This window comes from Enhydra lutris, unplaced genomic scaffold (assembly GCF_002288905.1).
Source record: "Enhydra lutris kenyoni isolate GAN:26980312 unplaced genomic scaffold, ASM228890v2 scaffoldscaffold12, whole genome shotgun sequence".
Classification (NCBI taxonomy): domain Eukaryota; kingdom Metazoa; phylum Chordata; class Mammalia; order Carnivora; family Mustelidae; genus Enhydra; species Enhydra lutris.
The window spans coordinates 80958463-81021204 of record NW_019154096.1 but is presented as its reverse complement, the minus strand read 5'-3'; the positions used below and the strand labels follow the sequence as shown (position 1 = coordinate 81021204).

The window sequence follows — 62742 nt, the reverse complement described above, 5'->3', positions numbered from 1 at the left end:
GGGGAGGGAGTGAGGATGGAAGGCTGTGGCCAGAGTGGGTGTGGTCACAAAGGGCTGGGTCCCTCTGTGAGTGCTGGGGATCCTGACACTGCAGAACACGTGGGCCGGTTCCAGCGCCCTCTGCGAGGCGGCGCTCCAGGAGCTGATTCTTCGGGGCCCCAATCCGACGATGCCCCACTCCGACGATGCATGCCCGAGACCCACGTGAGCAGGAAGCTGCGGGTGCGGATCGTGGAAAACGCGCGCCCACACCGGACCACGGTGAAGAGGGGGTAGCTGAGAACTGCACCTGGGCTGGGAGAGGTGTTCTGAGGAATGTTCCTGAGATGAATTAATGCATGAATGAGTGAGTTCAAAGGGACTTTAATGACATCTCCTTTTGAAGTGAGGGCAATGAAAGCCCCCCAGGGCCTGGGCTTCCCCCCCAATCCCCCCCCCCCAGTGTCACTGATGTCGCCATGGCCAGCTCACTGTCATCACGTCCCAGGGCATGCTGTGTCTTCTGTCTCAGGCCAAGGTTTGGGGCCGAGGCTACAAGGAGCCCCACCTGTGTTGAAGGAGAAAGATGCACGTTGGGCCCCTTGGCCACCCCTCCGAGCCCCCACCACTTCTGGGCCCTGGTGTGTCACTTGAAACCAGAGGCCAGACAAGGACTAGAGTGGGTGAGCCAGGGTCACACTGCATCCCCTCCCACCCTGTCTGCTCAGGCCCCCTGCAACCGAACAGGACAAGGTACTAGAGGGACCCTGGGGGCAGCCATGAAAAGAAACCCAAGGAAAACTGCAGGACCCTCTCTAAACTCCACATCCCCCACAAGAAGATTCCTGTCTAGGGAGCAGCTCTGAAGGGACATCCCAGCCTGTGGCGCAGGAGTGAGGGACATGGACACACGGGCAGACGGCTCTCAGGGTCTTTAAATGTAGGCACTGGCCAGAGCAGAGCCCCGCACATAGGAGCAGTACAGAAGGAAGAGTGCGACAGATGCCAGCATGCAGAGGTGCACACCGGTGGGGCTCAGGGGTGCCTCCTCCTCTTCCTCCTCCTCCTCAGGACCCAGCTCCGGCTCCCCTGCATCGTCATACTCCTCCTCCAGGGCCAGGTTCTGGGACACTCTGGGTCCCTCGTCTTTCTCCCCCATGGGGACAGCTCCAATGTCCTCATAAACAGCTTCCGAGGCCAGACTCCCCAACATTCTGGAACCTGCAAAGGCCACACCAGAGCCCCCTAGAAGAGACCCTCCCTCCGTCTGAGCCCAACCCCTGCTGGCCCTGTGGGGTCTCCCGTGCAGCCTGGCCTACCAAGAGCAACGTCCCCCACAAGGGGCGACATGTCTCCCTGGGCTCCAATGGCTGTTTAACCCGACCACACAGATGGTATAAGGAATCGGGACACCCCTGGGGACTTGTTTTTATACCCAGGCCACCCCTCAGAAGCAGAGCAGGGTCCACAGTTCCCTGACCCCGGAAACTCATGGGTCCAAGGGTGTCACTGAGAAGTCACCATGCAGTGGGGGTCTGGGTGGGACCAGACATGCAGAGCAGTTCCCAGGAGAGAAGGGGCCTGTGAAGGGCTGGGTCTCAGAGTATGCACCCCCGGCATCCCCATCCCCAGAGCACGTGCTCCCCTCCCAGCCACACCCACCTACCCCTGCGGGCTCTGCCACGGTACCACTGCACCCCCAGGACCAGGGAGACGATGACCAGAAGGGTGCCAAGGACAAGGCAAAACGTCATGGGTAGGTTCCCAGTCTTGAGGGCAGGCGGAGGGGCTGAGGGGTGGCCTGTGGGGACAGTGAGAGGTGGGGTCTCCCCCGTGTGCCTGGGGTATTGTGACCTTGGGTCTGGACCACCTGAGCCTCTCAGGGAGGGGGAAGGCACCCAGAGGAGAGATGGGCCTTGTGCTCCTCTCCTAGAGATAGCCCTGAGGTCACAGGGCAAAGGTGAGGAAGGAGGGGACACAGGAGGGAGGGGGCCAGGAGTGAGAAGTACCAGGAGGGAGGGGGCCAAAAGGGAGTCAGAGTGTTCCCAGGTCAAACCCTCCATCTGGTAAAAGAAAGACCCCAGAGAAGTGGCTGGTCAAGGCCTGGGCCTGCCATCTCACCCCATGGCTCTCCATATAGGCTGGCCCTCTTCCTCAGAGGAGGAGGTGTTCCTGGTCCTCCAGACCTTGGCCCAACCAACCTAAGGAGGGGCTGCCTGGGGCCTTGGCACCCATAGGAAACTCCAGGGCACCCCTCTGTGCAGAACCCATTGTAGGGCCCCTCTGAGTTGGGACCAGACAGGAGGGCATGACCTGAGACTTGAGGGAGAACACACCTACCCAATGTCCGTGCCAGTGCTGGTGGAAAGGCCGTGGCTCCCCTGTCACCTGCAGGAGAAATCAGAGGGATCAGAGGGCAAAGGAGGGGAGGCAGCCACAGCCCTGGGCAGCCCAGACCCTCAGCCAAGTGTCCCCGTCCCACTCAGCCTGAGCCCAACATGCCATGGGACAGCCACAGAGGCAGCCAGAGGAACCCAACTCAGGTACAGCCTTAGGGCCATGTTTTAGGGGATATTCCAAGGACCTCTTCTGGCAACGCCCACCCCAGCCCCCAGCAATCCCTCCCACCCCGCCTGGCCCACTGCCCCCTGCCCACTCACGGGAGCAGTGCACACCAGCATCCTCCTTGTGTCCACAGTCTCCAAGTCCCCACGGCTCCGCAGGACAGCTCCACAGGGACGACTCGCTGCCACGGCACCCCACCTCATCCAGCCACACAGGGCCCGAGCCTGGCCCGAAGGCGGCCCCTGCAAGGGCACCCAGAGCTGGGCCACAGCCCAGCTGGCGGCACACGACCTCTGCATCTGCCAGGTCCCAGGAATCATCACAAATGGTGCCCCAGGAGCCAGCATGCCAGAGCTCCACACGGCCGGAGCAGCTGTCCTTGCCCCCACGCACACGCAGCATACCCTCCTCTGGAAAAGGGAGCTGTGGTCACTGCAGGGCAGGACCAAGATGAAGGGGGGACAGGGAGATGGACGAAAGGGTACCTGGGCAGCCGTGGGTGGATGAGCAGTTGAGGGTCTCCCCGGAATCCTGTGTCATTTTCTCTGACAATCCTATTGGATTACATAGTCACCATCCCATTGTAAATGCCCTGAAAAGCTTCAGAATGAAGTCTGTAGAACCCACAGGATGCCAGGCCCTGAGTCAGGATCAGTGGCAGCTCTTAGAAACCGCCCATGTCCCACCTGCACAGGTGATCCAGACCTCCTCTCCAGGGGCACAGGAGTGCGGGTGCCATGGCGCTGAGGGGCACTGCCACAGTGTGGAGTTTCTCAGCCTGCGGCACTCAATGTCATCCACCCAGGAGGTGCCCAAGCTGCTGTGGACAGGCCTGTTCTCTAGCCAGCCCTGTTCCCCACAGCCCAACTGCTTGCAGATGATGGACAAGGAGATGTCCTTCAGGGCATTACTGCACACGGCGCCCCATGTCCCATTGTAGAACACATCCAGCCACCCAGCACAGTGGTGGATGCCACCTCGCAGCCTCAGAGCTACTGACCCTGGAAGAAAAGAGCAGTCAGTCCAGGGGAAATTTCCAAGGGAGGAGCCAAAAATGAGAGGGTCGCAGCACCAGGATCAATGTTGCTCACAGGCATCTAACCCATCAATCACACGTCCCCATGACAATCTTCCACCCCAGGGAGGCAGGGAAATGTTAACCTCTGGGACCAGAATGAATCCCCAGCTGTAGGATCTTAGCGGGTGTCAGCTAATTGTCCAGAAATCCGTCCTTGGAAATCGTTCAAAATACAGAATAATCCAAGTGCTAAATGAGAAAAATTTAGCAGCCCAGAATACTTTATCCCTCAAGGCTGTCATTCAGAGTAGAAGAAAAGATAAAAATCTTCCAGGACAAACAGAAACTAAAAGAATTTGTGATCACTAAACCAACCCTGCAAGAAATATTAAAGGGGATCCTTTAAGCAAAGAGAGAGTCCAAAAGTAACAGAGACCAGAAAGGAACAGAGACAATATTCAGAAACAGGGACGTTACAGGTAATACAATGGCCCTAAATTCATATCTTTCAATAGTTACTCCAAATGTAAATGGACTAAATGCCCCAATCAAAAGGCACAGGGTATTGGAATGGATAAAAAAACCAAGACTCATCGATATGCTGTCTGGAAGAGACTCATTTTAGACCCAAAGACACCTCCAGATTGAAAGTGAGGGCATGGGGAATATTTATCATGCTAATGGACATTGAAAGAAAGCTGGAGTAAAAATCCCAAATCAGACAAATTAGATTTTCAATGAAAGACTGTAAAAAAACTTGAGGAAGGACCCTATATCATGTTTTAAGGGTTTATTCAACAAGAAGATCCAATAATTATAAATATCTATGCCCCTAACATGGGAGCAGTCAATTATATAAACCAGTAAATAACAAAATTAAAGAAACACATGAATAAAAATACAATAGTAGTAGGGTACTTTAACACCCCACTCATGGCAATGGACAGATCATCTAAGCAGAAGATCAACAAGGAAACAAGGGCTTTGAATGACACACTGGACCAGAAGGATATTACAGATACATTCAGAACATTCCATCCTAAAGCAACAGAATACACATTCTTCTCAACTGCACATGGAACATTCTCCAGAACAGATCACATATGGGGTCACAAACCAGGTCTCAACCTGAGTGCCAAAAGATTTGGATCATTCCCTGCAACAGTCCATTAAAGGGATTATTCACCATGACCAAGTGGGATTTATTCCTGGGCTGCAAGGTTGGTTCAACAACCACAAATCAATCAGTGTGATACAACACATTAATAAAAGGAAGGACAAGAACCATATGATACTCTCAATAGATGCAGGAAAAGCACTTGACAAAGTGCAGCATCCTTTCTTGATAAAACTCTCTGCAGTGTAGAGAGAGAGGGAACATACCTCAATATCATAGAAGTCATATTTGAAAAGTCCACAGTGAATATCATTCTCAATGGGGAAAACTGAGAGCTTTTCCCCTAATGTCAGGAACATGACAAGGATGTCCACTCTCACCATCATTGTTCAACATAGTACTAGCAGTCCTGGCCTCAGCAATCAGACTACAGAAAGAAGTAAAAGGCATCCAAATTGGCAAAGAAGAAGTCAAACTCTCATTCTTTGCAGATGATATGATACTTTATGTGGAAATCCCAAAAGACTCCACTCCAAGACGGCTAGAAGTCATACAGGAATTCAGCAAAGTGTCAGGATATAAAATCAATGCTCAGAAATCAGTTATATACACTAACAATGAAACTGGAGAACAAGAAACTAAGGAGTTGATCCCATTTACAATTACACCCAAAACTGTAAGATGCCCAGGAATTAACCCAACCAAAGAGGTAAAATACCTAAAAACTATAGCACATTCATGAGAGAAATTGAGGAAGACACAAGGAAATGGAAAAATATTCCATGCTTATGGATTGGAAGAACAAATATTGTTAAAACGTCTACCCTGCCCAGAGCAAGCTACACATTCAAGGCAATCCCTATCAAAATACTATCAACTTTTTTCACAGAGCTGAAACAAATAATCCTAAAATTTGTATGGAACCAGAAAAGACCCCAAATAGTCAAAGGAATATTGAAAAAGAAAACCAAAGCTCGAGACATGACAATTCCAGACTTCAAGCTCTATTACAAAGCTGTCATCATCAAGACAGCATGGTACTGGCACAAAAACAGACACATAGATCAATGGAACAGAATAGAGAGCCCAGAAATAGACCCTCAACCCTATGGTCAACTAATCTTCAACAAAGCAGGAAATAATGTCCAGTGGAAAAAAGACAGTCTCTTCAACAAATGGTGTTGGGAAAACCGGACAGCCACATGCAGAAAAATGAAACTGGACAATTTTCTTATGCCATACACAAAAAATAAACTCAAAAATAAGACTCAAAATGGACAAAAGTCCTAAATGTGAGATAGTAATGCATCAAAATCCTAGAGCAGAACACAGGCAGCAACCTCTGTGACCTCAGCCATAGCAACTTCTCACTAGACACATCTCTAAAGGCAACGGAAACAAAGACAAAAGTGAACTGTTGAGACTTCATCAAGATAAAAAGCTTCTGCACGGCAAAGGACAAAACCAAAAGACAACCAACGGAATGGTAGAAAGGATTTGCAAGTGACATATCAGATAGTATGCAAGATCTATAAAGAACTTATCATGGGGCGCCTGGGTGGCTCCGTGGGTTAAAGCCTCTGCCTTCAGCTCAGGTCATGATCTCAGAGTCCTGGGATCGAGCCCCGCACGGGGCTCTCTGCTCAGCGGGGAGCCTCCTTCTTCCTCTCTCTCTCTGCCTGCCTGTCTGCCTGCTTGTGATCTCTCTGTGTCAAATAAATAATTTTTTTTAAAAAGAACTTATCAAACTCAACACCCAAAGAACAAATAATTCAGTCAAGAAATGGGCAGAGGACATGAACAGACATTTCTCCAAAGAAGACATCCAGATGGCCAACAGACACATGAAAAAGTGCTCCACATCACTTGGCATCAGGGAAATACAAATCAAACCACAATGAGATCCCACCTTATGCCAGTAAGAATGGACAAAATTGACAAGTCAGGAAATAACACATATTGGTGAGGATACAGAGAAAGGGGAGCCTCTTGCACTGTTGGTGGGAATTCGAACTGGTGCGGCAGCTCTGGAAAACAGCAGGGAGGCTCCTCAAGGCGTTAAGAATAGAGCTGCCCTATGGCTTAGCAATTACACTACTAGGGATTTACCCCAAACGTACAAATGTCGTGATCTGAAGGGACAGCCGCACCCCAATGTTTATAGCAGCAATGTCCACAATGGCCAAACTATGGAAAGAGCCCAGATGTCCATCGACAGATGAATAAATAAAGAAGATGTGGTTCATATATACAATGAAATATTACTCAGCCACCAAAAAGAATGAAATCTTGCCATTTGCAACAACATGGATGGAACTAGAGGGTATTTTGCTAAGCGAAGTCCATCAGAGAAAAACAATAATCACATGATCTCACTCATATGTGGCATTTAGGAAACAAATCAGATGAACACAGGGGAAGAGAGGAAAAATAAAACAAGACAAAATCAGAGAGAGGGACAAACCATAAGAGGCCGCCAGCAGCATCAGAGCAGACCCGCCCCGCGGTTCCCTGTCCCACCCTGTCCCCCACTCCCTTCCCGCGCCCCTCCCCCGACAGGGTGAAAAGCGCAGGCAGCATCGCCGCCGCCTGAGAGCACCCTCGGGGGCCCGGTGGAGCTCTCCAGCCGGGAAGAGGGCGAGCGGAATCCGAGGAAGGCAAGTGTGCGCGGTGTCACGCACTCGGACAGCGCGGCCATTTGGTACCCAGCTGCCCCAGGGAGACTCAACGAACAGGACCGACCTGAGCAGACGACGCCCGCGTCCTCCTTGTGCCCGCAGTCCTGCCGGCCCCAGCCCCGCGACGGGCACTGCCACAGCGCAGACTCGCGGCCGCTGCAGCCCAGCTGGTCCAGCCAGATGCGCCCAGAGCCGGCACCGAAGGGCGCAGCCCCCAGGGCGCGGAGGGCTTGGCCGCAGCCCAGCTGCCGGCAGACCACGTGGGCGTCCCGCAGGTCCCAGCCGTCGTCACACACGGTGCCCCACACGCCTCCGTGCAGCACCTCCACGCGCCCCGCACAGCGGTGGGGCCCCGCGGCCAGCCGCACCCGCCGGCTCCCTGCGGGGACACGCGCGGAGTCAGGGCAGCCGGCCCGCGGGCAGATGGGCGGGCGGCCCGGGCACTCACTCACCAGAGCACACAACGCCCGCGTCCCGCGCGGCCCCCGCGGGTACTAGCGGAGATGCGGACACGTTGCACTGGGTCAGGCGGGTCTCGGTGCCCTGACAGCGCACGCGGCTCAACCCCACGGGGACGGCCCCGCGCCGGGGCGCAGGTGCATCGTAGGCCCGGTCAGCCAGTCCGCACCCCAGCTGCCTGCACACCACGTGGGCGCCGCGCAGGTCCCACAAGTCGTCCAGGACGCGGCCCCACACCCCGTCCAGGGAGACCTCCACGCGGCCATCGCAGCGGCTCTGTCCGTCCCTCAGCCGGAGGGCGTGGAGGAGACCTGGGGAGGAAGCCCGGACAGGGGTCAGGGGGAGGGACTCTCCGCGTGTAAAGGGGAGGGGACCACCACCTCCCAGCAGAACCCCGCCCACTCCCAGCCTCCCTCTGCTCCCCCCACCCCGCTCTCGCAGACCCACCTGAGCAGACCACGGCAGCTGCGTTCCCCAGGGCACAGGCCCCGCTCCCGAGGGTGCCTACTGGGCAATTCCACAAATAGGGTTCTGTCCCCACACAGTGAAACACATCAGGCCAGATGGGAGCGTCCCCGCCCCCAAAGTGGCCTCCTAGGGGTGTGGCCTCTGCGCTGCCACAGTTGAGCTGGTGGCAGAGGACAGTGGTGTCTGCTAAGTCCCAGTGGGCCGCGCAGATTGGTGCCCAGGCCCGCTGCACCTGGAGCTCCACGCGCCCCTCACAGCTGCTGCTGCCGTTAACCAGTCGGAACTCTGAAGAGGGGAGTGGGTATCAGCATCCCCCTCCCCCACAGACCTGACTCTTTCCTTTGCACCCAGTGCGGTGGCCACCGCCATGCCCTTGCCTGCCTCACTAGCTCCCTCCCTTCCTCAGCCTCAGCAGCCAGATCAGCCTCTAGGCAGACATGCTGGCAGACTGTGGCGTGCAGCTGGGGGCAGGGGGTGGGGGCACAACCTTCTCCTCCCCTTCCTTCAACCCACAGAGGCGACACTTCCTCAACTGGGAACACGCACACCCTCCTGGCCAGAGGCATCTTCGTGAGCCTAGCTTAGAGCCCCCAGAGGGAGTCACCGAGGGGGGCTGGCAGGGAAGGCTACTGGAGGCTGCCCTCTTAGCCTCACCTGAGCATCTGAGCCCGGCATCCTGGCCGTGCCCACACTGGTGCCCTGGCCCCCGAGGGCAGTGGAACAGCAGAGACTCGTTGCCTGTACAAAGGAAGGCCTCCGTCCACACAGGCCCAGAGCCCCGACCGAAGTGGGCGCCCCCGGGCGTGGACACGGCCGAGCCACACTGCAGCTCCCGGCACACCACGTGGGCCGTGGCCTGGTCCAGGTCATCATCACAGACGGTGCCCCAGGTCAGGCCACGCCTCACTTCCAGACGCCCGGCACAGGGGTGCTCACCGCCCTCCAACCGGGCTTCCGTGTGCCCTGGTGGAGGACACAAACTCCGTTAGGGGTCATGTTCTCAGGCGAACCACTCGGCCACCTCCCCAGACTGCAATAGGTTCCAGCCAGGGCAGAGCACCTGGGCCCAAGCAGTAGGTCCGCAAGCCCGGGCCAGGGACTGAGAGCCAGGAGCCCAGACACCCTCTACCTAAGGCAGAGCGGGGGTCACTGGTCACTTCCCTGAGGTCAGAGGACAGAGTCACCTCCTCCAGGGGCTCACATGTGTCACACAGCCTCTGCCTGCCCAGGGCAGGGGCCTCAAGGCTCTGTACAGTCTTGGAGGCCTGGTCAAGGCACCTCTCCAGCCACAGGTCACTGCCTTCTTGGGGGCACCCAGGACATGGGGCCCATCCACCTCACTTCAGCCTTTCCTCATTCCCAGAACCAAGCCAGCATCTCTGAGGGCCGCTTCACTTGCCCGTTTGAGGCAGGACTGGGAGGGGACAGCCACCAGCCAGGCTGCTCGTGTTGCACACGTGACAATCTCAACTCCACCAGCTCAAATGCTGCAGGACAGCCAGGCCCCCCGCCGGCCTGGGGGCTCTGAGCCAGGACACCTCTGCAGGGAGAACACACGGGGCCCTAGGGGAGGCCCCCGTGGGCCATCCAAGAGCATTTCCCGTGCCCTCACCTCCAGGCCTCTGTTCCAAACAGCTCTGAGCCAGAGAATGCCAGATGGTCCCGGCACAGGGCTCTCCTCTCTGCCTGCCCAGTCCGCCCCGACCTGATCCCTCTGAGACGGCAAGGGGCCCAGTGGCAGGAGGAGATCGGGCGATCTGGTGGGGAGGGCTGAGACCCTTCCCGGCAGCAACTCCCCCAGGGCCCTGAGCTGGGGACTCGGGGCCGTGCGCGCACAGGGCCTCACCTGCGCAGACCACGTCCGCGTCCTGCTGGAAGTCACAGCCGCTGCGAAGATTGTTGTTAAGCCTGCAGTTCCGGATGGTGGGCTCGGTGCCCCTGCACGTCATGTACTTCCCGACGACACCCACATCTCGGCGCGGCGCCTGAAGCACAGGCCCACAGCCCAGCTCCCGGCAGAACACAGTGGCCTCCTCCTCATGCAGGCCGCAGAGGCGATCCACCCCATTCACATTCCTGATCTCGGGGAGCCCAGAGCAGGGGCTGCGGCCCTTCACCAGCCGGATCTCCCGAAAGGTGCCATCTGAGAACCACAGGCCCACGTGGCTAAAGGTGGGGGACTCTGCCGGCCGCTTGGCCGCTCGGAGCCTGTGGCCCACCTCGACGACCAGCCTGCATTTGGGCGCGGCAGTGCCTACACTGGGCCTGGGTTCCAGCCCGAGACCAGCCTGCTCCTTCCAGGGGCTCAGTGCTGGGCTGCGTGGGGCCCTCTCTGAGAACAGGCGGTCCCAAAGGCCCCCCACCCAGCAGGCCCCCCACTCAGAGGGACCTGGGCCTGTCGCTGTCTTGAAAATCTTGCTGTTTTCAGGGGTCCCTGCACTTTCGCTTTATGCTGGGCGTAGTGAGTCAGCCTCACAGATGGGATGCTACAGAGGAACCTCACAGGTTCTCGGCCACCTAAGTGCCCAGAGACAGCAGAAGACCCTCAAGCGAGACCTCTAAGGGAACACGTTCGCCCCCTCCTCATTTTGGAAATCATGTTTCGACCTAAAGTGTCTAGAAGACAGGGTGGTCCTCAAGCCCCCGCCCACCCGTGTGTTTCCTGCTCCTCCCACATCACTGCCCTGCTCCTTTGTTCCCTGCCCCCCGGGGGAGAGGAGAGGCTCCTGCAGCAGCGGCTGGTCTGATTTACTCACTGCTGCCCGCCCCCCGCATCTAGAATAGTGTCCTGCAAATAAGCATCTGTTGGAAGAAAAGCAAAGGACCCTAACAGAAGGAATGAAGGACTCACAAGAGATCGAGAGATCAGCAAAGGACCCTAACAGAAGGAATGAAGGACTCACGAGAGATCCAGAGATCAGCAAATGACCCTAACAGAAGGAATGAAGGACTCACAAGAGATCGAGAGATCGGAAGGCTTTACAGGTGAGGGCGGTTCTCAAGCCCAGTGAGGAGCTCCAGCCAGAGACCCCAGAGCCCCTCCTCCCCATCCCCGGACTCACCCTCCCCCCTCCCCCAGACGCTCTCTCCTCCCCCCTCCCCTGACGCCCTTCTTCACCTCCCCCCAGACCCACCCTTCTCCCCCTCCCCAGGCCCCTTCCAGCAGACTTACTTGCACACAGAGCCACCACCACCCACTCGTGAGGGCACTCGCTTTGCGTCCAAGCCCCGAGGCTGCACTCCCAGAAGGAGGGCTCATCACCCCTGCAGGACACGTTGTGAAGCCACGGCCGCACCATCTCCCCAGGCAACGGGACGTACTTGGGTGCACCCACCGCATGGCCGCAGCCCAGCTGCCTGCAGACCACGGATGCCTCTGCCAATGTCCACCCCTCGTTGCATACGTGTCCCCACTGCTCCTTGTGGCGGACCAGCACCACTCCGTCGCAGGGACTGTGTCTGTACGCCAGCCTCAGGTCGCGTGGTCCGCCTGCAGAAGGACAGGCCAGCCTCAGAGGGGTCCCTCGACGCCCCCAGTAGACGCAGTCCAGAAAGGTGACAGGGTGGGGTCACACAGAGACCCTCCCACTGCCCCCAGGCAGCCTTGTGTCCTCACCTCCACAGTCCCCCTCCCGCCAGTCATGTCCTCTGCTTCCCTCCCCAGCCCTCTGGGCCCCCTACAATGTGGGTGACTCCACCCCCAGGCAAGAAAGGCCCCTTGTCCTCCACCGTTCTTCCCACCACCCACCACACCTCCCAGTCATCATCCCCCACTTCCACTAGAGGGCCTGTGGCCCACGACACGCACCGCACCTCTCTCCATTCACTGCTCATCCCTTCCTCCTCCCACCTGGCCGCCTACCCTTCCAGTTCTACCCTCCAAGCCTCCTCCTTGGGTTTCAGGTCTTGGCAGCTCCCTGGACCAGGACCAAATGGACCATCCTACCAGGACCAGGACACATTTCCAGAACAACACCCCGTCTAGACCTCTGCACCCTGGTTTTTCCTGCACAGCCCCTCCCCGTCACAGCCCCTTGATCCCCCATTCTCATGACCCCCTCCTGGGCTGGTGTGGGAGAAACACAACAGCAGAAACACAACACAACACAACGGAGCAGTCTATGTCCCAGCCTGGGCCACCCCAGACCACATCCAGGGCACATCCTGGCCTCACAGAGGGAGGAGGCAGAGGGCAGACTCCCGCATACAGATCCAGAGGAAGGCATGTCCCCCTCACCACTCGTCTCACCGACCCTGGAGGGTCTTCATTCAGCGCTGGTACAACCCCAGAGCCTCCGCATCCCCTTCCAACCTGTGCAATGTGTGTCCGCATCTTTAACACAAAACGAGGTCCCTCCAGCTTTCCCATGCCACTCCCGCCCGATGGCACCACTGGCCACAGATCCCCGCCACCATCACCTGCGGCGCCCTCACTGTCCAGCTCCGAGGCCACCCGGGCTGGGCCCTGGGACAGCCTGCCCAAGAAATGTCCTTCCATCAGTTTCCAGGGCCCTGGACACTGCTCTGCGCTCCTGTCTCCCTGCACAACTCACACGCGTGTGCACACATGTGCATGGTCACACACACCGTCTGACACCAGCACGGCCACGCACCCGGTCAGAGCCCCGCGCTAGTGTGTGCAGTTCCCCCAGGGGCTGCTTCTCTCACCACCAGCCCTTCCGTGCTGGTCCGTCTGGCAGAACCCCCTTACGCCTTTCTACACATGATCCTGCCTCTTGGTTTCTGGGCCCACTGGACCCACACCACTGTGACCCCCACCTTGCTATTGCAACTCCCTAGAACTGTGTCTCTTCCGGGTCCCAGCACAAGCTGAACGGTCACCTCATGGCCCAGTACAGCTCTCTTACTCCCTCAGCAGCACCGCAGCCCCAGGGAAAACGGATGGAGCAGCCGCTCTGCAAGACCCCTCAGCACCTCCCGTCCATGGGGTCATGGGGACCCTACCCCTGTCCCCTCATTCCACCCAGGCTCTGGCCCAGCCCTGCACCCCGGGTTCACCATGGAGTTAGAGCACCTCAGTCTTTGTCAGAACAAGAGTCTCCAGGGACACAAACTTTGGAGCCCACATGCCCACTGGCCCCAGGATGACCCATCCCCCTTGGGGCTAAGCAAACACCTAAGAGACAGCTGGTCACAGCAGGAGATCCCCACACCCCAGGGTCTCAGGCTTTACAGAGCCATGGTTTCCAGAAGCTTCCACGGATGAGGGGAGGAGAAACTTACCAATGGGGACTGCCCTGAGAGTGAGGAGAAGGGTCCCCAGTCCCAAGGCCCAGAGAACTGTCTTCATGGCCCTGTGACCCCCAGAGCTCAGCCTGCTCCAGACGCTCCACAGGGGCAATGCAGAGATTATAGTCCAGAGTCAGATATACTGAAGTAGGAGCCACCCATAGCCTCCAGGAACCAATGGGGACAGTTAGGGCCTTTCCAGAACGTATCAGGGGTCGTCTCTCTGTCTCTGAGCAGGGCAACCAATGACCTTGGTAGCCCTGAGCATTGCCAGATCTAAGCGAGGGGCCCAGGCTGTGGGTTTCCTCCCACAGTGCTAACTGCTGACAGGTTAGCTTTACTGAGACCTCACGGTCAGACAGGTCTGATCTGCCCACAGCCACAGTGACAGCAAAGCCCTGTGTGTCTTGCCCTCCACCCCAGGCCCCGTGGCCTTGGCTGCCCACCACAGTGACACAGTGACAGCGGACTCCTGGGGACTAGCAGGGACTGAGTGGAAGCCCCACAGCACCAGAAGAATGAGACAGGCCAGGATAGCCTTGCAAGGCCCCTAGAAGCGGATCTGTCATTGGACCTACAGCCACAAAAGGACGGAACAGATCCTCTGAACTTAACCAGGATGACAACCTGCTGACAGGGAAGGGTCTCCTAACATCGCAGTCCAGAATACAAGCGAAAATCACCCATCATCTGAAAAACCAGGAGAAAAACAATCTGATGATAAAATACAATGAACTGGGTGGTGCAGGTCTCAGAACTATCGGCCGAGGGTTTAAAGCAGCCGTCACAAAAGGTGCTTCCATGATAAACTGCAAAGTCCTTTGAAACAAGTGGAAAAAAAAAAAACCAGAAAATCTCAAGAAAGAAATAGAAGTTATGGAAATGAACTGCTGGTGATGACATGGAAAAACTGGACACTCGTAGGACTGGGAAATGCCGCAGCCACTTTGGAGAAGTCTGGCATCTGCTCATGATGTCAACCCAGCAGTCCCAGTCCTAGGCGCCCATCGAAGAGAAATCAAGTCATGTCCACGCAAAAACCTGTGCATGAATGTTCATGGCAGCATTACTCATACAAGCAAAAAACAGAAACAAGCAAATGTACATCAGTTGATGAATGCATAAACCAAATGTGATCTGTCCACAGCATAGGACATGAGTCAGCCATCGTAAGGAGGGAAGATCTGACGCTGGCAACAGTGGAATGAATCTTAGAAACATCAGGCCAAGTGAGAGTTGTCACACCGAAAGATCACATGTGTGACTCCATTTATATAAAATGTCCCAGTTGGGCAAATCCATGGACAGAGAAAGTGAATTACCGGTTGCCAGGGGTGGGAAGGAGGATAAAATTGGAAATGACTGCTAGTAGGTATGGGGTTTCCTTTGGAGGAAATGAAAATGTTCTGAAATCAGCCAGTGGTGATGGTGGTACAATTCTGAGTATACTAAAAACTACTGATTATAGACTTTTTTTTTGTTAAATATTTTATTTATTTATTTGAGAGAGAAAGAGAGAGAGACAGTGAGAGAGAGCATGAGCGAGGAGAAGGTCAGAGGGAGAAGCAGACTCCCCGTGGAGCTGGGAGCCTGATGCGGGACTTGATCCTGGGACTCCAGGATCATGACCTGAGCTGAAGGCAGTCGCTTAACCAACTGAGCCACCCAGGCGCCCAATTATAGACTTTTAAAGGATACATTTGTGGTATATAAATTATATGCTCAATAAAGCTGTTATTCTTTTAAAGAACCAAATAGAAATTAGAGAACTAAAAATACAACAGCTGAAGTTTTTTTAAAACTCACTAAATGGGGGTGCCTTGGTGGCTCAGTCAGTGAAGTGTCTGCCTTCGACTCAGGTCATGATCCCAGGGTCCTGGGATTGAGTCCCACGTCGGGTTCTCTGCTCAGCAGGGAGTCTGTTTCTCCCTCTCCCACTGCCACTCCGCCTACTCATGTGCACGTCTGCTCTCTCTCTCTCAAATAAATAAATAAATAAAATTTATTCTTAAAAACCACCAAATGGACTCAAGAGTAGAATGGAAATACCAGAAGACAGCATCAGTCAAATTGAAGACAAATAAATAGTATTTACTTAATGTAAAAACAGAGAGAAAATAGACAAAAAATTAATACAACCTCAGAGACCTCTGCGACAATAACAAAAGAACTAACCTTTTATCATTGGAGATCTAGGAAGGAGAGGAAAGAAAAGAATGGGAAGAAACAATGGCTGAAAACTTCCCAAGACATAAATGTACAGATTCAGGAAGCTGAGCAAATTCTAAGCAGGATTAACCCAAAGAAATTCACACCAAACCACATCAAAAGTAAAATTTTGAAAATTAAGAAATAAAAGAACCCTAAAAAGAGCCAAAGAAAAATAACACATTATCTATAAAGGAAAACCAATTTGAGTAATAGCAAATTTCTCCTCTGCAATGGAGACCAGTAGGTAGCGTAAGACCCATTTTAAGGGCTGAAAGAGAGCATGTGTCAAGGCTGCATTCTACGTCTGTGAAACCATCCTGCAGAAATTAAGGGGAAATAAAGACATCCTCAAATGAAGGAAAACAAGAGAACTTCTTGCTAGAATACATACTGTTACATAATGGTTAAATAAAACCCCCCAACCTGAAAGCAAATGATTACAAAAAGATGGGACTTTCAGAAAGGAAAGAACAATAAAATGGGCAAAAGTAGAAGTGACCATAATGCACTATCGTTTACTTTGCGAGTTTCTTTAATCACATTTTATGTTATAATGCTACCTGAAGTAGAGTCAGTGCATATGGAGGAAATACTCCAAACGGTTCTTTGTTTAAAGCAGGAGGGTAAAAAAAAAAAAAAACTGAATATAAGTAAGGTTTCTATATTTCACTTGAAGTGTTAAAATGGTAACACCAGAGGCTGTTATAAGTTACGTAGAATATCATATGTAAATTACATGTAAGTTAACCAATGAGAAAATTACACAAAACTCAAAAATATTATAAATATATCAAAGTAGAAGTCTGAAAAATGTTCATATGACTCATAGGGAGAGAAGGGGGAAAGAAACAAGTACCTAAGAAATAGGGGGACAAAGAGGAAATAAAAAGTAAATGGCAGATATGAGCCCTAAGACATTAGTAATAATTTAAATGCAAATGTTTTAAATACACAAAAGACAGATGTTGGCAAAGTAAATTTTTTAAAATGATCCAAATATGTGCTTTTTTAAGAAAAAGATATTTTATGTGAACATTAATCCAAAAAGGCAGGAGTAGCTGTATTGATATCAGAGAAAAATTTCAGATAAAAGAAAATTATAGGAAGAATGGAGAACATTATGTAAAAATAAAAAGAGTGAATCCACCAAAAAGATAGGACAACCCTAAATGTGTATGTGCCAAACTACAGAACTTCAAAATATATGAAGCAAAAACGGATAAAGCTGAAAAAAGAAATAGACAAGTCCACCGTTCTAGCTGGAGACTTCAAGATGTCTCTCTCAGCAACTGACAAAACTACTGGAGATAAGATCAGCAAGATGTGGAAGATCGGAACCCCACCAACCAATGGATCTACTGCACATCTGCGGAACCCCCCACACACAAAAGAACACACATTTGTTTCACACACATGGGACATTCACCGAAAGCTGTATCTTAGGTCATAAAACAAACCTTAGGATTTAAATCATACAGAATATATTTTCTGACCATAATAGATTCAAATAAGAACTCAATAACAGAAAGACAACAGAAAAATCTGCATACACTTGAAAATTAAACACACTTCTAAATAATCCATGGGTCCATGATGAAGTCTCAAGGGAAATTTTTAAAATACAAAGAAGCAAATGAAAATGAAAACGGCTTATCAACATTGTGAGCCGCAGCTCAAAATGTCGAGGGACGTTTACAGTGCTTAACATTCACGTGAAAGGGAAGATCTCCATCCATAAGCTAAAGTGCTACCTCAAAAATCTACGGAGAAAAAAGCCAAATAAAACCAAAGTATGCGTAAGGAAAGAAATAATAAAGGCAAAAGCAGAAATCAATGAAATTAAAAACAGGAAAAATTTTTTGGAACACTGCATCAAAAACTAATTATTATTTCATGGTGACACAACATAACACAATAAAAAATAAATAAAAGTAAAAAAATAAAAGTAAAAAAATAAAAAATTCACGAAACAAAAAGCTGGTTTTTGAAGAATAAAATAAAATTAATAAACCTCTAGCAAGATTAACAAGAATCAAAGTGACCCAAATCAATACCAAGAATGGGAAAAGTGATGGACCAACAGACCCAACAGCCATTAGAAGGGCAAGAGGGAAATACTGTGGGCAACTTTAAGTTCATAACTTCAACAACTTCGAAGAGATGGGCCATTCCCTGAAAACCACAAACTACTAAAACTCAGCCAGATGAAATAGATAACAGAAACTATGAAGAAACTAAGTTTTTGTCATTAAAATGCTTCTGAATCCAGAGTTCTCAGTACTGGAATTGACATTTACATACCAGCAAGGGCAGGAGGCTGGAAGGACCACATGGTGGTGGATTAGAGATGGAGACGTCGGTAAGACCTTGTGCTCAACTTGATATGGGTACAGATGTCTCCGTACAGAAATACTGTAAATGTGTGTGTGCATTTCTGTACAGATGTGTGCGCAGGTTTGTACATACACACGTGTATTTCTTTGTTCTGCCAACTGAGAGGGCCTGGAAGCAGGGGTGCCCCAGTAGCAATGAGCACACCCAAGTGCCCAGAACTTGGCATCTAACATCATCCTCAGTAAAAGGAAACAGGACACCTGGGAGAAGCAGCTGGTTCTAAGACTGGAGCAGGAAATACGTAAGGTGGACCCAGAGCATCTTCTAATGTCATAAAATAAAGAAGTGATAAAAAAAAAAAAAACAATAACAGGGGAGCCTGGGTGGCCCAGTGGGTTAAGCCTCTGCCTTCGGCTCAGGTCATGGTCTCGGGATCCTGGGATCGAGCCCTGCATTGGGCTCTCTGCTCAGATGGGAGCCTGCTTCCCCCTCTCTCTCTCTGCCTGCCTTTGCCTACTTGTGATCTCTCTCTCTCTCTCTCTCTCTGTCAAATAAATAAATAAAATCTTTAAAAAAAAAACAAACAATAACAGAAAATTGAAACATTGGTGATGAGGTACAGCAAAGGTGCACAGAGGCTGACTGCAGACTCCCAAAGACCAAAGCTGGGACAGCTGGAGCAATGATCGGTCAGCCAATACCGGATTATGACCCAAAGGGTAAAATACACACCCATGAGTCATACTGACGTAAAAAATGACGGAATACGTAGAGGAGGAGAAGAGACACCGTTCCCGTGCAGAAGAATCCCAATGTGTGTAGATGCTCTGCTTTCAAGGAAGGAGGACCTAACTTCCCACTCTTAAATGTGGGCCTAACGTCCTCCTCCAAAGAGTGAAGTACAGAAGGGGAGAAAAGGAGCAGTTCTTCAATGGAAAAAGCCTGACCAACGCAATTCAGCCATGTGAAAAAAGTCAACGTCCACAGCCACGCACCATCTCAATATGTGCACTCTGGATCATGTGGGACGAAAACGGCACTTCACCTCTGCGATCTGCCTCCAAAAACACCTATAACCATGATCTAATGGGGAGAAGATCAGAGAAATTCCAGTAAAAAGACATCTTACAACATACCTGAGCAGTACTCTTCAAAACTGTCAAGATCACCAAAATCAAGAACGTAAGAGAAACCGTCACAGCCGAGAGGAGCCTAAGGAGACGATTGCTACAACGGGAAGTCCTAGATGGGACCTAAGAGAGGAAAAGGACACTAGGTAAAAGCGAAGGAAATCTGAACAAACTATGCACTTTTGTTTATAATAATGTGTCGATGTCGGTTCATTAACTGTAGCAAATATAACATACTAATGTAAAAGGTATATAATGTAAATGGGGTGTCTGTGCTAGCTTCTCTGTTTTTGTGCAAATCTAAAATTGTTCTAAAAAATAAAGTCTAAAAATTCCTAAGAAAGAAATCTCTAGGCCTAGATGGTTCCACTAGAGAATTTTACCAGACAGTTAAAAAACGAATACACCAATTCCACACAATCTCTTCTAAAAATAAGATGGAACACTTTCCAACTCATTTTATAACCCAACCTGAAAGTGCAACCGAAGACAGCACTGAAAATGAAAACCACAGACCTATATCTCTAATGAATTTAGATGCGAAATCCTCAACAAAACTCCATCAAACATAACCCAGTAGATAGAAAGAATAATTCACTCTAAGTGGATTTATTCCAGGCACGCAAGATTGATTCAATATTGAAAATCAATCAGCGTGATTCATCTCAGCAACAGGCAAAAGAGGACAAATGTCATGATCATATCGAATGTGGGGAAGACGCTTCGGACAAGGTTCACACCCCACTCAGGATAGATAAAAAAATCTCAGGTAACTAGGAACAGAGGGGAACTTTCTCAAATAAAGAGCATCTACCAAAAATTCTCAGCAATTAACATCACGAGAGACTGAACGTCCTCCCTTAGGATCAGGAACTCCGTGTGGTGACACCCACTCTCCCTCAGCACAGCCCAGGAAGTTCCAGCCAGAGCAACGGGGCAAGAGAAGGAACTGGGAGCGTACAAGTTGGAAAGGAAGAAATAAAAATATCTCTATTTACAGATGACATAATTATATAGAAATTCCCAAGTGTCCAAAAATAAAACTCGTAGTAGTAGTAAGTGGGTTCAGTAGGCTCAGGGGACACGAGATCAAATACAAAAACCAGGGGCATTTCTACACACCAACAATGAACAGGGGAAATCTCAAGAAAAAAATGCAAGAGAATTTAAAATTTCTCCAAAGAAATGAACTCAACGTAACCCTCATATCTATACAAGTGCTAATTCGAAAAGAATCATGGGCCTAAATGTCAAATGTAAAACTATAAAACTTCTAGAAAAAATTGATAAAATCTTTGGGACTTACGATGAGGCAAAGCATTCTTAATTTGACACCAAAAGCAAAATTCTACAAAAAATTAAATTGGACTTTGTAAAAATTTTAAATCTTTGCTCTGTGAAAGAATTGTGAAAATATACACTGAGGGGAAGTATTTGCAAATCACATATTCAACACTAGACTTGCATTCAAAGTATTAAAAAAAAAAAAAACTCCCAAAAACGCAACATGAAAAAATACTCAATTAGAAAATGGGCTCGCATAGTCATTTCACCAAAAAGGACATACAGCTGTGTCACGTAAGGATGTGAAAACTTGTTCCCCTTCATTAGCCGTTTAAGTGTAAACTAGAAACACGGTAAGAGCTCACTACAGAACTACCAGGATGGCTTTTTAAAAAAATTAGTGAGAAGCCGAGAAACTAAATCCCAAACATGTTGCTGGTAGGAATGTAAGCAGGATAGCCACAGCCGCTCTAAATAACGTGGCCTTTCCAACCCTAAAACCAGAATTGCCGTGTGACTCAGTGGCTGCCTGTGGGGCACTGACCCCGGAGCAACAAAACTCATTTTCACACAGAAACGTGTGCTCTGGTATTTACAGCAGCTTGACTCACGGTGGCCAGACACTGGGAATTCCTGAACGCCTGTCCGTGGTCCACCGCCAAACTGTGGTGCGCCCGCGCGGGACCCTACTCAGCAACGAGGAAGGACAGAGTCATTGATCCACACAAAACCGCCGGAGGAACGAACCTCAAGGAAATGATGCGGAATGGAAAAGCAATCTCCGACAGACACGTATCGCAGGGCCCCACGGATAGACCCTTTCTGAAACAACAGAGACGAAGAACAGGTCAGTGGGTTCGCTGAGAGGGGGGGTGCCTGGAAACGGGCAGCACCGGGGGTGGGCGTGATTGCTGGGCACTCGCCGGAACGACCACAGTGGCCGACGGCGCGTTACACGGACACACACACGAGAACGTGCGCGGCCCGTGAGAGCCGAGACAGCTCTGGGCATGGCCCGCGTGCGGACTTCCCGTGTTCACAGTCTGGGACTCCACAAGTACGCCGGTGAGAGTGATCTCGGGCAAGTCCTTCGGAGGACGTGCATTTCCACTGCTCGGAGCAAGGACCTAGGAGCGGACCGGTGGGGTCGTGCGGTCCGAGCGCAGTGACTCCTAGGAAGGACCCAGCCTGCTTCCCGACGTGGCTCTACGACTGGGGGCTTCAGTTCCTCCACACACTCTCCACTCATAAATTTCTAGGAAACGCAGACTAACATACAGTGGCAGAAAGCAAGTGGCGGCCGCCTGGAGAGGAGGAACCTTCCGGGGGGAAGGAAACACACATTCTGTTCATTGTGGTATCAGATTCTCCGTGTGTGCGTGTCAACACCGGTCAGTCCGCACTCTTCAGGTATGCGCTATTTGTTACACGCCATTTACACCTTGACAACGCTGGTTTTAAAGACAGAGTATCCCTCACAAAGAAAACCCTGTGCCCAGAGCCCACAGAATCGGCAACATGTGTAAAGCACAATAATGGTGCCCACGCCGACTTCTGCCCAGGACTGCAGAGCTGGTCTGCCGTTAGGAACGCCACCGCCGGGGCGCCAGGGGCTCAGTCGTTAAGCATCTGCCTTAGGCTCAGGTCATGATCCCAGGGTCCTGGGATCGAGCCCTGCATCGGGCTCCCTGCTCTGCAGGGAACCTGCTTCTCCCTCTCCCACTCCCCCTGCTTGTGTTCCTTCTCTCCCTGTGTCTCTCTCTCTCTCTGGCAAATAAATAAATAAATAAAACCAAAAAAGAAAGAAAGAAAGAGAATCCACCATTATAATTTGCCACACTGAAATACTGAGGGAGAAAATGTATATTATCCTCTTAAGAGAGGCAAAATTTTTTATATTAAAAAATGTATTGCGTTTAATAAATACTTTGCAAACTAGAAGTAGCAGGGAAGTCCCTTAATCTGATAGCAAGCATCAAACCACAACCCACAGCAGGTCTCCTGCTCCCCAAAACCAGGTCAGGGACCAGAGACAGCACAGGACTGCCCTCCCCACTTTGAGTGGCTCCGCCCTGCCCTGGGGGCCTTCACCAGTGCAGTGGGTTATGAGAAGAAAGTCCTTAGGACTAGAAATGAGGGCAAAGCCCTAATGGCCCACAGACGATGCCACCGGGAATGAAAGGAATCCAGAAGAACCCGCAGAGAAGTGAGCAGGATTCATGACAGTTTGGCAAGCTCACGGGCACAGTTAAGAAACAAAAGCAACAAGCAGAAAAGGGAATCTTTTTAAAAAGCTCCAGTTTAAAAAGCAACAAAAATATTAAATATCTAATTTAATATTCTATTAAATATTAATACTTCAATATCTAATGAAAGACGTGGAACCCTTTACACGGAAAACAAACATCACAGCAAAGTTTGAGGAAGAAAAATACACCCAGTTTATAGGTCAGAAGGCTCAATCTTGCAAAGACATAAAATTTCCCCAAATTAACTACTGAAGGAGGGAGGCTAACCCTGACAAGTGACTCTAAAATTTACCTGGAACCCCGCATGGGCGGGAGCACCAGCCCAGTCCGCTAGGGCAGGACCCCGCCGCCCCCGCCGGATTAGCAGTAACACAGTTGTAGGGGACACCCACCAGCCAGCCAGTGTGGACCGAAGCAGAGGGCACGGTCAGGAGCGGGCTCTCTACTTCTCCAGGGCCAGTGGCTGGTGGGGAGTCCTCCTGCCCAGCTCACAGGGGCACTAGGGTGGGCAAGAAGTAGGGTGAGGACACGCAGGTGCCACTCCCAGGGGGTAGCGGGGTGGGGGGCTGCAGGGCTGGGGCTTCCTCCCCTTTGGTTTCTAAGACAGGAGGCTGGGACCTGCGTCATTGCTGCTGTTAGGAAAGGTGGAAAGAAAGAAGGTGGAGACCCAGCAGCAAAGGCCAGGCAGGGGTCCAGAACTCAGCACAGCCTGGAGCCGGAAAGCCCCCAGGATGCGTGTGGATAAAGATAAGGTCACTGTGGGGGAAGCCCGAAGTCAGAGTCCCTGCCCCTGGCTTGTTTTCTGAGAAGGGGGTGAGGGCTACAGGGGTTTGGGAAGCCTGCCTGGGGGGAGGGGCTGCTGGAGATCACGCTGCAGGGACAGACTGGGGACTCTGCAGGGGTGGACACTGGTCCTGACTGTTGGGAGGGGTGGCAGGCCCGGGTGTGGGCACCCGCTGAGGTGGGACCAGGGCAGGTGTGAGTGAGGTGAGAAATGGGCAGGACCTTCATCTCCACAGCCTGGATGCAGAGGTGAAGTTCTGGGCCATGGGCAGCCAGGGGTGTCTGTGGAAAGGGGCTGAGATGATGCAGGGAGACAGGACCCTGGGAAGCAGGAAGCTGGGGAAGTGTGGGGTGTGCTGCCTGCGAGTGCTGGGGTTCCCAAGAAGAAAATCTCCAACCGGCCACCATGTCAGCAAACCAGCAAGAGGTCCAGCAGTGCAAAGACTCTCCCCACCTGAACACAGCAGAGTCCCCGACCTCACTACTGCAGAGTCCCCGACCTCACTACTGCAGAGGGGCTGTGGGGCAGCGCTCCTGGGAGGGTGCAGGGGCGGCGAGGAGGTGGGGGCAGATTTAGACCACGGCAGGGGCTGGGGCACTCTCGTGAGTAAGAGAGCTTCTTCTCCGGGAAGGCTCCAAGCACCTCTCCGCAAAGCAGCCTGGTTGGCCCAGGTACAACCCAGGGCAGTGAGGCCCAGAGCGTGGTCCGCCCTGCCCCGGAGCCGCAGCAACTCCGCAGACCCAAGGCCCAGTGGGAAGGGATGGTGTAGGCCTGAGAGTGTGAGTACACGGACCAGCAGCCTAGCTGAGTGTCCTCCCTTGGTCACTCGCTCGGGCCACGTTCACGGTCCCCAAACGGCAGCCTGCACAGCCCAGCTCCGGCATGCTCCAAGCCCCTCCCCAGGACAGCCCGGCCTGCTCGACTCGTGTCCGCAGCCCACCCACCCTGCTCCCGCTCCTTCCTCACCCCACACCTCATCTGCGGGAGGCCCCAGTCCTTGGTCCAACTCTCAGCCTCGCACCCTGGGGGACCCCAAACGCCCACCTCCAGGGAGGCTCTGGGGTCCAGGTGCATGAGTCCACGCCCCCACCTAACCTCCCTCATCTCTAAATCTGCACACCCAGCACTCCTGACGCCTTCTCCTCCAAAACCCACCAATCCCACATCCTGCAGCAAATCCAGCGACATCCCGACCCCCCCCACAGGGCTCACTAGCTTGGACGGGACGGGGGCCCCAGTGCAGCCCATCTGGACCCACCAGTCTATTCTCGCCAGCAGCCCAGCTCTGCCCAGAGCCCCGTACATCTCAGAGGCACCGCCAGACCGTGCGCCCTCCCCAGAGCTCAGCTGCCGACCCCTCCCCAGCTCTCTGAGACCAGGCCTGTCCCAGCATGCCCCTTTCCCCACTCCCCCTACACGAGGAGCCCACATCCCCCCCAACCTGTGCAGTGGCTGTTCCCTCCGCCCACGCTCTCCTCCGGGCTATCTCCAGGATCCTGTGCAAGCTGGAACTGCGCCCCGGATTTCGTCCCGGTCCCTGCCAGCCGCAGCACACCTCACCACTCCCTTGTCCATCCCTCCGGCACCAGAGCTCCACACACAGGAGCTTGACTATTGGGTGCCCCAGAGTCCGGCCCGCCTGAGCTGAAGGGTGAATGAGTACATGTGGCTTCTGTAAAGTGACTCTGCGACCCAGGAACACACGGCCAACCTGTCCACCCTGGGTCCCGAGATGGGGCAGCCCCAGAGATCGGAGTTCCCCTGAGGCCAGGACCCCACCTCTAAGGGGCTGGTCAGCTGTCCCCTGTGGCTGAGCACAGCAGACACTGGACCCCATGTGGCAGGGAAGGACTGCAGGCCCGGTGTGGGGTCCTGGGCACCCTCCTCCCACCTCCCACAGGACAGAGGGAGCTGCGGCTTGGGCCCCTTCACAGCCGAGGAAGGGGTTTGCCTGTCCACCTCCTGGGCCCTCACAGTGTCCAGCTGGAGATCAGGGAGGGAGGTGCCACGAGACAAGACTGGAACCTCAGCCCCACGCACTCAGGACGCAGCCTGGAGCCCATTCAGGACAGCGGGTGTGGGACGCAGCCTCGGCCAGCTCCTCACCCACAGCCCTGCTCAGGGGTAGGGGCAGAGGTTTCTGGCTAGGCCCCTCTGCTGCACCAAGCAGCTGCTGGGGAGTAAGGGGGACCACCTGTGCTCACATCCCACCCCCACCCCAGATCACACCTGCCGTCTGCCTGTGAGGACAGCCAGGGAGGGTCCAGGCCCCACGTGGCCGCCCATGCTGGCCATTCTGGCTGACATGGATGGTCCCAGGGGAGGAGGGTCCCTGCCCAGAGGCCTGAGGAGCTTCCCAGGAGGAGCTGCTGATGCACCACCCCTGGGACGGAGGGGGGGCGGGGGAGGGGGGCCGGAGTGGGAGGAGACTTGCTCCCTCTGCCCAGCCCTGCTCAGCCTCTGGGCTGGCTCCCTGAGCTCTTCTCCAGTGAGGAGGGAGCGACGGCTGAGGTGAGCTTCCCATTTGCCACCCAGCTACCCTTTAGAAACACAGCAGTGACCTGCTGGTGGGCGGTGTGGGCTCCGGGGCTGCAGGGGTTCTTCCCATGCAGAGGGGATGTTCCTCGCAGCCGCAGACTGGCTGATCCCTGGTACTTTCCCCCAAAACCTGACTCCTGCTCCTGTGAAGTGAGGGTGGGAGAGGAGCCCCTGTTTGTCCAGACCACCACTGCCGTCTCAGCCTGGAGGGCTCCTTACTGGTGAGGAGGGGTCTTTGCAGCCGGTGTTATCCCATCTTGTGTCTTCCAAGCTCTGCCCAGAACCGAGGTGGTCCCAGGGTGTGTGGCAGCCCTGGGAGGGAGAGATCCAGGGGGCCCGTGGTCAGCCTCCGTCCACTGTCGTGCTGAGCCCCCTCTCAGCACTCGGGACCAGCTAGTGACCTGCATTGGCTAAGTCCCTGCCCAGAGCAGCACTGCGGCCTCAGGAAAGCCAGAGAAGAGCGCTGAGACCTTGCCCTCCCTCGGTGAGGAGTCAGGCTTGGGGGCTGAGAGCAGAGGGCGGGGCCGGGCTCAGGCTCAAGCCAGATCTGCCACCTAAAACTGGCATCTCTGCCCGGTGAGAGCTGAGGGGTGCGCGTGTCTGCTGTGTCTGCGTGTGCCTGTGGGAGCCTCTGTTCCTGAGTGCGCCTGTGTGTGCCCACGCATGGGATGAGGGCAGCAAGCTTGTCTGAACACCTCTGTGAGGGGCAGGGCGTCTGGGCTTGGGGTTGAACCCTGTGTCAGAGCCGTTATTCCGTGTTTCTGTGGCAGAGGGTGTGGGTCCTGAGCCTCAGGCGGGAGGCTTGGCATCTGTCTCCTGGGCAGGGCGGCATGTGGTGGGGCACCTGTGTCTGTCCGAGGCCTGGGTGCCCATGTCTGTGCCAGGTCGAGGTCTGCTGGGGGCACTCTGGTTCGCAGGTGTCTGTCTGCCTGGCAGGAACCTGGTGTCTGTGTGGGTCACTGCATTAGGGGCTGTGGGTCTGGGTGTGGAGGTTGCTGTGGCTTTGACTCAGACACCTGCGTGCCCCGAGTGCATCTGAGTTTGGGGGAGGGAACGTGGGACTTCTCCCAGGTAACATCTGGGGGGCACAGGCATTGGAGCATCACAGGGAAGCCTGGGGACTTGCCATTTGTCTCCTCGTGTCTGTGGGACTCAGGGCTCCTGAGGAAACGCTGTTCTCCCACCCCTGCAGCCAAGGTGACACTTTTGTTCTGTCTTTGCCCCGGACAAGGGCAGACATTGTTCCAACTCTAATCAGTGGCAGATCTGAGCAGAGAGTCCTGGGGTCACCAGGAGCCATAGTGGAGGAGAGATAGAGGGACCCAGGGGTGGTATTACCCCAGACCCCACTACAGGAGGCCGACCCCACCAAGGTTCCTCACCGCACCCCCCAGGGCCACCAAGCGCCCCTGAGTGAGCATAGCAGGTGTGCAGGCTTCCCACAGCCCTCAGAGCCAGTGCGTCCCACCCCTCCTGCTGGCTGCTGAGACCGGGACAGCCCAGCAAAGGTCCTGCCATGCCCCACGGGACAACTGAGGGGTCAGAGGCGGAGAGGGCAGATGACCTGTCCCAGGCGCAGGAGGCTGGGGAGGGTGGGGTTTGAACCTGAGCTGCCCGTCCCAGAGCCCGTGCCCTGGAGCTCCGGGCTCCGCTGCCTCTCACAATCTTTGCAGGAAGAAAACCATGGGAAACTGCAGGCTTCGAGCAGGTCCTGGGCAGCACGTGGGGAGAGAGGACGGGGGGCCCGTGGCCACTCAAGGGCAGAGGCTGGGACGAGTCCTGGGAGTTCTGGGGTTCTGGGAGGAGGCAGGAACTGAGAAGGGGACATGAACTGGGGCCTGGGGACAGGGACAGCCACCCTGCCGGGTTCTGGGCTCAAGGGCCTCTCCAAAAAGGGGCAGGGGTCAGGGGGCCAGGGTAGCCATGCCCTGGGGCATCCACTCCGTCCGGGAAGGAGGGCCACCTGCCACACCCCACTCAGCCCCAAGCTTGGGAGGAGGCCTCAGGGGACAAGGCCTGGTGTGGAGGGTGCCCTCTGAGGGCTCAGAGCAGCGAGATGCCCAACAGAGCCTGAACAAGGGTCTAGGGGTTCTGTCCTCCAAACCCCTTCTCTCATGCATCAGCCCCTGTTTAGCCAGCGGCTACTTCGCATCAGGTGTGCGGGTCCCCTCGGCCATGTCCTGAGGCACTCAGTGAGCAGGGAAGAGCCCAAACCCCAGCCACAGTACACGCAAGCACGTTGGGTTTTAGATGGGTTTTTGGAGATCTGGCAGCACAGCCTGTGACCTATGGGAACGATCCTGGAACGGAGAGCACAGGCTGATGTGGGGCACAGTGCAGGGGGACCCTGGACAGGACTCGGCCACACTTTGGGGAGCCTCTGAGCCAGCAAACCCGTGGGTGCACAGGACGGGGGAGACCCACCACGGTAGGGCAGGGGTGAAGAAGTTACTTCTGTTTTGAGGATCCGGCCCTTTCAGTCCTGTGAGAACAGCTCCTTGGAGCCACGAGGAAGCTGCCCACAGTCCTGCCCTCTCGATCCCTCGGCCACCACAGCCAGGGCTGGAACCAGGGGTGGGGGCACAGGAAGTCTGGGCCCAAGAACCTCCCTGCAGGCTGTGGCTGCATCTGCGTGGCCTGGGCAGAACCACACAGGAGCTGCCCAAGGGGTGAGGCGGCGGAGGGCCAGACCCCCAGGCCCGTGCGGAGGCGGCGGCTTCTGGGAGTGTCAGGAAGCACGTAGCTCGCCCGGCTGGGGTGTCCAGGGGACCCGGGGTGGCCTCCTGCATCCCTCCAACTGCGTGGGGTGCTCCTGGGGAGCAGGCGTCCCATGAGTGGCCGGGATCTGCGACACGAGCCCATGGATGTCCTCCTCAGCAGTCCTGGGGCACACAGAGTAGGACGGCCCCTCCACCCACACCCCGCCCGCCCGCCAACTCTGACCGGCTGCCTCTGCCGGCAGGCGGCGTACACCATGCCCACCGGGGACAACCACTCCGAGGTGACAGAGTTCATCCTCGTGGGCTTCCAGGGCTCGCTGGGCGTCCACGTGTGCCTGCTGCTGCTGTTCACGCTGGCCTACGCGCTGACGGTCACGGAGAACGTCGTCATCGTGGCCGTGATCCGCGTCAGCCCCCCGCTGCACAAGCCCATGTACGTCTTCCTCAGCAACCTGTCCTTCCTGGAGGTGTGGTACGTGTCCGTCACCGTGCCCAAGATGCTGCTCAGCCTGGCCGCGCCCCGCTTCCGCCGCATCTCCTTCGCGGGCTGCATGGCGCAGCTGTACTTCTTCCTGGCGCTGGCCTGCACCGAGTGCACGCTGCTGGGCGTCATGGCCTACGACCGCTACGTGGCCATCTGCCGCCCCCTGCACTACCCCACGGTCATGAGCCCCAGCCTCTGCCGAGTGCTGGCCGCTGGCTCCTGGCTCTCCGGCTTCGCCATCTCCCTAGGGAAGGTCTTCTTCATCTCACGCCTGGGCTACTGCGGCCCCAACGTCATGAACCACTTCTTCTGCGACGTGTCCCCCCTGCTGAACCTGGCGTGCTCCGACATGTCGGCGGCCGAGCTGGTGGACTTCCTCCTGGCGCTGCTTATCCTGCTGGGGCCGCTGCTGCTCACCGTGTTCTCGTACGCCGCCATCCTGGGCACCGTGTTGCGCATCCCGTCCACCACTGGCCGGCACAAGGCCTTCTCCACCTGCGCCTCGCACCTGGCTGTGGTGGTCATCTTCTACTCCGCCTCCCTCTTCATCTACGCCCGGCCGCGCGCCCTCTACTCCTTCGACCTCAACAAGCTGGTGTCCGTGGTCTACACGGTGCTCACGCCACTGTTCAACCCCATCATCTACTGTCTGAGGAACCGGGAGGTCAAGGAGGCCCTAAGCAAGGCGGCCCAGAGGGCAGCCCAGGCCCTGGGGGTCCCATCCTAGGAGCCTCCCCAGGACCCTGGTTCCCGCGGACCTGCTCTAGGCCTCTGTGTCCCCTGAGTGGCCACAGGGCGAGGAGCTGAAGGCAGAGTCCTTGCTGTCCCCGTCCCTCGTCATGACCTGCTCAGGACGCCAGCCAGGATGAGCACCCCAACCTGGGTCACCCCCAGCGAGCCAGTGCCCGGAACAGGCACCTGTATGGAGCCCTCGCTGCACACCCCAGTTGCCTCACAAGGTCTCATCCTGGGGTGCTTTGCACGTGCTGCCCATGGCGGCCAGGAACCCCCATTCCAGGCGGGACCCCCTCTGTCTCCCAACCCAGGGTAGAAATGGAGTGGCCAGGTTGCAGGCCTGGGCCTGCCTCTTGGCCGAGGCCCCAGGCAGTCCCCACCAGGTGCTCCTCCTCTGGGCGGGCCCCCAGGCCGGGTCAGCCACAGCACCAGACCCCTGCGCAGTCCCAGGGAGAGGGTGTGAAGGAAGAGGGGCGGGTGTGCCCCAGCTGGGACACAGAACCTTCTGACGCCATGGCACCAGTGATCTCAGGAGAGCTCCTCGAGGGAGATCTCGGTCCTGCCCTCCCTGGTCAGCCAGGCCCGTGCTGGACCCGCAGCCAGTCTCCCCTTGGTGACGGTGTGCATGTGGGAGCTGTGGCCGCGATAGCCATCAGGGACCGCGCACAGCAGGGCCCAAGCGGATCCCATGCCACGTCCACAGAGCAGGGAGGCCACATTCGGGCAGACGGCTGGAGGAGATGGGTCTCTGGTGGGACCACCACCAGTGCTGGGTCTGCGTGGAACAGGGCTGCGTCTCGGGGCCCACACCTCACTTCCAGGCCTGGCCTTGTTCACTCCACCTGCTCCCGACAGAGAGCAAGCTGGTCACGGGACACTGGCAGGAGGTGCGGGGCGTAGGCGGGCAGGGCTCCACCTCCCAGAGCCTTAGCCGCTCTCCTGAGATCACTGGTGCCAGGGCGTCAGAAGGCGCTGCGTCCCAGCGGGGGCACGACTGTGACAGACCATGGGGTTTCCGCCGTGGCTCCTAGAGTCACGAGGCGCCTGCCTATGCTGCAAAGGCAGCCTGTGCCGGTCTGTGATCTCGTGGCGCCCCGGTGGGATTTCAGGTGATAACTGCCAACCATGCCGGCAAGTTGGAGCGATCTAGAATGCTCGTCTCGTGAGATGGACGAGGGGGTTTGAGCTGCTGTCTCTGGGCCACAGAAACACACCGGACCCTGAGCGTCGAGGCTTCTTGTCCCACGTGCTCACACTGGGCTCGGTGCCACCAGGCGCAGGGGACAAATCCCCACGTAGCCCCGTGGGCCAGGCCTGTGGGCAGGACAAGCAAGGGAGGTCCTGCCGCCCCGTCCACTGGCGGAGCTGTCCCTGCGTCCCTACCTAGCCTCTTGGCACAGACGCCACCGCCATGGTAGCCAATAGGATGGAGCAAGCGTCCGACGCACAGTGCCCGTAAGCCCGATACCTCAAGCTCCTCCCTCTTTCAAGATTTATTTATTTATTTGACAGAGAGAGATCCCAAGTAGGCAGAGAGGCAGGCGGAGAGAGAGAGGAGGAAGCAGGCCCGACTCGGGGCTGGATCCCAGGACTCTGGGATCATGACCTGAGCCGGAGACAGAGGCTTACTTAACCCACTGAGCCCCCCAGGTGCTCCAACCCCGCCCTCTTTCACAACAGATGTAGTTCCACATCAAATTTCTGCAAAGTGATCGCTCTAAAAACTAGGCTGAAAAGACCACGGCTCACCGGTCCGACAGTACAGCAAGCTCGGAGCGCCAGCCTCTCGCTCGGTCCTGCAGAGACCAGCTGCACCGGGGAGCTCACAGCCTGGCTAGTCCCCCAGAAGCAACAGATGCAGCTCGGGTCAGGGCCAGACACACAGCAGGGCCCCCAAGGCCAGGGAGACACAATCTGCTCCAGGTGGGGCCTGGGTGCTGCGCAGGGATGAGGCCGTGAGGGAGCCCGCGAATGTGGAGTAACGCCCTACAGGGAGCAGCAAGGTCGGGAGACAAGGCAAGTCCGCAAGCCAGGAGGAGCTGAGATGCAGGGCCCCTGGCAGGGCACACAAGGGGCTGCCCCTCATCCTCCTGCCGCGGCCGAGCACTTGAAACAAAGCGGAGACGCGCTCTGGTCTTCACATTGGAGCAGAACTCCACAGCCAGGCCAGAGGGAGAGCCCACCCCGAGCACAGGGGGAGAAGCGGAGACTGGGGCTGTTGGAGGAGAGGGGCACCGGCATACGCAGCCCAGTCAGGCGACTAATTAGTGCTGGGAGACTGAAAACTAGGGGTCAGGGACAAGGCCCCAGCGTTGGTGGGGGGTGCCCCAAACTGAAGACAGAAGCCCCAGTGCAGAGACGAGAAGGGCAGCCGGCAAGGGCCTGATGGGGGACCTCGTGGGCTCTTGGACTTGGGGCCCCATAAAATCATAATTTGAGTTTTTAGAAGATTGCTCTAACTTTGGGATGTTCTAACGGGATTTGGCCTCGTTCTAAGGTGGGATACGGAGCACAGTGTGGGAGCAGGAGTCCAGGGATGAGGGAGCCAGGGCAGAGGCCCAAGCAAGAGGCTGGGGCACCTCGGACACGGCGCAGTTGGCCGGTGTGCGAGGCTGCAGAGCTGCCCCGAAGGTGGGGCCAAGCTCCGTGAGGCACTGAGCCTGGAGGTCCACTATCCACCCACCCAGATGGGCAGGTCTGGGGAGCAGGACCCCTGCTGGGACCACCCTGGTCTCCCACCCCCTGCCCCCTCACTTGACCCTGCCATCAAACCCCTATTGTCCATAGGCAAAATTCCCAAATCCTTACTGGGACCCTGTGACCCAGCCTTCATTAACACCTCCTGGGGTCCTGCCCACACTGCCTCCCATCTCTCCAGATTGCCAGGCATCCCCATCTGCTCCCGTCAGGCACCAGCCCCCATCAGGGACACTGAAGGAGACAGTCCCCTCTGCCCTGGCCCCTCTCGCAAGCGTGTCTCCAGGTGGGGCTTGCACAGAAGGACACCCACAACCTCCCAGGGCGTTCACCTGTGTCTGTCCATCCATCGCATTCACATATTCCAGGCACACACTCCCGGGGGCCACTGAAGCCTCCTGCGGACCCAGGCTCACCACTCTGCCCACGTGCACCCTGGTGCAGGGACAGAGCAGCAGGTAAAAACGGTAGCCCTGGCACTGGGGGGTGGGCCATGGGAGTGGGCCCCCTGCATCCGCTGGGAGCATCCCGCCGGGCCCTCCCTCCTCTGGGCCAGCGTGGCCCAAACTCTCTGCCCCATCTGATGCTCCATGTGTGCTGTTTTCTCGGACTTTGGAAGGTGTGTATTTCCAGTGGCTACTCCTTTCTTTTGCACAGTGTGAAGTTGGGGGCAGCAGAGAAGGAAGCGGCCGCTACTCCTGCGTGAGCCTCGGGAGGCCAGTCTCCCTAGGCCTGCGGTGCTGAGCCAGCCCTGCCCCCTGCCCCAGAGCCCCCAGGGACAGGAGGACCCACCAGCAGATGAGGAGTCGGAGCTTCTGTGGCCCGGGACACCTTGACACCAGGGATCCCACCGACCACCCCACGCCCTCTCCGAGGCCTCCTCTGTCTCCCTGCCCCAGCCCCCTGTCAGGGTCCAGTTTTTGGTTAAAGATGGTCAGTTGCGCACCACATGGTCCCTCCTTATCCCACCAGAATGACAGTAAAGGAACCCACAGGATAAGAACAGTGACAGAGGGGACAGAAGCAACAAAGCCCCAGAAACTGGATAAATGGCGCGGTCTGGCCAGAGCTGAGAGGACTAAAGTGCAAAGCCCAGAAGGAAGGGATCTGCCTCTCGGATACCGCTGAGACCCCTCACTCGCGGCAGACTGGGTGAGCAGAGAGGAAACTCATGGCGCCTACAGTAAACCTTATTATTCAAAAACCAACTTGTGTCCATATATCAGCAACAAACACTAGGAAGTTGAAGTAGTTTCCAAATACCATTTCCAGTATGACGGGAATGGAAGAGGGCATGTGATATGATGAGCACTGGGTGTTATTTTCAACTAATGAATCATTGAACATTATATCTAAAACTAACAATGTACTATACCTTGGCTAATTAAATTTAAATTAAAAAATAGAATAGCTAAGGGTAAATCTTACAAAAATGTGCAAGAACTATACGCTCAAAACTACAAAATATTGCTGAGAACATTAAAGAAATGGGATGTAAACCACATTCATTGGCTGAAACACTCCATTTTTTTAATCCTCCCCAAACTGATCTATACATTCAATGTGATCTCAGTCGGAACCTGAGCAGGTTTCTCTTAGGAACCACCAAACTGATCCTAACAACCTAGAATTTTCACAACAACTTGAAAAAGAGCCACAGATTTAGAAAACTAACACTGTCTGATTTCAGGTTTTATTATAAAGCTACCGTGACAAGACAGCACCATACTGGCCTCAAGAGAGACAAACAGGTCAGCAGATCAGAGTAGAGAGACTACAGAAATGGAGCCCCACATAGAAAGACAACTGATTTTTGATAAAAGCACAAAGGCAATTTAGTAAACAGAATAGTATGTTCAACAAACAGGGCTGGAAAAATGAGATATCTTGTTTCCCCCAAATAGGCTTTGATCCCTAACTCACAGCATACATACTCATAGACCTAACTATAACCTAAAACTCCCAGAGGAAAACATCTGTGGAAATCTTTTTTACCTTGGGTTGGGCAAAAATTCTTAGATATAAAAGCAAAACCAAAATCCATAGAAGAAAAAAAAATCATCAGCTGAACTTCAATAGAATTTAAGTCTCCTGCTCTTCAGGAGACATAGTTAAAACAATGAAAATACAAGCCACACCTGAGAGAAGATATTTCCAAATCACGTGTCTTGGCGGGAATGTAAATGGCAGAGCCACTTTGGAGAACTAGATGGGAACTTCCTGAAACAGTGGACTCAAACCCACCATACAATCCCCATCGCACAGGTATTTACCCAAAAGAAATGAAAGTCTTTCCAAAGACTGTAAGTGTATGTTCACAACAGCTTTCTTGTGACATCCCAAAACTGGAACTAGCTCAACTGTCCCTCAGCCAGCGGATGAATAAGTTACGCCCCATCCACATGCTGGGTTTGCTGGTGATCGAGAGGAATGGACTACTGACGCAGACGACATAGGTGGTCTCAGAGAAACCATGTCCAATGGGAAAAATGTGACACCTAAAAACCTGGAAAATGCAGACTGATCACCAGTGACGGCAGACCAGGGTTGCCTGCGATGCTTTTGGCGTGGGGGGCCAGGAAGGGTTAGACCTGCAAGCCAAACACATACTCTCTGACCCTTTTCAGAAAAGGCTTGTCCCCAGATACAGCAATATTGATAAGACTGTGATTGGGAATATTCCAGAACTAATAAACAAGAGAAATCTATAGATTCAATAAAAGTCAATGAATGTTGAGCAGGACTAAGACGACACCCAGGCATATTATACTAAAAGCACATGACATCAAAGACAGAGAAAAACTTTCAAAAAGCAGGGGCGCCTGGGTGGCTCAGTGGGTTAAGCCTCTGCCTTCGGCTCAGGTCATGATCTCAGGGTCCTGGGATCGAGCCCCGCATCGGGCTCTCTGCTCAGCGGGGAGCCTGCTTCCCCCCTCTCTCTTCCTCTCACTCTCTGCCTCCTTGTGATCTCTGTCTGTCAGATAAATAAAAAACCTCTTAAAAAAAAAAACTTTCAAAAAGCAACCAGGAAAAAGGCAGATGTCTTCCTAGGGAACCAGAAACTAACTATAAAGCACTTCTCAAACTCAACACTCAAAAAACAAATAACCCAGTCAAAAAATGGGCAGAAGACATGAACAGAAACTTCTCCAAAGAAGACATCCAGATGGCCAACAGACACATGAAAAAATGCTCCACATCACTCAGCATCAGGGAAATACAAATCAAACCACAGTGAGATCCCACCTCACACACGTCAGAATGGCCAAAATTAACCAGTCAGGAAACGACAGCTGCTGGCGAGGATGTGGAGAAAGGGGAGCCTCCTGCACTGTTGGCGGGAATGTAGCTGGTGCGGCCGCTCTGGAAAGCAGTGTGGAGGTTCCTCAAAAAGTTGAAAGCAGAACTACCATACAACTAGGGTATTTCTAGTGGCTACTCCTTTCTTTTGCACACTGTGAAGTTAGGGGCCACTGCAGCAGAGAAGGAAGAAGCCGCTACTCCTGTGTGAGCGTCAGGAGGCCAGTCTTCCTAGGCCTGCGGTGCTGAGCCAGCCCTGCCTCCCCCCAGCATTTGCACTGCTGGGTATTTGCCCCAAAGATACAGACATAGTGAAAAGAAGGGGCACCTGCACCCAAATGTTTATAGCAGCAATGGCCACAGTCACCAAACTGTGGAAGGAGCTGAGCTGTCCTTCAACAGACAAATGGATAAAGAAGACGTGGTCCATACACACAATGGAGTATTCCTCAGCCATCAGAAAGGACGACCATCTACCATTTGTATCGACATGGGCAGGACTGGAGGGGATTATGCTGAAATAAGTCAAGCAGAGAAAGACAATTATCATACGGTTTCACTTATTTGAGGAACACAAGGAATAGCTCAGAGGACCACAGGGGAAGGAGGGAAAACTGGGAAGAAATCAGAGAGGGAGACAAACGATGAGAGACTCTGAACTCTGGAAACCAAACTAAGGGCTGCTGGGGGGTGGGGAACGGGGTAACCGGGGCCCAGTTGTGACGAGCGCCGGCTGCTACACGAGACCATTGAATCACTGAACACATCGGGAACCGGCGATGCACCATACAGTGGCGAACTGGACATTAAGGGGGAACCGCGGAGTTTCCAGCGGTAACTGTGGAAGTCGGCGCCTTCAAGGTGCTGGAAAAGTCCGCCGTCCCAGCGCCTCTACGCAGGGAGGATCGCGCGCACACGGCAACTGTGGCCAGTTTTCCTAAAAAGTCAGTCACAGTCTTAGGTGGATACTTGCCACTCCTGAGGACACTGGGAATCAGCTGGTCCAGGCTTTACAGGAGCGTCTGAGAAGCTCCTGAGTGTGGTCTGGGGACAGCTTCTGCCCCCCAGACCATCTGTCTGTGACCAAGAGCCCGTGAGTAGCCTGCAAAGGCGCTAATTATTCTCAGGTTATTCAGAGAAAACCTGCTTATGCCTTTCCTGGAACTGCTTATTTTAGAAACATTTCCAGCCTTACACTGCACCGTCCTTCCCTGGATCATCTGTGTTTCCTGTTGCTGTGTAACAAGTCATCACAGGTTAGCACAGAACTGTTTATTAGCTCGTGGTTTCCGTGGCCCTTCTGCTTGGGTCTTTGCCGGACTGCTGGCAGATGCCAGCTGGGGCGCGTTCCACGGGAGGCTCAACTGGGGAGGGACCCACTTCCAAGCTCTCTCGGCAGAGTTCATCTCCTCGCAACTGTAGGACTTCCGGGAAGAGGTCCCTGCCAGGTGGCCCCTACAGGCCCTCCCACTGTAGGCCAGCACGGTCAGACTCATGGGGTCTCACATAACATATCACAGGAGTGACATCCAATCCCCTTTGCGTAGGGCTGGTTCCCATCCACTCCCAAGTGCTTTGTTGTCTTCAAAACATTAATAAAAGTAAACTGGAGAAGAGTTGGGTTCACTCAGCGGTCTAGAGGTCTTTTGCCCAGAAAACTGTCAGCCATATTTGTACCCAAGCCCTTCTCACTGCTAAACCTTTTAAAATTCCTTTTTTTTAAAAGCTTGTATTCAAATTAGAGAGGAGGGGACTATAAGGCAAATTTTAACAAAAGTAGAACTTGTTGATAACGATGAAGTTGTATTACTAGGAAGAAATTTCATAGCAGGATAATGTGAGGTGTAATGTTTTTCTCTACAACCAATCTAGAGATCACCACCCAGCTTCTGGCAACCACCATTCTACTCTGTCTCTAGGAATCTGACTCTTCCAGGTGCCTCATGTAAGTGGAATCATGCAGTTTTTGGCCTTCAGCGTCCGGCTTATTTAATTTAGCATGATGTCCTCCGGGTTCGCCTATGCTGTCATGGATGGCAGGATTGTCTTCTTGTTTAGGGATGAATAATATTCCACTGTGTGTGTGTGTATAAGTGTGTGTATATATGTTTATTGTATGTGTGCATATAAGTATGTATGCATGTGTATTATGTGTGTATATGTGTGTGTACATGTGTATTATATATGTCCGTATGTGTATATGTGTGTGTTGTGTGTATACATGTGTATTATATATGTGTGTATATGTGTATTACGTGTGTATACATGTGTATACATGTGTATTGTATATGTGTGTTGTGTGTATTATATGTGTGTACGTGTGGGTTATGTGTGTGTGACCGTGTATGTGTGTGTATTATATGTGTGTAAGTGTGTATTATATATGTGCAAGTGCATATTATATTGCATATAAGTGTATTATATTGCATATAAGTGTGCATACATGTGTATTATGTGTGTGTTATATGTATGTGTATAATTGTGTATACATGTGTATTGTGTGTATTATGTAAGTGCATATATGTGTGTATTATATATGTGTGTATACGTGTGTGTACATGTGTATTATGTGTGTATTGTATGTGTGTATAAGTGCTATTATGTGTGTAAGTGTGTATACATGTGTATTGTGTGGGTATTATATGTGTGTGTGTGTCATATGTGTATACGTGTGTGTTATATGTGTGTGTGCGTGTGTATATGTGTGCATTATACATGTGTGTGTGCGTGTGGGTGTATACACCGGTCTTCATTATCCATTCGTCTGTTGACATACACTTGGGTTGTTTCTGTGTCTTTACTATTGCAATGAACATGGAGACGCAAACAGTCTTTCCAAGACCCTGAGTTCATTGCCTTCAGATACACACCAGAAGTGGGATTGCGGGGTCCTACAGTAGTTCTTTCTTTTTATTTTTTTGAGAATAGTTTTCTACAGTGGCTGCACCAATTTACATTCCCACCAACAGTGCACAAGGATTCCTTCTTCTCCATGACCTCACCGACACTTAGTTTGCTTTTTTAATAGCAGACACCCTGGCAACATGAGGCGGTGTTTCGTTATGGCTCTGATCTGCGTCTCCCTAACAATGAGTGACGTTGGGCTCTTTGCATGTGTCTGTTGACAATCTGCAGGTCTTCTTCCGAAAAAATGTCAATTCATGTCCTCTGCCCATTTTTAATCAGGTTTTGGGGGGCGGGGGTTTGTTTGGCTTTTGCAACTGAATTGTATACATTCCTTACCTATTTTGGATATTGAATTTTTATCTGATATATAGTCTGTAGGTGTTTCTCCCATTGGTTGCCTTTTCATTTTGTTGACTGTTTCCTTTGCTGTTCAGAAGCCTGCTGTTTGACAGATGTTGGCGAGGACGCAGAGAAAGGGGAACCCTCTGACACTGCTGGTGGGAACGCAAGATGGTGCAGCCACTCTGGAAAACAGTGGGGAGGTTCCTTAGAAAGTTAAAAATAGAGCTACCCTATGACCCAGCAATTGCACTCTGGGTATTTATCCAAAGGCTACAAATACAAACATAGTTATTCAAAGGGACACGTGCACCCCAATGTTTGTAACAGCAACATTCACAACAGCCAAAATATAGAAAGAGCCCAGATGTCTATTGACAGATGAATGGATAAAGAAGATGTGGTGTATATACACAATGGAATACTATGCAGCCACCAAAAAGAATGAAATCTTGCCATTTGCAACAACGCGGATGGAGCTAGAGGGTATCATGCTGAGTGAAGTAAGTCAATCAGAGAAAGACAGTTACCATATGATCTCCCTGATACGTGGAGTTTCAGAAACAAAACAGAAGATCATAGGGGAAGGGATGGAAAATAAAACAAGAAGAAAACAGAGAGAGAAAGACGAACCATAAGAGACCCTTAACTCCAGGAAACAAACTGAGGGTTGCTGGGGGAGGGGCACGAGGAGGGCACGTGATGTAGCGAGCAGCAGGTGTTGTGTGCAATTGATGAATCAGTGACCTCTACCTCTGAAACTAATAAAACAGCATCTACAGGTTAACTAAATAGAATTTAAATAAAATATTTTAAGAAGCTTGTTCTTTGGTGTCAGCCCACTCCTCTACTTCTGGTTTTCGTTGCTTGTGCTGTTGCTGTTGCTGTGTCCAAGAAGTCATGCCGAGACCAACGTCATGAAATTTCTCCCCAGTGCTCACTTCTGGGGGGTCACAGTCTCAAGTCCTGCAGTTAAATCTTTAATCCACTTGGAGCTTCTGCACATGCACCGTGTAAAACAGGATCCAACTTCAGTCTCGTGTGTGTGGATCTTGTTTTCCAAAACCCTTTGTTGAAGCGGCTGTCCTCCCCCAGGTGTGTTCCTGGCACACTGCGGATCCGTCCAGCCGCCTGTGTGCGGACTTTGCTTCCACGTCCTCTGCACTGTTCTCTTGCTCTGCGGCCCGGCGTGACCAGGACCGCGCTGTTCATGCAGCTCCGTCGTGTATTCGTGAGTCAGGACATGCGATGCCTCCAGCTTCCTTCTTCCTTCTCAAGATCGCTCAAGCACGGAAGCATTCCGTGCTTCCACATACGTTTCAGGGTTACCCTGATGCCGATTCCAAAGACACCACAAGGAAAGAAAAACACAGGCCAGGATCCCTATTGAACATAGATGGGAAAACCCTCAACAAAATACTAACCAGCGAAACTCGGTGGCGCACGCGGCAGTTCAGACACCAAGGCGGAGGAATGGATCCCGGTGCAGACACCAGTTAGCGGGAGGCACCGCGGTCACAGAAGGAATGACAGAAGTCCTCTCAGCAGCCACCCGCCCTCATCCAACCCTTCAGAGCTCTGGGTCACAAACGTCTTCAGGCCCAGACAGAGCGAGGCCATCCCCAAGCCCGGGCGAGAGCCCAGCCAGCCCACGGCTATCCTCAGACGCCTCAGGGAGCGCCGCCAAGCCTGAGCACCGTGCGGCCACCGCCTCCAGAGGGGCAAGAGAGGGCTTTTGCTTGATCGATGATCTCAAGCCACTGAGGCGTTTAGTCCTGCGCCACCTTTCTTACGGTGAAATCCCTCCCGTAAAGCCTGGAGCCTGAGGCGTGGGGGTAGCCGCCCGCAACAACAGTGAGGCCACCAGCGCCCAGGCACACCCGCTGCCTCCGCCAAGCAGCCCCGCGGCACTCCGGTTCGCCTCTCCTGGCGAGCAGCTCCTGAGGCCTGCAGTCCGGCGCGCCCCTTCGCTCCACGCCACGTGTCTGAGTTCCGTCAGGCGTGTATGATCACCACGTTTCGGCCTGCTCCTGGGCGCTAACCCACAACGTGAATGTCCTCCGTGGGACAGACCCTGGGTCACATTCCGTTTGGGATTATCATGAACGACGCTGCTGTGAACACACTTAGAATGTCTCCGTGTGGACGTGCCGTCCCGCTTCTCCTGAGTCAACTCCAGGCGACGGAACTGCTGAGCCACCTGGCAAGTGTATGAGGTGGTCACTTTGTAAGATACTGCTGTGCTGGTTTCCAGACAAGCTGCTGAGGTCCGAGGTGGCTCATGTGCAGGGCCACTGGAGGACTAAGTGACCGCCACGTCATATGGACGGTATAGAAGCCGATATCAAAGCAGCAGGGGACAAGCAGGGTTTCCCCCTCCGCCTCTCGGGACCCAGCTAGCCGGCGCACCTGTGGCCTGGGGTCCCAGCCACATCGGCAACCCACCAGCCGGGGGCTCATGCTCTGCTGGCCGAGCAACGGCACACTGCACACACACACACAGGCGCTCTGTTCACATCAGCAGGAATGAATCAGTGACTAAGGTAGCAATCATACAGGATGCTTTATGCCAAAAGGAATATTTTCTGAAAGAATTGTACTCAGAGCAGCTCAGTGGTCCTCAGAATAGAAATCATGGTGGACAGTACCCCCCGGAGCACAAAGAGCTCAACAGCTGGTCCGCCCGTGAGCGTCCCGCAGAAGACACTCTTGGCCCACCCGCCATGGTGGCTGCTTCCCTTCACGGCTGCCAGGCTGAGTCGTTTCACTCAGGTGGGGGAAGGGAGGTGAGCAGAGGCCCACGGTCACCACGTGACCATGAGTCTCTTCAACCAAAGGGGAATTCTTTCTTTTTTAAAAATTTTTATTGTGTTATGTCAGTCTCCATAAAATACATCATTAGTTTCTGATGCAGTGTTCCAAGATTCACTGTTGATGCACCACACCCAGGGTTCCATGCAATACGTGCCCTCCTTAGTACCCACCACCAAAAGGGAATTCTATCCCCACTGTGTGCTGCCCATAGGACAAATGAGGGGGCGCCCAGTCCCCACGGTGCCACAGGGCAGGCATGGCGGTCACTCCCACTGTGCAGGTGGGGCATGACAGCGGAGCCACTGCAGGGAGGACCCATCCCAGCTCCTGGCCAAGGCTGTGCTGCTCCAGTGAGCAGTGACGCCCAGCCTCTGGTGCAGAGATGCCCACAGCAATGCTGTGGCCCCACCCAACATTTCCTCAGATTTAAGAGGACTTGTTCGCCAACCACATGCACTGCAAACAGGAAGGCTTCAGGGGATGTGCTGGGGACAGAGGTGCTGGCCTCGTCCACGGCCTCCAAGATGACACAGGTGTGCAACAGCTGGGCTTCCGCAGAAGCGTCTGAACGCAGCCCCGTGGTCCAGTGCGGTAAACAGGTTCCCACGGAGGCCCTATCCTGCTCTCTCAAATCCAAGATCAAGAGAGACCTGACTCACATCTCCATGGCAAATGAGCATGAAGAAATGCCCAGCTTCCTCGTCACCAGGAAATGTAAGTTGAGACCATATGGGATACATCTTCCAGGATGGCTAAAACGAAGTCAGAAAACACTAAGGTTGCAGAGCGCCCCACACTCCTGAGGGACTGCACAGTGGGCAGTCGTCCAGAAAGACTGTGGTTGGGGCACCAGGGTGACTCCATCCATTAAGCATCCACCTCTTCATTTTGGCTCAAGTCATGATCTCGGGGTCATGAGATCGACCCCCACGCTGGGCTCTGCACTCAGCGTGGAGTCTGCTTGAGATTTTCTCTCCCCACTTCTTCTGACCCTCTCCTCCCACTCGTGCTTGCATGTGTGCTCTCCTTTGCTTTCTAAAATAAATGAATGAATAAATACCTAAAAAAGAAAGAAAGACTGTTGCCTGGTAAAATTGAACAGACACAGACTTATGGCCCAGCAATTCCACTCTTGGATTTATACCCAAAAGAAACGCACGCATATTCTCCCCAAAAGACATGTATGAGAATCGTCAGAGCAGCATTACTCACAATGACCAAAAGACAGAACCAGCCCAAATGTCCGTCAACAGCCGAGTGGATGAGTTGTGAGAATTCATGAACTGCCACTGCATACGACATCGTGAGACACGAGAGGACCTTGAGTGAAACACCAAGCACACGAGAGCACACTCTGTGTGATTCCACTTACATAAATACAAAAAACAGGTGAAACTAATCTGTGGTGGCAGGTGGTGAAGACCACGGTTACCTTTGGGAGCTGTGGGAGGAAGGGCGTGTGGGGCTGTGGGGTTCCGGCACGTCTGGTTCTAGACCGGGCGTTGGTTTCTTTGACGTGTGCCGTTGCCAGAAACTCATCGATCCGTCCACTTCAAATGTGGGCATCTCCGTGTACTCATTGTGTGGTTCACAAAAGTCTGCACACCGGATGTAATGCACAGTTAATGATACTATGTTTTACGTTTGAGAATTACTACATGTTGGCTAATGAACATAATGAATAATTAATTAATTAAAAAGAAAATTGCTAAGAGAGTAGATCTTAAAAGTTCTAATCATAAGGGGAAAATTGTAACTATGCGTGCTGACAGATGTCAGTTAAATTTATTGTGATCATTTCTCAGTCTATAAGGAGGTAAGTCATTATGCTGGATGCCTGAACTGAATACAATGTTATGTGTCAGTTATATCTCAATATAAAAAATAAACAGGGGCGCCTGGGTGGCTCAGTGGGTTAAAGCCTCTGCCTTCGGCTCAGGTCATGATCTCAGGGTCCTGGGATCAAGCCCCGCATCGGGCTCTCTGCTCAGTGGGGAGCCTGCTTCCTCCTCTCTCTCTCTCTGCCTGCCTCTCTGCCTACTTGTGATCTCTCTCTCTGTCAAATAAATAAATAAAAATCTTTTTAAAAAATAAATAAATAAATAAAAATAAACAGACACAAGGACTCAAATTTTTGTGTTGTCACATACTTGCTCACAATATATAGCCTACTACAAATCAAAAATTTGACACACCACTAAAGTCTAATCCCTTTGAAATATAGATAGTGAGAGAATACAGAAATGGTTGAAAACCAACACTCTACAAAATGAGAGGCCCAGCAGCCGTTTGCACGGCCGGTCTGTGTTCCGGCCCCAGGTGGAGGACAGTGGGCCCCTGGCGTGATCTGCAGCACACCAGTGTTTACATGTCACGGTCACGCCGCGTGAGTCTCTGGTGCAGCCCACAGACCCTGTCAGAACTGCGCGGCACCAGGCTCCTTGCAGGAAAATTCCACGGAAACCAGGGAATCCAAAGTCTGCTGAGGCCAGGAAGCAGTCAGCACACCTCATCTCCCATGGCCCCCCAGCCCCGGTCAAACTTCAGAAGGTGGAAACCTCATGTAGGAGATTCCCATTCAACGCCGTCCTGCTCCTGCCCTCCCTCCTGGCTCCAGCTCCCGTGCGGCAGTCACCACAGCTCTCCAGGAGCTTGCGAGCCACATACATAATTGCTTGTTGAAACTAATTGACTCCTCTGAGCTGAACTCCTCTGAGTGAATCTGCTGGGGTTAGTGACTGGGAGAGACGTCATCCCCCCCATGATGCCCTGGAATCCCCGCCTGACTCTCCCTGAGCCTAACGAGCCACAACCCCCCAGCCTTCTCATCGCATGGGGCCTGGCAAGGCACCTCCCCCAGGCGGCTGCTCAGCCTGCCGCAGCCCTGCCTGACCTCCTTTTAATGATGCCCCTGGGGAGAGAGCACTTTGGTCTCCCAGCTCGTAAAACTTCTCCCACCAAAGTTGCCTGGAGTCTTTGTAAACTATCAATTTGATTGGGTGCCATGAGGTTTATGAATGATTCCCCAAGTGCCCAAAGAACACAAACTTATTCTCAGAAACAGGGCTCAAACTAAAATACGTTCCCTTGGGTGAAGCGGGTCAGGGAAGGGCCAGAGGCTGAGCAGGGGCTCAGTTCAGCTGCAGGAGCTGACCTGTGTTGGAGAATAGCCCAGGAGGGGCAGAGCCGTCACCACACCTCAGCTCCTTGCAGGCGGAAAACATGCCAAGCCGCGACCTGAAGATGCCTGGCAACTGAGGATGGGAAGGCGCCGTCTACAGCAGCTGGCTCTCCACCTTCCTGGCGCAAGCCCTTCCCAGTCTCTTGGGCTGGTGCCATTATGTTCCTGATCTCTTAGCATCAGAGGGCTCAGGCTCATCATCCAACTTCTCTTTTCTCTCTCTAGCTCTTCCTTTGAGGTCTTAACCATTCTTGTGACTTCCACAGCAACGTTCTCAAGTAAGTGCCACTGCCCAGGTTCTCCCTGAAGTCCAGACCTGTGTCCAGAAGCTCACTGACCAACTCCACTCAGATGTCTCCTCACCTCACAGACATAATGTGTCCAAAGTAGAACCCTTAAATACCCCCCAACAAAACTTGTTCTATCTATAGCTTTTTCCATCTCTATTAATGGAATCCATCTTCTAGTTGCTCAGGCCAAAACCCTGAGTCATTCTTGGTCCTTCTTTTTTCCTCATATCCCATCAGCTGCCCTATTGGATCTACTCTGAGAATGTATCTAGACCCCACTGGCTTCTTCCTTCACTGCTGCCATCACCACCACCTCACACTTGGATTATTGCAATGGCCTCCCAACTGGGCTCCCTGTCTCTACACTATAGTGTCTCCTCAACACAGTTGCCAAGGGGTCCTTCCAAATGCGAGATGGAGCTCATCACCCCTCCACTCATAATACTTAAAGGTTCCCAACCCTTTCAAATCACAGTTAAGGTCCTCATCAGGACCTGCAAGGTTTTACATAACCTGGGTCTCCTCCAACCTGACGTCATCTTCTCTTGCCATATCTTTCTATCACCTCACTCCAGACACACAAACTCCACAGCTGTTTCTCAAACACCCTGGAAACGCTCCTTCCCTGTAGAAGAGGAAAGGGTGGAGGGGAAAGGGAAAGACTCAAAAAAATGGATGAGGAGAGCATGGGTGGGTGGACAGATGGATCAACAGATGGGTGGATGGATGAAAGGATGAATGTGTGAATGGATGGTGGACAGATAGCTGCGTGGACAAGTGGGTAGGTAGATGAATGGATGGATGGATGGTAGATGGATGAGTGGATGGAAATATGGTGAGTGGATGGATGGATGGGTGGAAAGCGAGTAATTGGGCTGGTAAATGAGCAGGTGAGAGTGTTGATGGTACAGACACAAATAAGAGCCACTGGCCTCTGCTCTCAAGGAGCTCACAGGAGGAATCAACACTGATAAACAAACACTGTGACTTCCTTTTGCTAGGAAAAGGTGGCTTGAGATGGAGTCAGGAGTCACCCAAACAGCTTAGAGGAGAGTGGGCTTTAAGCACAGGCTCAGAGATAGCCATCCTAACCAGATGATTCAAACAGAAACCAAGTCTAGACATAGACAGGTCCACAAGGCAATGAGTCCCAACCCAAGACCTGGGTCACCAAGTTTCACCTGGGTAGGGAGTTCCTCAAAAGCCAGTGGAGTTCTGCAGCCACAGGTCCAACTTCAGGGTATCCTAGAGGCAGGAGGCATGCCATAAGCATGAGTAGCCCTGATGTGGATGAGGGGCAGCTGACCCTGAGGCTTTGGGGCTGCCTTGGGTGCCCAGACAATGGACATGGGGCTCCTGGGAGCACATAGAAGGCCACCCAAGAGCTGAACCCTAGAAAAGAACATTGAATCTGCACAAGAGGAAATGGTGTCCCTGAGAGTGGGAACAGCACAACAAGAACACAGATCAATGAGAAAACACAAACCACAGAGAGGAGCCAGGTCTTAGAACAGCCACACCACCATCTGTGTGTCCATACTGGCATGGCCAAGGTGATAAGAGAGGATGGGTTTTCAGAACGTTTGGAGCCACCCACCAGTACCCAGCCAGTGGCCCAAGAACCATCTGGACTCCTCCCCTCCTCAGTCTACATCAGGCATGTCCCCACCCCTCAGATCTCCATCCCAAATGCTTGCCCCCAGTCTCACATTGCCACCACACCTTTATGTTCCCCCTGATGATGCTGGAGTCCCAGTCTTCCCCAGACCAAGCTCAGAGCAATTTCTAAAATTCAGGTTCCTTTGGACCTCACTCACTTCTCCCTCCAGACACAGAAAGCTTCCAGGTGGAGCTGTGAGTTCTGCCCACATTCAGATGCTGCTGGCCAGTCCCCAATGTCATTTGGTCTCCCTGCTGTGATCCCATCACATGGCACTGCAATGGTGCCTGCACCCTATTTGTGGTGAAGTTGGGCACAGACACGTGTGGAGGTTATTAGGACGCTCTCATTACCTACTGGTTATCTGTGGGCCCCCTCCAGCCTCAGCTTGAGTGTCACACTCCCTAGTGTCCCCAGCTGAGGTTGGAGTCCCCATGGCAACTTAGCCTTGTCAGTCTTGGTCACCTTCCACAGTCTGTCCTAATGGCCTACAAATCTGTCTCAAAAGGCAAGAGCCTGACCTAATGTGTTTCTGGTGTCTACCCAGGACCCAATCAGCACCTGGAACACAGCAAGACACAAAAACACTTTATGAGACAGTGGAGAGTCCCATGCTCCATGGTTGCTGCCATGAGGACTGGAAGTACAGATGAATAAGCCAGTTTGAGAGAAGAGAATTACATTTTTGACCTGTGGATCTGAAATCCAACTGGACATTTCACCAGGTAGCTGGACAAGTAATCCCACAAGAAAGGAACACTAGGTGTTGGGAACAATCAGTGAACAGAAAGAAGCTGAAAAACCACTAGGGTCAGTGGTGACACTTGAGGAGACAGGTCAGAAGATAGACCCTGCAATATAACTAGACCTCAGAGGCACAGTAAGAACAGGCGAGGTGTGTGGGGGTGTGTGCAAGGATTCATGCACCAGACAGGACCTGGATGACCTCCCTCCTCACAAGGGCTTGTCCATCCCTGGGGGGCTCTCCAGGGGGTGGAGAGATGAGGGGACCCAGGCCTTGGGCAACATGACAGCTCATCAGAAAAGACTTCAGCTGTCTGTGTGGGCTCAGTGGGCATCCAAGAATGGCAGATCAGAGGGAAGAGATTCTCCCCTGGGCTCGGCAGAGCTGCAAACAGCAGTGCATCAGGAAAGAGGCTGAGAACCAGGAGAAGCACCAAAGGGAAGGTTTCACTTTCCCTGTGTTTTTAACTGTTTGAACTTTAAATAAGTTTGTTTGTTTTCTGGAGGAAGGAGGGATAGTAAGCTAGGGGATGAAGCCTCATGGGGAAGGTCTGGGTGCAACTTTGCAGACTGGCTGGCTGTGCTGGCCAATGCTTGGTCTTACCTTGTGTGCAAAACAAGATGGTAAACTTGCCTGGCCTACTTTTCAGCGAAGCTGTGGGCATGAAATTATCTACAAAATGTAATGACCAGACCACACGTAAGGAGTTCCTGCTGCTCACATTCACCAGGTCAACAGCATAGGAAACAGACCTCATACTGTGGGGTATAAACCGGCACAGCCTCCTGATGCTATTTGGCAGGAATGTGTCAAAGAATCAAGCAGGAGGTCCAAAGAGGCTCGTTCAGGCTCATTCTTTGCAGTATTGTCCATAAGGGAAAATACTGAGATCCACTAAGTGCCAATTAGTAGGAAGTTGGTGAAATAAATGATGGTATCGACTTACTAGAAAGACAGCTAATTAAAAAATAAGACTTAGAACTGTTATTTGTTGATATGAAAATACATATATTCATATATTAAATGGAAATTAAGGTTTCAAACTTTGATGTCCTGTGATAATATTTTTATAAGAGTGAGAATATACTTAGAAAAGTATTTCAAATGTGGTTATTTCTTGACCGCCCTTACAATGAGCATATATGCTTTACTAATAAGGAAAAAAAGTAACGTTATTTGTCCCCTTAAAAAACTTCATATATCTATTAAAGAAATTGAACCACTAATTAATAACCTTCAAGAAGAAAAAGCCCCAGATCCAGATGGTTTCACTGTTAAGTTCTACCAAACACTTAAGAAGGAAAAGATACCAGCTCTCTAAAGCTCTTCCAGAAACTAGAAGCAGAGGGAGTACTTCCTAACTCATTCTATAAATCCAGCATTACCCTAATACCAAAACCAAATAAAGACATTACAGGAAAGAAAAACTACAGATTAAAATCTCTTGTGAACACAGATATAAAAACCCTCAAAAATATATGACCCAATAAATCCAACAATTTCTTTCAAAAAATTATACACCACAATCAGGTGGGATTTGTTCCAGGTATATAAGATGAGACCTGTGAAAATCAATTAATGTAATCCATTGCATCTAAGGGCTAAGAAGAAAAATCACATGATCATATCAATAGATACAGAAAAATCATTTGAGAAAATCCAACACCCATTCATGATGAAAACTCAGCAAACTAGGAATGGATAAACTTGATTATTTTTATTTTCATATTCACTTATTTATTTATTAAATATTCACAAAATATTCACAAGGAAATCTGAAATGGTGTTAAAAATTAATAATTAAATTATATTTGTATATATATAGCATTTATATGTATCATCAGTATTCCAATAACCCAGGAATATTTTTTATAAACTCAAGTCTACATACCCCCGAATTTTTATTCTATGTATACATATGCTTATATATGATATCAAAAAGGCATTTTAAAAATGCAGCTTATTTTAATATTTCCTGATACTCACATTTGCTTATAGCTTTTAAGGTGTGAAATCTTTTATAAAAGTACTTTCAAACTTGATTTTTTTTTAATTTTATTTATTTATTTGACAGACAGAGATCACAAGTAGGCAGAGAGACAGGCAGAGAGAGGGGGGAAGCAGGCTTCTTGCTGAGCAGAGAGCCCGATATGGGGCTCGATCCCAGGACCCTGGGATCATGACCTGAGCCAAAGGCAAAGGCTTTAACCCACTGAGCCACCCAGGTGCCCCTCAAACTTGATTTTTTAAAAAGTCTACAAAACTTGGGTGCCTGCATGGCTCAGTGGTTAAAGGCTCTGCCTTCGGCTCAGGTCATGATCTCAGGGTCCTAGGATCGAGCCCCACATTGGGCTCTCTGCTCAGCGGGGAGCCTGCTTCCCCCTCCACCTCTGCCTGCCTCTCTGCCTACTTGTGCTCTCTCTCTGTGTGTCAAATAAATAAATAAAATCTTTTTTTAAAAAAAGTCTACAAAACTTGATAAACTTCATAAAGAACAATTTATTAAAAAAAAAAAAAACCTACAGCTAATGTCTGATGAGAAACTAGATGCTTTCTCTCCTGAGACTGGGAAAAGGCAAGGATATCCCATCTTGCTACTTACATTCAACATCACACTGAAAGACTGAGCTAATGAAATAAGACAAGAAAAGGAAATAAAAGTATACACATTGAAAGGGAAGAAAGAAAATTCAAGTTCTCAGATGACATGATTGTCTATGTAGAAAATCCCCCCCAAAAAAGACCAAAAAACTCCTGTAACTAATAAGTAATTCCAACAAGGTGCAAAATATAAGTTCAATGTACAAGTCAGTTGCTTTTATATACTACCAATATCTCAGCAATAAACAAATAGAATTTAAAACACAATAGCATTTACATTGGCAAAAATTAAATACTAAGGTATAAATCAAACAAAATACATGTAAGTTCTACATGAGAAAAGAATAGAGAACTCCAAAGAAAGAAATCAAAGAAAATCTAAATAAATGGAAAGATGTTCCATACTGGTGTATAGGAAGACTCAGTATTGTTAAAATGTCAATTCATCCCAATTTTATTTATAAATTCAAAGCAATCCCAATCAAAGTTCCACCAAGTTAACTTGCAGATATCAACAAACTGATTCTAAAATTTAGCCCTCACAATACTAAAAGAAGGACAAAGTGAGAAGACAGATTACGTGACGTCACTTACTGTAAAGCTACAGTCGCCAAGCCAGCTTAGCGCTGGTGACAGACAGACTAATTGATCAGTGAAACGGAACAAACCCACGTGAGCACAGGCAACTAATTATTGACAAAGAAGCAAAGACAGTACAATGGAGAAAGGACAGTCTTTTCTTTTTTCCCTATTTTTTAAATTTAAATTCAATTTAAATAACATATAGTGTACTGTTCACTTCAGGGGTAGAATTTAGTGATTCATCAATTGCATAGAACACCCAGTGCTCAGTCCGTCAAGTGCTACTTAATGCTCCCCAGTCGCCCCATACTCCCACCCCCCTCCTTCCAGCAACACTCAGTTTGTTTCCTATGATTAAGAGTGTCTTATGGTTTGCCTCCCTCTCTGACTTTGTCTTATTTTTCCTTCCCGTCCCCTGTGTTCATCTGGTTTGTTTCTTAAATTGAAAGGACATTCTCTTCAACAAATGGTGCTGGAACACCTGTATGTCCACATGCAAAAAAAAAAAAAAAAATGTAGATAGTGACCTTACAACTTTTACCCAAAAAATTAATCCAAAACAGATCCTAGAACTAAATGTAAAGTGCAAAACTATAGAACTTCCGTTTGGTAACATAAGAGAAAGTCAAGGTGGCCTTGGGTTTGATGATGACTTTTTTAGGTACAACACCAAAAACAAAACCCATGAGAGAAAAAGTCGGTAAGTTGGACTTCATTAAAATTAAAATTTCTGCAAAAGACACATATCAGATAAAAGACTTGTATCCAAAATATTAAAAGGACACTTAAAACTCAACAGTAAGAAAACATCCAGTCAAAAAATGGGCAGAAGACATGAACAGAAACTTCTCCAAAGAAGACATACAAATGGCTAAAAGGCATATGAAAAACTGTTCAATGTCACCAGCCATTAGGGAGATACAAATCAAAACCACAATGAGATACCACCTTATGCCAGTTAGTATGGCCAAAATTAACAAAGCAGGAAACAACAAATGTTGGTGAGGATGCGGAGAAAGGGGAATCCTCTTGCCCTATTGGTAGGAATGCAAGCTGGTACAATCACTCTGGAAAACAGTGTGGAGTTTCCTCAAGATGATAAAAATAGAGCTTCCCTATGACCCAGCAATTGCACTTCTAGGTTTGTACCCCAAAGATACAGATGTAGTGAAAAGTAGGGTCACATGCACCCCAACATTCATAGCAGCAACATCCACAATAGCCAAACTATGGAAAGAGCTGAGATGTCCATCGATAGATGTTGGATAAAGAAGATGTGGTCCAGGGTGCCTGGGTGGCTCAGTGGGTTAAAGCCTCTGCCTTCGGCTCAGGTCATGATCCCAGGGTCCTGGGATCGAGCCCCGCATCGGTCTCTCTGCTCAGCAGGGAGCCTGCTTCCTCCTCTCTCTCTGCCTGCCTCTCTGCCTACTTGTGATCTCTGTCTGTCAAATAAATAAATAAAATCTTAAAAAAAAAAAAAGAAGATGTGGTCCATATACACAATGGAATATTACGCAGCCATCAGAAAGGATGAATACCCAACTTTTGCATCAACATGGACGGGACTGGGGAAGATTTTGCTGAGTGAAATAAGTCAAGCAGAGAGAGTCAATTATCATATGGTTTCATTCACATGTGGAACGTAAGGAATAGTGTGGAGGACCACAGGGGAAGGGAGGGAAAATTGAAGGGGGAGAAATCAGACAAACCGTGAAATACTCTGGACTCCGAGAAACTATCTGAAGGTTTCAGAGGGGAGTGGGGGAGGAGATGGGGTGACCGGGTGACAGGCATTAAGGAGGACACGTGATGTGAAGAGCACTGGGTGTTATATGCAAGTAATGAAATACTGAACACTACATCAAAAAGTAATGATGTACTATACAGTGGCTAACTGAACACAATTTAAAAAATGAAAAAATAACAATAAAAAAATAAATTGGCTATTAAAAAAATAAAACAAGAACCCAATTAAAAATGAGCAGACACCCCACCAAAGAAGAGATACAGATGGAAAATAAGCATATGAAAAGATGCTTATTAAGGACTGCCAATTAAAACAACCATGAGATACCATACACACCTGGTAGGATGGTTGACGACAGCAAACACTGGCAAATATGCGCCCGGCAGAGCTCTCGATCACTGCTGGAAGAGGCGCAAGACGGCGCAGCCACTTTGGAAAACAGTTGGCCGGGCTCTTATATTATTAAACATGGTCTTACCCTACTGTCCAGCAATCACACTCCTGGGTACTTACCCAAATAAGTTGAAAACATAAATACACACAAAAACCTACATTTGAATGTTTATAACGGCTTTATTAGTAATTGCTAAAATCTGAAAGCAGCCAAGATGTCCTTCAATAGATGAACAGGTAAATAAACAGTGATCCAACCAGACAATGGAATGTTACTCCGTAATAAAAAAGAAATGGGCTATCAAGTCACCAAAAAGAGCTGGAGGAAACTTACATGCATGTTGCTTAGGGAAAGAAGTCAATCTGGAAACGGCCCATACCATACAACCCAATGATATGTCATAAAACTATAGAGAAGGCAAAAAGATCAGATGTCGTCAGGGTCAGGAAGGAGAGGAGGAGGGATGAGCACGCAGAACACGGGATCTTTAGAGCAGTAAAATGATTCCGTAGGATACTGTAATGGTGGATACACTGCATACGCATTTGTCAAAACCCACAGAAGGTATACTAGTCAGAGTGGCCCCTGATGTGAATTACAGACTTTAGCTAATAATAATGTACTAACATTGGCTCATTAAGCACAACAAAGTTACCCCCCACTAATGCAACACGGTACTAAGGACGAGCCGGGGGAGGGGTAAATGGGAACTCTACTTTCTGCTCAGTTTTCTATAAGCCTAAAAGTGCTCTTAAAGTCTATTACTTTAAAAATCCTTTAAAATTTTTCCCTTGAAAGGAGAGGATGAAAGAGCAGGAAGTGTTAAAGCTGGTTCTTTACTGACTTATGGAGGACCCAGGAACCCTCAGAGCCACGCCTGGCCAGGCTCAGAGGACCTGCAGTTCTGCCCCAGAGAGGCAGGAAGCCCTTGTGGGCCAGGTTCCCAGGTGAGCGTGGGCAGGACTCAGACCGAGGCTTACACATGAACATCATAATTCAAAGAGCACAATGTTCAAACTGAATGTTCAAAGAGCTGCTCTAACTTGTGCCCCCCCATCTTTCTGGATGCCCATTTTGAAACCCAAACTTTCCTAAGGAAGGTCTGTCCAGACCAGGTCCGAGGCAGTCTTGATCTGGTGTGACTTGACGTGTCACAAAAGCAGCACAAGGAGGGAGTTGGGGGAAACCGGAGGGGGAGACGAACCATGAGAGACTGAGGACTCTGAGGAACAAACTGAGGGTTTTGGAGGGGACGGGGGAGAGGGGATGGGTGAGCCTGGTGGTGGGTATTAAGGAGGGCACGGACTGCATGGAGCACTGGGTGTGGTGCATAAACAATGAATTCTGGAACACTGAAAAGAAATTTAAAAAATAAATTAAAAATTTTTTTAAAAGGCTACACAAAGACCATTTAACCCTTAATGCTCTGGAGCACCTTGCTGGTGTGAGTCCCATCCTCCCAACAGCCAACGAGCCTCACCACGACCACCACATTGGCCGGGAGGTCCAAAGTTTGACCGAGATGCCCCAGCCGGAGCCCCCTCCCTGTCCCCAGTACGCACTCCACACCCTCTCCCCGTGGGAAAGCCCTGAAGGGCTCTACACCCTCCCAGGCTGAGGAAGGCAAAGAAGCCCCCACCCGCCCCACCCTGCGACCAGCTACAGGGCGGCCCGCACTCACAGTAAACCGTCACAAAAGAGAGCAAGAAAGGAGAGGGACAGATGGCATTTCCTGCTGGTGGGAACGCAAGCTGGTGCAGCCACTCTGGAAAACAGCATGGAGGTTCCTCAAAAAGTTAAAAATAGAGCTACCCTAACCCAGCACTTGCACTACTGGGTATCTACCCTAAAGATACAAATGTAGTGATCCGAAGGGGCACGTGCACCCCAATGTTTATAGCAGCAATGTCCACAATTACGCTGAGCAAAATAAGTCAGTCAGAGAAAGACAGTTATCATATGAGCTCACTCATATGTGGAGTTTAAGAAACAAAATGGAAGTTCATAGGGGAAGGGACGGAAAATAAAATAAGATGAAATCAGAAAGGGAGACAAACCATAAGAAACTCCTAACTCTAGGGGCACCTGGGTGGTTCAGTGGGTTAAGCCTCTGCCTTCAGCTCAGGTCATGATCCCAGGGTCCTGGGATCGAGCCCCATGTCGGGCTCTCTGCTCGGTGGGGAGCCTGCTTCCTCCTCTCTCTCTCTCTGTCTGCCTCTCTGCCTGCTTGTAATCTCTGTCTGTCAAATAAATAAATAAAATCTTAAAAAAAGAAAAAAAAAGAAACTCCTAACTCTACGGAACAGACTGAGGTTTGCTGGAGGGGAGGGAGTGGGGGATGGGCTAACTGGGGGATGGGCATAAGAGGGGCACGGGGTGCGGTGGGCACTGGGTGTGATCTAAGACTGACGAGTCACTGACCACCACCCCTGAAACCAATAGTCCACTATGGTAATTGAGTTTAAATAAAATAAAAAATTTTTAATTTAGAACTTTCTGTATCACACGGATTGATCTGCGAATGTCGAACCAGACTTGCATCCCAGGGATAAACCCACCTGGTCAGGGTAGAGAATCTTTTTTTTTTTTTTAAGATTTTATTTATTTATTTTACAGAGAGAGAGATCACAAGTAGGCAGAGAGACAGGCAGAGAGGAGGGGAAGCAGGCTCCCCACTGAGCAGAGAGCCCGACGCGGGACTCGATCCCAGGACCCCGGGACCATGACCTGAGCCGAAGGCAGAGGCCCCAACCCACCGAGCCACCCAGGCGCCCCGTGGATAATCTTTTTAATGTCCTGTTGGATCCTATCAGCTAAGATCTTGTTAAGAATATTGGCATCCATATTCATCAGGGATATTGGCCTGAAATTCTCCTTTAATTAAGAAAAAAAGATAGCATCCCCCTTCAGGGGGATTAGCTACCTAATTCCTCATCTTGAGCTGATGCCCCGGGGCCCTCACCTGGGCCAACGTGGGGACAGGGAAGGCCCACCCTCTACCCCCCTGCGCAGAGGGGCCCCTGGAGAACGATTAGCTGAGGACACGGCGCCAGGGGGTGGGGGTCGGGGGCAGGGCCCATGGAGGAGCAGGAAGCAGAAGAGTCCGGTGGATCCCCCCACTGGCACCCCTCAGGGTCGCCCATCCTGGGACCACCCATGGCCTCAGTCTCCAAAGAGAGGAGTCTACACTGAAGTGTGGAGGAGACGGCAAGGTCACTTCCGAGTCAGCGGCTGGTGGCCCGCCGTGGTTTCTGGCCGTGCTGATCCCCATCCACGTGGCCTTGAGGGGTCACGCAGGGTCTCTGGGCCCTGGTGCCACAGAATATAAAGTTACAGGGTCTTTGCCTCCCTCCCTCCCTCCCTGCCCTGCCCCAGGCCGGCTTCCCCCTGCAGGGGACACCCGGGGTCTATGTCGCTATGAGATCCAGGGCGACTCGCCATAATGACATGAAGTATTTCTAATGTCCTCACCCCTCTAGCAAAGCCATGAGCAGATGTCACGTAGACACTTCAATTCACTGTCTAGAAAATAACTCCACGAAAGCACAGACTTCAGAAGCGTCGTTAGCTACGGAGGACGGAGTGTACACGTCAGACAGAGAGTATACGGGACCCCCACTGGGGGGACACGGCCCCTCAGCCCACTGGGCCGGTCTTGGCCGGCACCTGTGGGCACAGCTCTGCTCTGGGCGCTGGGTTACCATGGAGAGTGAGCACTCACCAGAACCCCTGGGCACGGCTTTTGTCGGTTCTGCCTGGCCTGTGTGTGCAGTGGAAAGGGGGCGACGGTCACGTCTGCCGCGTGTGGGGACAACAGTAACAGCGGCATCTCCTGAGCACTCACTCCCATCAGACCCCGTGCTGAGCACCTCGGCCGCACTGAGTCGCGCCCTCACGGCTCATGACACGGCAGTCACAGTCTCCGTTCGTAGATGAAGACCCAGACGTCAGAGTCCTTCGACTTGCCCAAGCCATGCTGGCAGAGGCTTGGAGCCCAAGTAGCGATGGGCTGTGGGGCCAGACCAGGCCTCTCACAGAGGTTCTGGACCCGGAGGACGTCACGTGACTACACACTCAGAGGCCGAACTGAGCCCCGCTCCCTCCCTGGGACACCTGTGCCCCCCACAGTGCAGACCCCAGCAGGAGCCCTGGTGGCCATGCTCGGAGGCAAACCCACACACTGACTCCAGGTGGCTCTCAAAGGTTGCCAGGTTCCCGCAGCATCTCTCTGGATTCTCTGCATGGTCAAACGTCCCCCGCCACCAAGGAGGAAACACTCAGGACACCACAGGTGCTGGCAGTGGGGGGAAACTCCACCCCTCACTAACAAGACAGCTATCAGCCCCCAAGACCCAGACCAGGCTGGGGGCCCTACGGGCTGTTCTGGTGCCCAGTACTTGCTGGACGGTGACTACTGGCAACTTCATGCGGCGCTTCTGGGCGGTGCGTCCCCACTGCTCTTCCAGAATCTGGGTTTGGAACTCCAGGGGCTGAGCACCCCCAGGCAAGGCCTGTGAGAGGGGTGGGAACCCGGGGAGGCCAGGATGGGATGGGGGGCCCTCCACACTGCCAAGCACCCAGCCCAAAGCCCCCTGCCACCCCAGAGCCCCTGACCACCCTGTGATATCAGGGTGCTGTTCGCAGTCCGGACAGAGACGATGATGCTGAGAACTGGCTCCCACACAGGGGACGGCCAGATGGCCCGGTCCTGCCCGTGGGTCTCCCAGGGGCTCACTTCCCCTGCACCCACCTCCACAGAGCCTCCTTGACGTCCTTGTTCCTCAGGGTGTAAATGAAGGGGTTCAGCACCGGGGTGACCACAGTGTTGAGCACGGTGACCACCTTGGTCAGGTCCAGGGAGCTCTCCACCGAGGTCCTCACGTGCAGGAAGATGGTGGAGCCGTACCAGAGGAGGACCACAGCCAGGTGGGAGGAGCAGGTGGAGAAGGCTCGGCGCCGCCCGGCTGCGGAGGGGATCCCGACGATGGTGACGATGATGCAGGCGTAGGAGACCAGCGTGATGAAGCAGGAGCCCAGGATGACGCAGAAGGCGATGCCGAAGGACACCAGCTCCACGACGCGCGTGTCGCCGCAGGCCAGCACGATCCAGGGCGCGATGTCGCAGAAGAAGTGGTTGATGACGCGGGAGCCGCAGAAGGAGAGGCGCGCGATGAGGGCGGCCGGCGCGCCGATGGCGGAGAAGCCGCCCAGCCAGGAGCCCAGGGCCAGGCGCGCGCAGCGGCCGGGCGTCATGAGGCTGCGGTAGCGCAGCGGCCGGCAGATGGCCAGCGCGCGGTCGTAGGCCATGGCGGCCAGCAGGAAGTACTCGGTGCAGCCCAGCGCGAAGACGAAGTACATCTGCGCCACGCAGCCGCCCGGGGAGATGGCTGAGCCGCGCCGGGCCAGCGTGGCCAGGGTCTTGGGCGCGCAGGCCGTGGTGAACCAGATCTCCAGGAAGGAGAGGTTGCACAGGAAGAAGTACATGGGCGTCTGCAGGCGCCGGTGCGCGCCGACCAGCGCGATGATGGCCAGGTTCCCGGCCACCGTGAGCGCGTAGGCGACCAGGAAGAGCGCAAAGAGCCCCGCGCGCAGGCCCTGCGGCCCCGGGAAGCCCAGCAGGATGAACGGCCCCTGCGCGGAGAGGTTCCGGCCGCCGCCCCAGGCCATGAGCCGCTGTTGGGACACAGGCCGCCACGGGCCAGTGAGAGGGACCTCCCACCCCAGGCCCCCACCGGAGGCCCAGGAACGGAGGGGCCGCCCTGACCCCCTTCTCCGGGTCTCCTCACCTTGTCTATGTCCCGGGACTCCAGCCAGGCCTAGGGTCCCAGTGGGTGCCAGCGAGTGGACTGGGGACCTCGCCCTCTTGGGGGAAGTGGCTCAGGACATTGGACCCAGGTTATCAGTTGCTGGCCACCTGGGGAGGGGGGACATCTCCTCATTCTAGACTCTGTCACCTGGGGGTGGGGGGTGGTCCTTATTCTAGACTCTGTCATGGGGGGGCACTTCCTCATTCTAAACTCCTTGTCACCTGGGGAGGGGGGTCCTTACTCTAGACTCAAGAAGACTGGGAAAGGACAAGAATTGTTAAGTTTTCACAAATGAAATTATGTATGGCCCAATTTTTAGCATTTTCTTCCAACAAACCAGATTGATTCCTAGTGAAACATGCTTACCTATCCACCCCTCACCACACACCCAACACAACTGAGGCAGGAAACCCATGGGGGGCCCTGCTCCCCTTGCCTGGGGCTGTCTCCCTGGATTGTTAGCTGGAAACCAGGCAGCCTGCGGGCCCTGAAGTGTGAAATTGCCAGCAGTCACATGAGCAGTGCCCCCTCCTGGCTGGAAGCTGGGGATGGCACTGTTGCGGGGCGGGGTGGGGGGGGACCTCCTGGAGGGGAGGGGTGTTGGAGGGTGGCTGTCTATAGAGGAGGGGAGGGGCTGTGGCACCAGTGAGGATGGGGGTTAGTGGGAACTGAGCTCGGTTCCCTAGAGCCCAATCCCTCCCAACCAGGGCTGGACCCTGCCCGCTGGCCACTCTAGGCCAACAGGCACCCGAGGAGGGTCCGAGGGGTAGCTGGACAGAGGCTGGCAGTGACCCCACGAGCGTGGAGCCCAGAGCTCGCAGCAAGGCAGGAGGGGCCCTACCGGTGACAGCTTCTCCCAGACAGTGTCCAGACGCTGGACCCAGTCCAGGAGGGTTGCCCTCAGGAGCCGCGGAACCCTGTGCATTTTTCTGCCTGCGCCCATCCTCCCCCATGCCAAGCACAGGTGCACACATCACACACAGTCACACGCTGGTCACACACCACACACGGAGTCACACACCGGTGCACACACCACACAGAGTCACATACTGGTACACATGCCACACACGGAGTCACGTGCCAGTGCACACACCACACACAGAGTCACACACCTGTCACACGCCACACACGGAGTCACACACCAGTCACACACCACACACACACACATATGCCTGCCACACAACACACACAGAGTCACACGCTGGTGCACACACCACATACATACATGGGCACAGCGTGTACACTCATGGGCCTGGACTCACCTATGTGTGCACACTCACTACCTGAATGAGCCCCAGGAACACTCATCCTGGTTCCTGATAGGCTGGGGGTCCCTTGGCTGAGTCCCTTCCCACAGTGCAGTCAGCAAAGCTACCCTTAACAGTGCTGGCCAGTAACAAAATAAGCCACACTCTAGCCACACCTGCTCTGAGCCCCAGCCTTGTGTGGCCATGCGCCATGAGCATTCAGGCAGAAAGCAAAGCCCCAGCAGGGGAGACAGACCAGTCCCCTGCCTGTCCCAGGTCCTAGGAGTGGGGCCGCTGTGAGCCATGGCTGGCCTGGAAGAAGCGGGCTTTTGAACAGGGTCCCCATGACTCCGCTTCCGGGGGGCAGAATGCCCTTCAGCTGCAGGCTTCAGATTTACCAGGACACAGACCGCTGCCCGGGCTGCACTGGGACCTGAGTCCACGGCACCACCCACGAGCACTGGCCCCTGCCAGCCTAGCGCTCTGCCTGGGGTGTTGGGTCCTGACCCAGGGAACTGGGGCTCTTTTTCTTAGCCTTGACTCCAGGATGAGCCTCATTTAGAAACCATTTTCACTGTTGAAGGTGACTGTCACAAAGAAGAAAAAGAGGCCTCCACAAGCCCTGCCCCGTCCGGCTTTCTCACAGTTCTGCAGTCCTGCCTTTCCCCTTCTTCCCACGTGCCTGGAGATGAGGGCGGCTGGCCTGCTTCCCTGGCCTGGTGCGCAGGAACAGCAGACCCCAGCTGTGCAGGATGAGGACCGCCCAGATCCTACGGAATCCTGCACACCTTGCAAGGGGTCCCGTAATGAGGCCATGTTGAGGCCTCCCCAGGTGGTCCAACTCCTCGTGGGGGACAACAGGGGTGGGGGAATCAACCTGTCTCGGGAGAATCCACTTGCCCAGGTCAGCTTGGGGGGACATAGCATGGTTGGGGTCACTCACCAAAGGGGTATGAGCAGGTTCCAGGATGCCCCGCTAAAGCAGCCAGGAGACCAGGAGGGTGAATGTGGGATGAGCCCAAGGACCCTCCAGGTGGGGCTGTGTCACTGGGAGGGGGCACTCCCTGTGGCCAGCTGACCCTGTGACTTGCCAGTGAGGGACTCCTGTGGGCCGAACTGCTTGTTCCCACTGCCTAGCTCCTGGAGACACAGCAACAGCAGGAGTGGGGGTCATGAGCCACGGGGGACCTGCTAGAGCACTCATGTGGCTCCAGCACGTCCATGGCACTGGCCAGGAGGCAGGTTTTGGCTGGCCCAGGAAGATGGCTTGGTCATCCACCAGCACGAGACCCGAATGCAATCCCCCAGCCCCAAGTGCACAAGACTGCTCTGCCCAGGTGACCTGGACTCTGGTCATTCAGAGTGGCCAGCACTGGCCAGTCCAGCACAGACCCCAGAGCACAGGCATGGATGCTGCCCCAGCTCCCCTACCATGGGAAGGAGCTCAGCGGCACCTTTGCCGTTGTCCTGCGCCCTTGCCTCCGCCTGTGGCCAGGCAGTGCCCTCTACCTCCTCTCTCCCAAGACAGTGTTCCACCAAGCCCTGCTGGCCATCAGCTAGCGTGCAGCCCCTGGCACTCCAGCTCACAACCCAGGCAGCAGGTGCCCCTGGGCAGCGAGGGGGGTCCGGCACCCTGGATAACTCCCCCTCCCCCACCTGCCCACCCACCAGGGAGGAGAGCAGACGGTGAGCCCTTGGCCCCGCAGGCAGCCCTCTGACACACAGGTTCCTTCCGCCCTCACACAGTCTCCCTCGGGCTCAGGCCTGCAAGGACCCTCTTGTTAATTATGCAGCTGGAGTGAGACTGGCTCTAGGGGCTGGTGAGGGCCCCCAGGGTGGTCCTGGGCAGCGACCAGCACCCTAAGCGGGTCCTCTTGCCCTTAGGCTGAGCCTGGCAGCTGTTTCTCACCCACAGCTCAAGGGCATCTTCTCCAGGGCCCAGCCCCCCGCCGGCCTGTCTCCTGGGGCCATGCCTGACACAGAGTGCCCGCCCCGCGAGAGCACCTGGGGCAATGGCGCCCGTGCACCCCAGGGCAGGTTCCAGCGGCGCACTGGGTTTTCTTGGCAGGCGCCCTGTGCCTCAGTTTCCCCCTCTGTAAACAGGGGGTTTGCTACAGGTCAATAGGCAAAGTGCAGGCTGCCCCACTCCCCACCCCCACCAAGCTTTCTGGAAATAGCCCAGCTGGGGCCATTTGCTGCCGCTGCTTCCCTAGCTGGGGCCTCCAGCTGGTGAGGACAGGAGGAAGACGTGCCACGGGGGGAAGAACAGCGGTCGGCAAGGCGGCTTTGAGCAGAACCCTAACCTCCGGACTCTGCCAGCATCAACCTCGGGGACCTCGAGACCTGTGGGGTGCATCCGGGGTGGAATTGGGCTCCTGGCCACGGGCCGGGCTGCACGCCGGTGGTCCCTCAGGGCCTGGGCCTCCGT

General features: G+C 52.8%; 3 protein-coding genes across 3 annotated transcripts; 1 reads left to right on the top strand and 2 right to left on the bottom strand.

Annotated features, from left to right (window-relative positions):
- Positions 1 to 2013: 2013 nt before the first annotated feature.
- LOC111145050 (scavenger receptor cysteine-rich domain-containing protein SCART1-like) lies at positions 2014 to 24600 on the bottom strand. Its single transcript, XM_022499663.1, has 12 exons — positions 24471 to 24600; positions 11457 to 11774; positions 10131 to 10616; positions 8915 to 9247; positions 8264 to 8569; positions 7810 to 8127; positions 7422 to 7736; positions 3231 to 3545; positions 3030 to 3089; positions 2640 to 2954; positions 2320 to 2367; positions 2014 to 2042 (listed from the first exon to the last, which is right to left on the bottom strand). The coding sequence occupies exons 1-12, from the start codon at positions 24598 to 24600 to the stop codon at positions 2014 to 2016; spliced, it is 2973 nt and encodes a 990-aa protein (XP_022355371.1).
- Positions 24601 to 28894: 4294 nt separating this feature from the next.
- On the top strand, positions 28895 to 29995 carry LOC111145049 (olfactory receptor 6B1-like). Its single transcript, XM_022499662.1, has one exon. It carries the CDS (start codon positions 28895 to 28897, stop codon positions 29993 to 29995), a length of 1101 nt encoding a protein of 366 aa, XP_022355370.1.
- A 27996-nt stretch (positions 29996 to 57991) lies between these two features.
- On the bottom strand, positions 57992 to 58927 carry LOC111144695 (olfactory receptor 287-like). The gene has a single exon (XM_022499117.1). It carries the CDS (start codon positions 58925 to 58927, stop codon positions 57992 to 57994), a length of 936 nt encoding a protein of 311 aa, XP_022354825.1.
- Positions 58928 to 62742: the final 3815 nt, after the last annotated feature.

Excerpts from the sequence above, each read along its gene's own strand:
- LOC111145050 (XM_022499663.1), bottom strand. The coding sequence starts at position 24,600 with ATGCACCTGGACCCCAGAGCCTCCCTGGAGGTGGGCGTTTGGGGTCCC. Across the intron at positions 11,775-24,470 it reads GAGGAAGGAGCGGGAGCAGG|GCGGACCACGCGACCTGAGG; the intron begins GTGGGTGGGCTG and ends GTCCTTCTGCAG. Across the intron at positions 2,955-3,029 it reads ATCCACCCACGGCTGCCCAG|AGGAGGGTATGCTGCGTGTG; the intron begins GTACCCTTTCGT and ends TCCCTTTTCCAG.
- LOC111145049 (XM_022499662.1), top strand. The coding sequence starts at position 28,895 with ATGAGTGGCCGGGATCTGCGACACGAGCCCATGGATGTCCTCCTCAGC.
- LOC111144695 (XM_022499117.1), bottom strand. The coding sequence starts at position 58,927 with ATGGCCTGGGGCGGCGGCCGGAACCTCTCCGCGCAGGGGCCGTTCATC.